This window comes from Pinus tabuliformis, chromosome Q (assembly GCF_031772625.1).
Source record: "Pinus tabuliformis cultivar Carrire ecotype Pingquan chromosome Q, CPIR1, whole genome shotgun sequence".
NCBI lineage: Eukaryota > Viridiplantae > Streptophyta > Pinopsida > Pinales > Pinaceae > Pinus > Pinus tabuliformis.
In genome coordinates, this window is record NC_142296.1 from 518,803,496 (window position 1) to 518,875,584 (window position 72,089).

The following is a 72,089-nucleotide window of genomic DNA, read 5'->3' on the forward strand; positions in this document are numbered from 1 at the left end:
AATGAGCGACGCGTGGCCGCGCCGTGACGTGACGCAACGTCACTTTCTCGGGCGCTAAATGTCCGCCGCGGGGGCTGCTCCGATATTGATATGGACCGTCGGATCTCTTGGATCTGATCCGACGATGGGCGGGGTATTGATGTGCTCGGGGGATATGCGTACGGGCGGAAACCTTCGAATGTGGGTTTTTACAAGGTTTTCAATGTATTTTAACCAATCAAAATCGCGCGCTGACACTTAGGATAAATGCCAACAGTGGGTTTTGGACTTTGGTAATTTGCGAAGGGGTTTATGGATAAAGGGGATTAGAACAAAGGTTTTCCATGCGCAGCAATGCAAGCCCGATACTTTGGATAAGAACAAAGTGGGTATTTAGGGGTTAGCTTTGCAAATGAAGGGGTATAGGTAAAACAAGGTGAGTTATGAGGCTTCTTATGGCAGATGAAGTTTTCCAAGGGGCTAAATGACTTCAGAAGAGGGGAGGGGTTTAGGGCTAGGTTCATCAAAGTGGCCATATGCCATTTGATCCCTGACACAGAATTTATTGGCTATAATACCAAGGGGAGGGATATTTATACAAAATTTGGGGTTTATACACCATGGTGTTAGATACTAGTAGGGGAAAAAGTACTGTAGGGGATTTACATAGTAATGTTGGAGTTAATATGGATGAAGGGGTAAATGGAGGGGAAACCACTAAGCTTATTTGAAGCTTACTTAGTTTAGAGAGTAGATCAAAATGAAAAGATTTTTAGACAAGAAATGTGGCTTTTGAATGAACAAGAACCACCATGAAACCATGATCTTCTTCCATGAATCTCAGCTGATGAAGGGATGTTAGTAATAAATTGGAAGGGGGAAGGAGGGAGGTTAGTCATGCTCCTTGCTGTAACTTGATGGAGGTGAACACCTTGTCAATTAATTGACTTTAGTCTGGTAAACACAGTTAACATATGTGCAATGGTAAAGATAACCTTTTTGCAACCCCAACTACTTACCCAGCTACTTACCTAGCATTTTTTATTTCTCCTTGGAGGGTGCACTTGGACTTGCAACCCCTTACTTGCCTTTTCTTTTCTTTGGCTTTTTCTTTGTTTTTTCTATCTACTTCTACCCTTATCTCTTCCAAGGTCCCAGATTAAGCTGTTGGGAGCCTTTTCTTCTCTACCTGAACTACTTGTCTGCCAAGATTGAACAGTTTGGACAGACTCCTTTCTCTATTCTACAACTGCAAATTTAAACCATGGAATGATCCAGATTAGACTTTTGGACCATCCATCAAAACTTTGAGTCCATACCAAGCTATTAGCACCGATCAAAAATTCCTAGGAAATATGTGATCTTTGAATCATCAAAGCAGAGCATATTTGGACCTTCCATAGCCAATCATGAAATATGAAACCTATTGGTATAGGTAGCTAACAGTGGCTCCACATGGGGATGGTTTTTCTCCTGAAAGACCAAGAACAGCAGGTCAGATTGCCTTGCTCCTTGACTGCTCTTGCCAGTCTTGAAATTAGCTGCTTTGAGATGCCAAAATTGTGTGCTTTCGCTTCTTAATATACCTTTGATTCTAGGTGCCTTTTGCTGATAGTCAATAACCTTCAAAAACTGCCTTTTTACACTCTAAGCAGAAAAACAATATATACATCCTCATATATACAAGGGAACCTCGGGCTCCACTCATGGGTGATATTCAAAATAGTGTTTCAGCATCCTGCCATTGACAGGACCTTCATCCAAATCAGTTTCATTGAGGCTCTTAAGGAAATAAGTGTTGTTTCCTTGTACTGCTTGGACAGCATATGGTCCTCTCCATAGAGAATCAAATTTTCCATGTTTCCCTTTATCCTCTCTCCTTGCATCCCACTTAAGGACTTTGTCTCCTATGTTGAAATCTTCTGCCTTGGTTCTCCTGTCAAAAGCCTTCTTTAATTTTTCTTGCAAGATCTGAACTCTGCTGAAAACTTGATCTCTGGTTTGCTGTAGACATATGATCTGATTAATCCTTCTTTGCATATCATTTGGTTCAGCTTGGCTTTCTTGAAGAAGCTTCATGACAGGCACCCCTAGAGATGAGGGGAATTTGGCTTCTAGTCCATAAACCAACTCATAAGGGCTGGTCCCAATTGATCTTTTGGTTGTTAGTCTGTCTGCCCATAAGGCATTGACTAGTTTCTTATGCCAATTCTTTTTGTTTTCTTCTAGCACTTTCTTTATGATGTTTACCAAACTTTTGTTTGATGACTCAGCAAGACCATTTCCTTGGGGATAGTATGCAGTAGAATGGCCCAAAGTAATATGAAATTTATGACAGAAGTTCACCATTTTCTTGGATTTGAAAGCTGCAGCATTGTCTGTGATTATTTTGTCTGGACAGCCAAACCTAGCCAGTATGTTATTTTCCAAAAACTGAATGATTACTGAGTCATTTGCTTGTCTGCATGGGGCAGCTTCGATCCATTTGGTGAAGTAGTCTGTGGCTGTCAAAATCCATCTATGTTGGCCTGAAGATGAGGGATGAATTTCCCCAATGAAGTCCAAGCCCCATTGTTGAAAAGGTCTCTCTGTTGCAATAGGTCTTAGGGGGAGTGGCAGCAACTGTCTTTTGCCCTCAAACAGTTGGCATTTGTGGCATGAGGTGGTGAATCTCTTGACGTCAGAGAACATGGTGGGCCAGTAATAACCAGCCCTCAGTATTTTGTCCACAGTGGACTTCCAGTACAAATGTCCGCCGCAATGACCTGCATGAAATTCTTCCATGATTTTGTTAGTTTCATTTTCAATTAAACAGTGTAGCAATATACCTTCATGGTTTTTCCAAAGCAGATTTCCATCCATCACACAAAATCTTGATGTTTTCATTTTTAAGAACCTACACTTAGTCCTGGACAGTCCTGGGGGAGCACACAGGTTTTGTAATACATAACAGATGTCAGAGTACCAAGGAGATTGTTCAAAGGCTACATTGATCTTTGGAGTCGCCAGCTCTGTTTCACTGTCCAGCTGATTGATATCTAGGGCTTGGAAATTTGTTTCTGTCATTAATTTGGCCAAGCCTTGCCCTTTTATTAGCTTTGTAGGTTTTATTTCAATGTCAAATTCTAGTATGCTGGCAATCCATTTTCCTCTTCTTCCCTCTAAGTTTTCTTGGGTGAGAATGTCTTTGACAATAGGGCTTGGTACATAAGCCACAACATGGGAATAAAGGATGTAAATCCTAAAGTCTTTAATGGCCTTAACCAAAGCATATGCTTGTTTCTCCATAATTTGATATTTTAGAGGTGCATCTCTAAGAGCCCTGCTGAAGAAGGCAATAGGCTTCTCATTTCCTTGGTCATCTTTCTGTAATAAAACAGCAGCAATAGTATGCTGGGAGGCAAAAGAGAAGATAATGAACTCTCTGTCAAACTGAGGATTGGTTAACACCGGGGTTTGAGTGAGGGCCAGCTTTATGCCTTCAAAGGCTTGCTTTGCTTCAACTGTCCATTTCACCTTTGAATCTTTCTTTAACATATTGTTAAGTAATCTGATCAACTCGGCCAGATTTGGGATAAATCTCCTTAAAAAATTGATTTTTCCCGAAAACCCTTGTAATTCTTTTATATTTCTTGGGTGGGGCATTTGTAGGATAGCTTGTATCCTATCTGGATCAATTCTTATGCCATCTTTAGAGATGATGTGGCCCAATAGTTTACCTTCCTCTAGGCCAAACAGGGATTTTTTGGGATTCAACGAAATTCCATATTTCCTACATGTAAGGAAGATCTGTCTCAAATGTCTCAAATGTTCTTGGTCAGACTTGGAAAAAGGTGTGAGGTCATCCAAATAAATGACAAGGAAATCATGAATCTCCTTCGCAAAAGCAATGTCCATTGCTCTTTGAAATGTTGCCCCAGCATTCTTCAACCCAAAAGGCATTTTAACATACTTGAAAGTTCCCCATGGGGTTGTAAATGCCGTTTTGTCTTGATCATCAGGGTGTACTAGGATTTGATTGAAACCCGAGAATCCATCAAGTAATGAGATCCTTGAGGCCCCTACCACTCTTTGGAGAATATGATCCATCTTAGGTAAGGGATAATTGTCTTTGAGGGATACTTGGTTCAGATTTCTTAAGTCCACACACAGCCTAATTTCACCGGTCTTCTTTCTTGTAGGGACTAAATTGGATATCCATTCAGAGAATCTGATTGGTGCTATGATGCCTGCCTTAAACATTTTTTGTACTTCTTGTTCCATTGCTGGGAGAAGCATAGGATTGATTCTTCTCAATTTTTGTTTAAAGGGTTTTTGATCAGGCTTGAGAGGGATAGTATGCTGAATAACAGAGGTGTCATAGGACTTCAGGTCCTCATAACTCCACGCAAAGACATCCTGGAACTCTTTAAAAAGGTCAATGTATTTTGGCTTTTGATCAGGAGGTAAGGATGCAGACAATTTAATTATTTTGGGTTTGTCAATTGTACCTATGTTGTACTCTTCTATGGCATTGTTGATGGGCTGCATTTTTGGCTTGCTGGGAACATCATTTGAATTAAAAATGTCTTCCAAAGGAGCCAAACCAGCGGGTAAAAAGTTGTCTTTCAGCTCTATGATTTCAGCCTCAGCGCTGGTCACCTCTTCACAGTCAATTTGGTGAATTTGCTGAATGTCTTCGTTGTTGAAATTGGTTGGATTCAGTAATTGTTTTGCTGTTCTAGGTGATATTGGATGAACCATTTGTTGAAACAGTATTTGTGATTGACTTGCTTTGTCATTGTCAATATTTAGTCCTGAAAATTCCTGCTGCAAAGTCAAGAAATTGTTTATTTGCTTGTCATCATCAAACACTTGCCAATCTTTGACATTGTTTGGAATGGAGGGTCTGTACTTGACCTCGGCAGTGAAGCAGTTGTTGGGTTCCAGTGGAAATTTGAAAGTGCTGGCAAATGTTGCTAAGCTGTGTGCATGGAGATTGTGACTCCTTGAAATTTTTGTGATAAGGAACTCAGAGAAAGTGTTCAATATTTCTATTACAGCGGACCTGTAAGACCTCAACCTTTTGTCATTGGTGACAAAGCTTCCTTTCACTTGTTGAATCACTAGATCAGAATCTCCCATGATCGAAACTGTAGGAGCTTGTAATGCCTTTACTAGCTTGAGACCTAGTAACAGAGCTTCATACTCTGCCATGTTATTAGTGCATCTAAAGTTTAATCTATAAGCTCTGCCTTCTCCATGGGTTTTCTCTTTGTTATGTATCCAGACTCCGGCTCCTGCCCCTAACTTGTTGACAGAGCCATCAAATTCTAGGAACCACTGGATATCTTGCTTGACAGGAGATTTAAAAATCGGTTCATGGGATGGCAATGTAAGCAGGAGTTGGGGTTTTGTCTCAAGCTTGTCTTCTAGGGCAATTTCCTCACTTGATTGGCTATGCTTGGGATTTAAAATAGCAGCAGTATTTAGTGTTTGTTTAGCTGCTGTTTCGTGGGTGGTGATACTTTCAGTTGAGTCCTTTTTTTGTATGATTGTCTTGATTTCAACTTCCCCTTGTAAGGGAGTTGTGGTGTCATTGAAAAGGATATATGAGTCTATGTCTGAATGGATAGCATATATGGGGAAATTTTGAGGCTTTTCCTCACTGCTGACCATGTATTTCATCAGTGTTTCTCTATATAGTCTTTTTGGTTGCCCAAAAACAGAGATGGTGGCATATGACATGTCTAATTGTAAGGAACCTTGGAGTTTAGCTCCCCATGATCTTGATAACAGCATCCCATACTTGGGTGGGATGTCAGCGACTACCACATCCATTAGGATTGTCTTGTTTGGGTATTGAACTAAAGACACACATAAATCTTTTATGAGACCTAGACATTTGACTTGGCTGGAGTCAAAGGAAAATAGGTCCTTATATGGTCTTGTTATGTCTAGGTTCAGTCTTTCCATGACAGCTTTTGGCATAAGATTGTGAGATGCACCTGAGTCAAACATTGCGTTGTGTAGTACTTTATCATGGATGTGTAAGCTGACATAAAAAGGTAATACTCCTGCAACTGCTGTTTTTCCATCCACTTCTGGGCCAAACAGTAATTCAGGAGTGTCATCCAGCACATTGACATCATCTTTGCTGCTAGTGAGTTGTAGTGATTTCTTGATCTGTCGTTTATAGATGTCATGCTTAGCTAATTCTGAGAGGGGAATCACTATCTTTAGTTTGCCAATTTCTGTGCCTAAGTCAAAAGGTTTATCAGATTGGGTTTTGAGGTTATGGATAACAGTCCTTTCTTTGTTGATCAAGTCTTCTTGTTGGTTTTCATCTTGACTTTTAGGCTTGCCCTTTTCACTCATCTCATGAGGAACAGAGTTTAGATTAGAGCAAGAGGATGAAGCTGCCAAAGGCTGCTGTTGTGGTGGCAATGGTTCAATGATCTCTTCAACAATCACTTCTTGTGTATGTGAATTTATTTTGTCACCAGGTTCTGTGCCTGTGACTCTTTCAGGCTGCTGATTATCCTTTTTCTTTTCAGGCTGGTTAATATTTACAGTTCTGCTCCTCAGCTTGTATTGTTTATGGACTTCATAAACTGCAGTGTCATAGCCTTGTTTGAAGTCAAAGGATTCTCCTGATTTAGTTTGGAATAGTTCGATTTCCTCATCCTCTTGATCTTCTTGTGTTAGAAAAACTTGGCTTTTACCATCCAGACCTATTAAATTAATCTCAGGATCTTCATTGGGCTCAGTTGATGTTGAAGTTTCTGCATAATTTTCTTGGAAAGGGGGTCTTATATCTTGGTCAGCACTTGTCCTACCAATGTTCTGGTTTTGGGTTTTCCTAAAATTCGGATTTCTAGGAGGGTTGTTTTGTGGTGCTTCCCATGATGACTTTCTTTCAACCGATTCCACTCTCTCACCCAATCTTTTCATACCATTAAGTATTGCATCAAGTTTTTGATCAAGGGCTGTAGGTTCTTCTTTGTATATGCTTCTCTTTTCTAACCTTGCCCTGTTCCTTTTGGCAATCAGGTTTGCCTCCACTGTGACAGCAGCCTTCTGGGCATCTTCAAGGGTTTCAGGTTCTCTTTCCTTCAACTGATATGCCATGTCAGGATCAAATCCATCAGGGAATTTGTACAAGGCCAAATCAGGAGGAGGTCTTAGGTTTTGTGGTATTGCATTGTACACATTGTTGAATCTAGCACAATACTCCAGAACGGTTTCTTGCGGACCTCTCTTGATTGTTTCATATTCAGCAAGTATGTGCAGGGGATCTTTCTTCTTCTCCCATCTGGTAGTAAAGGCTTGATATAGATCATTGGGAGTTGCAATGGAGTTTGCATTCAGGGATCTAAACCAAGTTCTTACATCCCCGGTAAGGCTTTGAACAAACATCCTCATTCGGACACTGTCATCATCTATTTCATAGGTCTCAAAATGGTCTTGCATCTTCTTGGCATGCTGGACAGCTGTTAGAGAGCCATTGGAGTCAAAATATGAGATTTTGCTTTGATAATCTTGAGGTAAAGCTGCAGCATTAGCTGGTATCTGCAGAGGTGCATACCTGTTAGCCATATTTATGGGATTTAGAGGGTTGATAGGAACAAGCGGGACAACAGGGATCACTGGTATAACCGGGTTAGTGGGATGAATGGCTAGCGGGAAACTGGTTAAAAGAGTATGTGCAGTGGAAGAAGGTGAAAGAGGAGGACTTTGAGATGTTGATGGTGAACTAGGAGAACTAGGAGTGGACCGGAAAAGAACCTTTATTGGAGTAGAAATGGGGTCGGGATGAACTGTTCGAGGGGTTAAATCAGCAGGTTGGTCCTGCCTTTGCTGCTTCCTAATGTTTTTCCGGATGGTATTTGGATTATCAACAATGATGGGTGGACTAGGGTTAGGATTTGCCCTAGTGTGCCGAGGATTTTTCTTAGGAGCCAGTTTCTAACTGTTTTTCAGGATTTTTATAGAAAATTTTTATATATGCCAGGACTGGATGAAGATTTTGGAATGGCTATATATGTTTCAAAGCTAAGATGAAGATTCCCTAACTAGCTCTTTCCTAAAGCTGTCACTGTGGTACAGAAACAGTTCTAAGGCCTCTTGGCTGGCTTCAGGCTTGCTGGTAGCTTTGGAAGATAGATAGTAATTGAAAAACCTAAAGCAGTCCCCAGTGGAGTCGCCAATAATGTTAACACCCAGGTTGTTCCCTATGACTCCCAAGGGAATACGGCCGGGGTAACCACTAACCAATCTTTGGATCACTGTTTCTAGCCAAACTGTGATCAGAGAGGGCTCTCTCTTTATGATTTGTCTCTGTTATGATGGTGTTTTTTAGGCTAGCTATTATGCTCAGGTTTTGTTTTATGTTTTTGGTTGAAGGATTTCTTTCAAGTCTTATGATATAGTGTTTAGATAGTGAAATACCATTGGGCAATGGAGTCTGGAGTTGTGAAATGCTTAGAAGTGCAGGATTGGTGGTGTTCTAACTGCAGGGCCTATTGTGTATTACATAAAAGCAAAGTTAATTTTGAGTGGTGAAACATGTCAGCCAATAGGAAGCATTTAAGAATTTTCTATTAAACTGGTGAGGTGAAAGTGTAGCACATTGCACAGGAGCAAAACTTGAATTCCTGCGACAAAGGCCACTGTGAAAGGGGTATTCTGAAAGTGCAGCATTTAAGAATTACACTTTATGTAGATTAAACCTGAAGAAAACATTTATTAACAACACAGATTGAACTCAGGGTATTTCTTGAATAAATCCTGGAGTTATTCTTTTTCTTTGTTGTTAAATACTCAAACAATAGAAACATATATGGATATTGGTGAATGAAAACACATGACAGAGAGAGTTACAGATACTTATTGTATTATGTAATACCCAGGAATCCAGCAGTTATCAACAGACACCAGAAACGCATTCAACACTTCAGAGATCCGAGAAATTCCATCACTTTCTTTATTAAACTTCTGAAAGGATTACAGCACAAGAACTTCTTCGGGAGGAATCAACAACAACCCTTGCAAACTCATGCGAAGGGGACTTTATAGTAGTGCTTATACAAAATATCTCAGGCATTGAGTCATCTGAGAGAGAAAATATCTTCATAAATGCGTACAGAAAGTAGGAAAAGAAGTTATTGCAACTTTGAATGCAGCATAAATGCTCTTTATGTCTGTCAGAGGATGATTTGACCTTTGGAGGTCACTGAGTCGGTTGAGCCGCTCTGTTTTAATGCTGAATAGTGTGTCTTCATTTCTTGCTGCGCTGTATCTTCTCGGCCTTGCTACCTGTGGTTTGCAATTTCTGCTTTGTTGGCCGATATCTTTGCTGAGTTGGCTCAGCCCTTCCATCTTTGCTCTGTATGCTTATCTATCAAAATTCTGCCTGTGTATGATTTTTTTGTAAACTGAAAATTAATATTACAGGTTTTGGCTTGACAATATTATGTGTGTCAAATTCTTCCAGACTTCTGGTGGGGGCAATTGGTGCTTCACAATTGCCTCTATGGTTTCATCTGCCTCTGTATACTTGAAAAAATTTGGAGGTGCATCAAACAGATGGTTGATCTCATTCATAATGAAAAACAGGTTGTCCACCCTATCATATAAAGTTTGCCCTGATGCTGGTCCTGTTTCTGTTGAAGTACTGGGCTGTCTTGCAATTTGTGCTGCAGCATAGGCATCAACCCTCTTGGTGTAGTTTTCAAGGGTAAGCAGTCTACCTACACTGCTTAATATGCTGGGGAGGCCTCTGTTCTCTAATGCCTGAAATCTGTCCATGAACTTGTTGATTTCAGTCTGCATATCCTGGGTTCTTCTTTCCAATGTTCCAATCAGGTTTCGTAGTGTCAGGACCCTTTTAACCATTGAGATGGTCTCAGTTCTGTGAACAATCCCCATTGTAGCCAGTTGAGAGCTTGTCTTGTTATTTAAAATATTTATCATTCTAGTAGCAGCATCAGGCATGTTGCCAAGGCTAGCTCTAGCTCTGTGTATTTCCTTGTTTGCCTTTACAATGAGTACTGATTGTTCATCCATAGTCTCAATATACTGCCACTGATTTGTGATGGACCGGCCAATATTGCCCCAAAGGACTGCTTTTAGCTCTGCTGTCACCTTTTCTAATGTGAGCTCCTTCTCAAGCTCAGTTATCCTCTTCTTTAGAGCTTTTATTTCTCGTTCCTTTGCAGCTTCATTCTGCTTGCTCTTATCATATCTCTCATTTACTTTAGCCAAGGATTCTTTGGCTGAATTGAGCTCTAACATTTGAGCTTCTAGGACTTGGATTTCATTTCGGAGCTTCTGCATATCCAGACTATGAGTCTCCTCTGTTGTTGGTGCAGTTGTCGATGTAGTTGGTGCTGTAGGCCCTGTTTGCAGAGGAGGAGGGACAGTTGTCGGAGGAGTTTCCTCAAGATTGATGATTTCAGGAGGAGGCTGGGAGGTTTGCCCTTCTTCTCTTTGCTTCAATGCTGCCTGTAGTGCTGCCTGTAGTGCTGCCTTTGCAGCCTCTGACTCTCCTAGTTGTTCTTGCGTTTGGATAAGCTGCTTATAGAGAGATATCATCAGATCTGTGGCATCTTTTTCAAGCCTTTGTTGAGCAATCTCATCTGTTTGAGGGTGGATTGTGGCTGGGAGTTTGATTTTCCTCCTCAATGCTGTCAGGTCTGCATCTCTCAACTTCAATATTTGTTGGATACCCTTAATATCCTTGGGATCATGTCCCATCTCAATAATGATATCTTCTAAGGACCTGATTCTGTTGTCCTTTGCCTGGGATGATGCCCTTTCCAACTCCAGTTGAGAGGCTGTATTATTAAGGCTGCTTTTTAGTTTGTAATTCTCCAACGTTTCATCTGCCAAGGAGGCATACACCATCTCACCAGTCTGTTTGTGCAGTTCAATTTTGTCCATTGGGTGTATGTCTTTGGCCATGACCTCCAGGTTGGTCCTGAGGTAATCTGAGGAAGATTGAGGCTGCAGTGCTGTGGGCATAAAGTGACTCATGATCATTTTGCCTTCACTTACATCAAAGGCAGACATGAGTCTTTGCTGATTGGAAGGAGCCATATTTAACAGATGATTGTACATCTGTACTTTGATGGGGTCACTCCTCCTTTTGATGTCTATAAATTGCTGTTTGATGCTTACTTGTCCTTCTCTTTGCTGGCTGGAGGAGCTGACCTCTCCTCCTATAGCTCTGTCCTGTTCATGCTGGAAGGAACTAGCTGAAACTTCTCTGCTGGGTGGACCCATGCCCATTGCTTGCCTTATTGCTATGTCATCCTCTGGAAAGTCATTCAATCTTTGTCTTTTCTCTCCCTGGTTGATGGATGAAGTCAGGGGAGTATCTCTGTCCCTTTTTCTGGTTAAGTCCTCCTTTTGTGGGGTTTGGAGGACCGAGGCATCAAAGGTGGTCTCTGGCCTAGGAGGCACTATATTTTGAGCCTGTTGCTCAGTGGAACTTGGAGCATCAATCCCTTTTTCTTGCTGCAAGGGCTGCTGTTTGTTTTGTTGCTCCTCTTCTTGTTGCTGCCCTTCTCCCTGCTGCTCCATCTCTTCTTGTTGCTGCAGCAATGTTTCCACTTGCTCTTCTGTCAAAGGAGGTGGCTGTTCCACCTGCTTTTCTTTGCCTTTGCTGGCTGTCTGTACCGTGTTCCCGGCAGCTTGCTGTTGTGTTGTTGATGATGAAGTGACTGCTCCTGGGTGCTTTCTATATGTGGAGGGAACCTGTACACAAGTTTCCAAGTCAGCTTCCTTCTGTATATTTCTAGCCTCTCTTTCTAGCAGTTCTTCCTCAGTAAATTTCTCTTCTAATGTGCCCTCTTTCCAGCTCAGTGTGTTGGCATACTGCTCAATTTCAGGTTGCCTCACATGTGAATAGCTACCCAATTTGTACCTTATTCTTCTGAGGGAAACAAAGTGATTGGGGTCATATGGTGTCCACTCAAAGCTAGTTTGCAGCCTAAGTGTCTGTAGGATCTGATTTGCTTCTTTCCATCCCTCTTTTGTGTTATATAGGAATGGGCCCAGCTGGTTCCTTATCTTCAATTGAGATCTCTTTTTGTTACTCTGGAAGTGAAGATAGTCGGCATTCCCAAATTGCCTGAAGTATTCTAGGGCAAACAGTCTCATAGGGACATACCTTGGCAGCCTATAAGGTCTCAACTGACAGCCATAAACTCTGATCACTGTGTGGTGTTGGTAAAAGTACCAATCACCAATGCTGTAGGATTTGCTCAAATGGAGAATTCTCCTCATGTCATCAGTTAGTCTTGGAGGAGGAACACCATATAATACTGTCATAGCTGGATGAATGAACATGTCTATGAACTCACAGTATGTGTATGGTGACACTGAGACATGATGGAACACAGGTGTCCAGAACACAACTGACCTTGGATTTCCCTGGGCATTGACTTGTTTCAAGGGAATGGAGAAGCTGCCCGGTTGATAAAACAGAAAGAGATGGTAGATGTATGAAGTGTATCTGAACAATCTCTCCCTTTGCAGATCCATTAGCTGCTCATGGATCTTGTCTGCAATATATGTGGCATAGTCATAATGCACAGTTGGAGGCTTTCCAGGAGAGAATATGGACAGCACTGCCATTATAGTTTCATCCACATCCTCAACTCCCTTGAAGCCCAGGACATAGCTGATCAAGTCCACCAGCATCTTGCCCAAGTCATTTAAGTATGGGTATCCAATAGGAGGAGCTCTGATGGCTTCAGAGCCTGATTTTATAAACAGCTGGTTGATTTTGACAATCTGGTCATTTGTCAAGTTTCTTCCCTTCTTTATCAAGTTCTGCATATAGAGGGGAGTCAATGGCTTTGCTGTGTGGAAATGCAGCATCTCATTTATGCTTTCTGGGGTGATATGGAATAGAACTGAGCCTGTAGGGCTGAGAACAGCTCTTTGGCCTGGATCATAGCACTCTTGGCATCTGAAGATCAACTCTGGCATAGGATTTACCTGAGGGAGGTTATAAATAGGCAAGTTTGAGTCCCAAATCCCCAGGATGTCAGCTCCATTAAGGTGTTGGGCTTTCAACTCCTTCAGCATCTGAATATTATATTTGGAGCCCAATGGAAACCAGTCTAACATCTGGTATTCCATATCTCCCAGGGCTTTCCATTCCAATTCCTGGTGAGGGGCATTGAGTGGCTTGACGTTTAGTGCAGTTGGAGCATCCATTGTAATTGAACTGTTTGCAGCAGGCAGACCAGTTCAGGAGTGATTTACCACAATGCAAGTGGGTTACAGGTATCAGAGGGGAATTAGCCCAAGAGTAAGTGAAATATGGTATGAATTGGGGACTGTAACACTGTCAGGCCTTACTTTGTCTTCCTTAGTAGGTGAATTCAATGTAAATGAGTTTTTCGCGAAAGCGCGAACAGAATACTGCTTATTTGTGATAATGAGGGAAAACAAGGCTCAGCTGGTGTTTTTTGAGGTGTTGATTGAAAACAGAGGTCTGTAGAGGAAATTCACTGGTGAATTATGAGTTTTGATGTCCTTTTAAGCTTCCTGTGCGATTTTATAGACAACTGCAGGGGTACGGAGGAAAATGATGAAGAATACCTGGTAAACAGCGAGTGAAAGACGCGTATGCATGCAGGACAGGTACTCTGGAGGTCTCCTTGGCCGATTGAGCAGGTTGGCGGAGTTCAGAACGTAAACAGCATGCAACGGAAACAGTAGCAGAATGAGCGAAAAGTACAAAAAAATTGCGTTTTTTGGCTAAATATGGACTTTTTGCAAATTTGGCGCTATTTTGTGATGACGTCAGCGTGACGTCATTGGTGGGGTCAAGGTCGGATGACGTCAGCTGACGTCATCAGGTGACGTGGCGGGATACTGTTGGTCCATGGGGGATGGTGCGGTGGCAGCCACGTCGGCGGAGGGGCGGACAAAGGACTGATGCGATGGCGGGGTGGAAGTGACGTGGGCATGACGTGGGACAATAACTTGGCGGTTAGGGCCGTGACGGTTACGGTTGTGGATAGCCGCCACGGTCTCTCGGGGCGGTTAGGGTACGGCCCCGCTATTGTCAGAGCTTGCTCCGAGAGTCCTCAATGAGCGACGCGTGGCCGCGCCGTGACGTGACGCAACGTCACTTTCTCGGGCGCGCTAAATGTCCGCCGCGGGGGATGCTCCGATATTGATATGGACCGTCGGATCTCTTGGATCTGATCCGACGATGGGTGGGGTATTGATGTGCTCAGGGGATATGCGTACGGGCGGAAACCTTCGAATGTGGGTTTTTACAAGGTTTTCAATGTATTTTAACCAATCAAAATCGCGCGCTGACACTTTGGATAAATGCCAACAGTGGGTTTTGGACTTTGGTAATTTGCGAAGGGGTTTATAGATAAAGGGGATTAGAACAAAGGTTTTCCATGCGCAGCAATGCAAGCCCGATACTTTGGATAAGAACAAAGTGGGTATTTAGGGGTTAGCTTTGCAAATGAAGGGGTATAGGTAAAACAAGGTGAGTTATGAGGCTTCTTATGGCAGATGAAGTTTTCCAAGGGGCTAAATGACTTCAGAAGAGGGGAGGGGTTTAGGGCTAGGTTCATCAAAGTGGCCATATGCCATTTGATCCCTGACACGGAATTTATTGGTTATAATACCAAGGGGAGGGATATTTATACAAAATTTGGGGTTTATACACCATGGTGTTAGATACTAGTAGGGGAAAAAGTACTGTAGGGGATTTACATAGTAATGTTGGAGTTAATATGGATGAAGGGGTAAATGGAGGGGAAACCACTAAGCTTATTTGAAGCTTACTTAGTTTAGAGAGTAGATCAAAATGAAAAGATTTTTAGACAAGAAATGTGGCTTTTGAATGAACAAGAACCACCATGAAACCATGATCTTCTTCCATGAATCTCAGCTGATGAAGGGATGTTAGTAATAAATTGGAAGGGGGAAGGAGGGAGGTTAGTCATGCTCCTTGCTGTAACTTGATGGAGGTGAACACCTTGTCAATTAATTGACTTTACTCTGGTAAACACAGTTAACATATGTGCAATGGTAAAGATAACCTTTCTGCAACCCCAACTACTTACCCAGCTACTTACCTAGCATTTTTTATTTCTCCTTGGAGGGTGCACTTGGACTTGCAAACCCTTACTTGCCTTTTCTTTTCTTTGGCTTTTTCTTTGTTTTTTCTATCTACTTCTACCCTTATCTCTTCCAAGGTCCCAGATTAAGCTGTTGGGAGCCTTTTCTTCTCTACCTGAACTACTTTTCTGCCAAGATTGAACAGTTTGGACAGACTCCTTTCTCTATTCTACAACTGCAAATTTAAACCATGGAGTGATCCAGATTAGACTTTTGGACCATCCATCAAAACTTTGAGTCCATACCAAGCTATTAGCACCGATCAAAAATTCCTAGGAAATATGTGATCTTTGAATCATCAAAGCAGAGCATATTTGGACCTTCCATAGTCAATCATGAAATATGAAACCTATTGGTATAGGTAGCTAACAATATGGTCAGAGATTTTACCAATAGTGCCCCACTGTTCGCCATCCGGTAGCACCAAATCCGGATCACCTCGGAAATCCATGCCAACATATGGATACTCAGAATACACCATCTCCTGGCGCTCGAACCACCTGAAGAAGGTATCAGTGAAAGTAATCTGAGGTTGACCAGCATGCCTAGACATGTGATCAACCCATCTCTGCATGCGTGGCTCGGTCGGAGAAGGCAAGTCGAGTGCGATATACTGAGGCTGCATCAGTGGTATTTTCTCTAAGGCAAAGGCAGTCAAAATAGAACCAAATCCAAAGTTCTTTAGCCACCTGTCCTTTACCTTGGTCAATTGACTTTTCATCTGAACAAGTACTGCATCACACCAGTTGAATACTTTCGGTTGGAGACACTCCAAGGCGTGCTGTACATAAGATTTGTTGGCAACATGAAGAGATGCACTACCAGCCATCCTACCAATAGTATACAGAATGGACCTGAGAGACCTGTCAGTAATCTCACGGATAACAACCTTGCCGTCTCTGCTCGGCTGGGAACCTTCCTTGCAATACTGGCAGACATAGTCTCTCACGGAGTCATTCCCTCGGGCCAAACCTAACAAAGAAATGGGGGCACCCCGCCTTGACAACCCAGTCAAGAAGTAAATGTCTACGATGGTCAAGGGGATGGATTTACCCCTAATCTGGAATACTTGGTTGATAGGATCCCAAGCATCAAGCATATACTGCAGTAAGGAGATCTGTGCTCTCATGCTCGAGATACGGAAAAACTTCAGCAGGCCGCAGTTCCGCAATGCGTTCACTGTGACAGGATCATGGAGGGCAATCATGTCCTCTTCTTCATGTTCTCGTTCTCGCCATGTAAGGGACATTTTGCTCAAAGATCCCTGCAAAGCAAACAAGAGAAAGAGTAAGTTCCTGAATTTGATGAGAAATTGGCGAAATTTCATCAAAAAACTGTGCAAAAAGACCTGTTTTTGTGCTCAACGCAGGTAACTAGTGTTCCACCTGCGTTGAATGTCAGACTGCCTTAAGGCAGCTTGACATTCAATGCAGGATTCGAGTGGACCACCTACGTTGATGGCAGGGCACCCTGGCAAAACCCCAGGTGCTCAGAAAGACAAGGAAACAGGCACAGAATGGAAAAATGAAACCATGAAAAGAAAGAGCTAGGGTTTAGCTCCTACCTGGTCCTGACGGCGCCGAGAATCGTCCACAGAATCTCCCGAAATTAGCTGGTGAAAATCAAGGGGGAAGAGGCACCTCCAAAGCTCCAACAAGCCAAGTTCAAATGAAATGGTAAAATGAGAGGTAAAAACACTTGTTAATTGCTTTTTACGTAGTTCAAAGCGAAATATTAGGGTTTTAATCTCATTTTCAAGCAAATTTCATTCATTTCTAACTAAGTTTGATGCAGCAATTGAGAATGCAGTACTATCCTTGAAAAGAGGAAAAAACTAGTTATGGTAAAAAATCAAAATTTGACCATATATACGAGCACTTTTAGCATAAAGTTCATGCTCGTTAAAAAATAAACGCAAGATCCGAGCAGTTTTAGCGCATAGTTCATGCTCGTTAAAAAATAAACATAAGCTTGAGCAGTGTTTTGGCACATTCAAGCTCATTAAAAAATGAAACCATCCCGGTAAATAACCATTGTGTATGTAACCTTATCTGCCATAAAAGCCTTGGTCGTGTTTGCACCGTCACCTCCACTTTTCATTTGGCCGATCGTTCACCTCCATATGATTGTTTACCCATTTTGAGGAACAGCTGCGAAGAGTGATTTCTCCTAGCCATCCTTGTGACACTGCCGTGATTGGAGAATTCCAACCTGTACCTGGAATCAACTGCTAACCCTGTTCATCACTCGTTCCTCAAAAGACGAGTCTTCTTTAAGCTCTTTTCAACTGACTCGTAAAATATGAAAAGATTGCCGAGTTTTGGCCTTCCAGCTCGTTAAAGCGACCGGAAGAGTTATCCCTCCTCTAGATTTTAATCTTTTTGGACCTGAGGGATTATTGCACAAAAAGATCGAGCGCTTGTTTTGTTCGGCTCGTTAAAACTATCGAAAACTCATCCCTTCTGTATTGTTTTATACTTTTTCGGACTTAAGGGATTAGATGATGAAAAAGGAATTTTGGAGTTAACTTTATGTACCTTTTCATACTCTCTAAAAATGAAAAGGGATCGAGTTGTCTTTGTCGTTAGACTCGTTAAAATCACTAAATAGCGACAAACTTGTCTTTAGACGAGAACGAGTTTCACTATCGCTAGGCTCGTTAAAACATAGCGATGGGCTTGCCCAAAGGGCAGGTTATAGAACAAGCATATGTTATCCTCCTCAAGCTTGACAAAAATAAAGAGGTACTGGTCAGCAATGACTGGGGAAAAATTGGGAGAAAACTAAAGAGAACTTTGATGGTAGCAGGTCGCTCTTGAACATGACACTTTTCCTCCGTACCACAATCGGGTTGGGTTGTTTCATTCACCGGTCACATCACCATGGTCTCGCCATACCATCCATACTTGGGGTAATGCTACCACTCCATCGCATCAGTGTCGCCATATGTTCAAGAGAAGTCGTTCAGAAAGAGTCAACCGGGTCCCATCCACTGCCATACATTATCCTTCATCCATTCATGACCGCCACCCTGAATCATATGTCACAGATCGTTTTCACCTCCATTAAAATCATTAGCTCCGTTCCGTGTCACTGATGTGGGATTCATTAAGGCCCTCCTTTGACGGATCACTTCTTGTCGACATCAACTCATTATCCAAGAAGTTGATCTAGGAACAGCCCCTTCAGTACTTTGAAGCTTGCATGCCTCAATGGCAAGTTTCTCACTTCCGGCGACAGGTATACATCAATGACCTTCGACCAGAAGATTTTGCGTGGTGTTCGACGCCAAGTCCTTTATTCACACCACGTGAATTGTACTGCAGTACCTTGAGGGTCATTATCATTATCGGTGATTCCTCTCGCGCTTGTTAACGGTTTACATCATTGACCGGTAATCAAGCGATGTCTTTCCATGTTCGACTTCAGCGCAATTCTCACATGGATCGACTTGTGCTTAGAGTGAAGATCGAACAAGTTTGAAGACCTCGGATCTAGTTTCATCCATCCGGGCTGCGATATATATTCAGGAAAAATAAAGACATTTGGCATGTGCATCATTGCAGCAGATGATCATCCTACTCAAAGGATGATAATTTCACCGAAATTATCAGTATACCATTAGACGATTGTCTGTGCTATGTACAAAAATGAATTTATAAAGATGAGCATGGGAATGCCCGCCTTAGCTAGATCATGAAAGCAGTATGAATCATAATGTATTGTATTGTATCTTATTACAAGTCTCCTCCCAGCAAATGGATGAACTTCGGACCCTCCTGGATAAAGCATTTCACCCGATAAACGGCCTCATACTTTAGGGGGCAACTGTTATAGACATTTTTGTGCCTTACAGCATTGAGCATGAAATGTCCATAATCTAAGGGATCCAAAGTCCCTAAACATGTTGTTCCTACCCCTAGAGGAACAAGGCTAACTAACCACAGCAATTCACAGAAGTTCTCCACCTGAAACTGCTCAAAAAAAAGTCAATTCAGGATCATGTCAACTGCTCCACTGAGCATCTGCGCTGAATGTCAACTGCTCCACTGTCTACCTGCATTGAATGTCAACTCCAACAAAGGCTACCTGCGCTGAGCGAGTTTGGACAAGTGGCAGGCTCATTCCTCAAGGTGTCAATGCCCAGGAAGCTTCCAAAATGACACTTGCCTCAGGGAATTCGACTGGTGATGAGTAAGAGGTTCCAAATCTCCAAGTGGAAGCAAGAACCTCCAAGTGGACTCAAGAACTGAGAGAGGGAGAGGACACTAGTCAGATCTCAAGCTGACTCATCCTCTCTCCAAAATAACTATATATAGATCTCTCCTCCATGAGATCTAGAGGCTGGAATTTGGTTATTGCAAAGAATTGTTGTTGGTTTGAGACTGGATCATTGGGTGCTTAATGCTTTGAAGGGTGGTGAAGATAGGAATTCCATTCTGCTGGGAAGGAGATGCTAGATTGGAGCCCTCTGGGTTGTATCTCTTCCTGAACCCTGTTATCAATCAATAAAGCTATCTTGGTTTTCTCCTATATACTGGTGTATTTGTATGATTGCATTAGTGTATTTGATTTACTTCTAATCCTAAATCATTTATGAATATGAATATTTGCCTTTGTGTTGTGTTCTTCTCTTGTCGCAAGTAGTTGTTCTCTTGTCACAGGTAGCTGTTCTCTTGTGACCTCGCGGGAATCAAGTAGTTGTTCTCTTGGACGAACGAGGAGGCAAGTAGCTGCGAACACCCAAAGAGAAGAGGATCTAGATTGAGGGACAAACGGAAGACACCGGTAAGTCCATTGATCTCTCCTCTTTCACATTTCATAAAGGAAAGAACTAGAGTAGCTGTATCTGTTTGTTGCTAAAGCACTGTCACACCTTAGGTGGATAGGATCGTCCTGCATAGGCATTTTTCCCCACAACAGGACATCACTGCTGAAGAAGGCCCTGTCAATGGCCGTATGCTGAAACATTACCATGACCCCTTTTAAGGGACACAATGCAATTTTGTATGTATCTTTGTACAGTCTTATTTGTATATATCAGCACTCTGTTTTTATTTTTGTATAAGCAGGCCGATTGTTTAAGGAAAAGCAGTAAATTTGTGTGAAAGACACAGTTTTAAAAGCTCTGTCTCTACACCAATTTCAGCAAAACAGAAAGAGGAAAACTATCACATTACAAACAATTCATGGTAGAAAAGAATTATTTGCAGTCATTATGCATAATTATCAAGAACGCAGAAGAAAGCAGGTGATGCTGCACAGTTCACAGTAATTCAGTTGAGGAGGAGGTTGTTCATAGTTCAAAGTTTTACATTCTTAGTAGCCAGAACAAATGTTTCCAGTCTACAGCAACCATAGAAGATCAAGGCAGTCTGACCTACTGTTCTTGACTTTTCACAAGGAAAAGCCATCCCTAAGTGGAGCCACTGTTAGCCTCCTGTTGCAACAGGATTTCATCTTTCCTGACTGACATTTTTACATGCCAAATATGTCATACTTTGCAGGCTGCAGTTTTCCATATTTCCACAAAATGCCATGAAGTGTGCCAGTGCAAATGGCACTGTTGTTTTCCAATTTTGAGGGGTTGTTCTAGTTTTGAAGATTTTTCATTTAAGGGAGGTCCAAACAGTCTAACCTTGGTCTCCCTAGGTTTCAATTTCCTGTTTTAGAATATAGAGAATGCATCTGACCAAACAGTTTAATCTTGGCAGATCTGTAGATAGGTAGAGAATCAAAGGGACCGAACTGCTTAATCTATTCCCTGGCAGAAATAAGTGTAGATTTAGATAGGAAACATTCAAAAAGAAAAAATTGTAAAGCTGGGTCTGCAAGTCTAAGTGCACCAAAATCAAAAGAAGAAAAAATGTTAGGTGAGTAGGCTGGGTAGGTAGCTGTGAGGTTGCAGAATGATGATTTATGATCAATTTTGTGTTACAAAGTGTTTTAACTCTTTAGATCACAGTTGTAGACGGTTTTTCATCTGAAGGAGCTCAAGCTGGACATCACTAAATTCCCTTCTTCTAAATTCCCCAAGTCAATTACTAATTTCCCAAAGAGGTCAAGATCTGCTTGATTCCTCTTAATTTCATCATTTTCCATGTCATTTGTCCTGGTGAAGATCTGCTTCACTCAAGGATTCTTTATTTCTCATCTATAAGTCACTTTTCCCTCAAGGATTAGCCTAAGGTCTCTTACCTTAGTGCCTACTTATCATCACCATATTAACCACTAACTCTACTATATAACTCCCTATCAGTTTTCCCCTTCCCCTACTAAAACTATGTATATAAAACTCCCCTATGTAACTATCCCCTCCCTGCAAATATAGCCATATTTCTTCTAAGTCAGGGAAAAATGGTCCATCAGGGGTTGTTTTTAACCCATCCGTGTCATAGTAGGAGTTAGATGACACCTGGTCATGCTAACAACCTCTCTCCTAGCCCTAAAAACCCCCAAAAACCCACATTTCCGCCCTTATCCTAAGTTTTTGTGCATAAATTGTTAAAACCCCGCTCATAAACCCTCAAAAAACCCATGTTTTACCCCTTATGCTAAAGTCCTGAGCACAAATACATTATCCCGCCCGTTTATAACCCCATAACCCACACAAATCATAGTTTTATACCCCCACCACGGTGTATTAAAACTGGAATATTCCATGAATATTCCCACCCCTTACCCCTTCGTCGCCTCGTCCTCCCCGCTAATCGTTAGATCGCCCGCCCCACAGATCTACGGTGGGCAGGCCTTCCTGTCCCCCGACACGCCTGAAGGTTAGCGTCTGAGAGATGGGCGGTATTGCTGCCGTACTCCTGCCACGTGTCACCTCCTGGGCTGTGGCGGAGCCCCCTCCCCCGAAACCACCTTTGTCCAAAGGTGGTGCGCTCAGAAATCACTTACCGCCCTCCCCCTGTGACGTAAGCCCCACGTCACCTGCTGCATCATCCGCCTGCGTGGCCTCCTGCCACTGTACCGCTGAGTCACCCTGCCATGTGTCCTGCCACCGTGTCCCCTGTGTACTGCCACATCACCTCCGTACATGATGACGTAATCATGCTGACGTCATCTATACGAAGTCCGTCATGCTGACATCATCAGCAATTTTAGCGCAAAGGGCGAAAATCGCACTCCGGAGCCCCGGAATCAGTTTCTGAGGCAGTTTTTGATGCGCGATAAAATAGGCCTGAATGGAGAATATTTATGGAATCTTTTCATCACACAACCCGCAGCAAGCCCGAAAGGCACCAAATGACCCATTTTTCTTTGTGAAGCTTGCCGAGAGGAGCAGAAGACAATTCTAAAGGAAACAGAGGCCGAACAACGACCATTAATTTGTGATTAGACCCACAACAGAGGAGAAAAGCAACCCAATTCATTTGTCAAAGAGTATCAAATGGAGAAGAAGAGCCAAAGAGTATCAGCCAAGATTTTTTAGGGGCTCGAAGCACCTGAACATTGATGAGCCCCCCAGAAAGTCAAATCAAGAGGCGTAAGCCCATCCTTGCCCTCAAATCATAGTTAAAGCTTTAAATGCAGACAGACAGCAAAGAAGCAGAAACCCATACACATTTATTTCAGAAAACACTGCACCAAGCCACCGAGGACAACATCATTTATTCAGTTTTGATACGGCAGCCCTCAGCGCAGCCCGAGATATTTTTATGCATTTATTTCTGGATAGGATTAGGTTAAAGTAATCATCTTTCTTTCAGACCTGTTTAGGTCAAGTTGTAATAAAAGCAGTTGTAGAGAGTTTTTCCCTATATATACCGCTCTCTACATTGTTTCAAGCGGTTGGTCAATTGAGAATTTTCACTAGAGACTCACATTGTATACCTGAGTTTTTTCTATAACCAAAGATTGTTGAAAGCTTGGAGAGCAAACTGCCTGTTGTAAATGAATGTTTTGAAGATATGAAGATGGAATTCTTGTGCCGCGGCTTGAAACAATAAGTGCATCTTACCTATGTTTTATTTTTTACCACTATCTAAATAGCAGAAAGGAAGAATAGCTTAGAATTTGTTTAAATACACTCTATGCTCAATTTCTGTTGTTTCTTTATGTTTTCCTCTGAATGAATTGGTCATGAATATGAATTCCTTCTGGCTCATATTTACCCCGATTCACCTGTGTTTGCCAATTATCTAGGGATTCTTAAATGCCCCTAGGTAGAGCTCTGTTACCTCCATCTGTTAAGCTGATTGAGAGATTCTTAACTGCCTCTCATTACTTAGCAATCACTCCATCATTTAAACCTGAAACATTGTTTCATGCGCAGCTATCTTGCTCCACCTTCCCTTATTGTGACCAAGGGAATGCACCAATAGTCCTCATCCTCGACTCCACGCCCAATGGTTTGAAACCCTCAGACTATGCTCTGCCTCTCTACCTGAAACATCAATTTTCCCACCAAAAACAAAAACAAAAAACCCTATGAACTCAATACCTAGCCTAAAATCCTTCTCAACAAAGCTAAATCAGAAAGAGAGAGCCCTCTCTGATTGCAGGTGGGCTAGAACCTACAATCCAAAGTTGGTATGTGGTTACCTCGGCCGTATCCTTTTCCGGAGCTTAAGGACAACCTGAGTGATAACAGGGCATATGGTGTTGTGTACATGTGGTGTCATGCACATGTCATGCATGTGGTGCTATGTACGTCTAGCATTGCATACACGTTGTACAGGTGGTACGATGTACATGTGCCATTGTGTACACATTGTGTAGGTGGTGCCATGTACATGTGATGTTGTGTACATGTTATATAGGTGGTGTTGTGTATAGGTGGTACTGTGTACATGTTGTACATGTGTTGTTGGTGTACATATGGTATTAGGTGCATGTCTTAGATGTTGTGTTGTGTACATGCAGTACTATGTATGTGCATTGGGTAGTGATGGCATCATGACATGTGTATTCATTATGATGTACATTGTGTACGTATATATATTATGTTGTACATCGGATGTAAGTGAATGCATTGTGTGGTGGTGTACACCAGATGTAGGCATATGGGTTGTGTTGCATTATACACTAGGTGCAAGTGTATGTGTTGTATATCAGGAGTAGATGCATGTATTGCATGGTTTTTGTGTGTGATTGTATGTGTATGATGCACACTATGTGTATGTGCACATGGTAGAGGAGAAGGAACTGGGTGTTGGTCGGGTGTGGAATAAAGACAATGGTAGAAGCCAATGATTTATTAAAGGATAAGTATCAATATTTTATTTCATTTTTATTATGCGTGTGATTTATGATTCTCATCTATGTTAATTACATGTGATCTATGATTCTAGCTTATGATGATAACATGTGATTCATGATTTTGATCTATGATGGTTTTGTTTTGAGCTAACCTGATGTGATATTTTCATACATGTTGATTTGGTCAAAGATGCTAGTTTGACTTGTTGTGACAGGGAGTAAACAAGATTGCAAGTGTACCTTATTGATGAGATACCAATGAGGTATGATTTGAGTTTATTTCAATTTATTTTAAATCTAATGGAAATTATGTGCTTGGTATAGGAATGCATGAACATGGCTAGGTGGGTGGTTGAAATTGGCGACAAGAATTTTCAACAACAAAAGGAATTGGAAAATGTAGTAGAATGCTAGTAAAGTATTTAGGAGAGAGGCCATTGTGGGACACTAGTACCCAATAGTGTCCATTGATTTCCATGAGCATGATATGTCTGGTATGATTGTTTGAGGGAGGTACATGCCTTGGTTTTTGTATCTTCTGATGCGAGGAATCCTTGCTAAAGGATGGACTGCTCAAGATGAGGGTGCCACCAGAACTTGGAAGGTGTGTGAATGCATAGAAGGGGGTGACTGGATTTCCGGAGGGATAGGGATAGGGATATTTTTTTTGTCATTAACATTTCTAGATGGAATCAAATTCACATTGGGAGTGTTCCCTGGAAAATTGAGCTGGTAATTGTTCACTGAGAGGATACGTGACACAATATTGTAGCATTGGACATTCGATGGAAATTTGGCCTTGTAGTGGATTTTGAACTTCTTGGGAAGGAGGTGAATTAGGGTATTACTTTGAAGGTGGAGATGTGATATTTTAGATTCCCTGGTTGTGGATGAAGGCATTGTAACCTTTTATTTGTTGGTTGAGAAAGTGTGCATATGTGTATGTGTGTGTATTATTATGAATATTGTATCAAGCTAGACTTATAAAGCTCCATAGACAATATGATTATTTTTTTGGTGAAGAAAATGTGTATGTGTATATATGTGGTTATTATTGTAAATACCATAATGAGCTATGTTAAAAATCTCCAGTAAATGGTATGATTGCCATGGTTCAATAGTGGTCATTGTAAATACTGCAATGAGTTGTGCTATCAAGCTCCATGGGAAATATGTTTTGTTTTCAGCTGTATTGTTGGTTATAGGTGTCATTTAACATCGAGGGCGATGTTCCCCCATGGGGGAGGGTTTTGTAACAACCCTATTCAAAATTCCATGTAAAAGTTAATAAAGATAAAAATAAGAGCAAGGTCATGGGACATGTATTCCAAGTTGAATGGTGGGAAAAACATCCTAATGGGTGTTCATTTAGGTTATTAAGGCTAAGGAAATTAGAAAAGGAAATGGAAAAGGATTTTGAAAGGCATGAGGCATTTATCGCCATTTTATTTATGAAAATAAAGGAAATTAGGAGAAAAGGAAGGTCAAAGGTAAAAGGTTGCATGTGAGGAGGAAAATGAAGGAAAATAATGTAAATTGAAGAAAGTAGAGGCCTCATTAATAAAAAGGATTTTGAGGATCAATTGGTAAGATTTTCACAAGTTTTTGTGGAGCTCTATCTATTCTCTCTCTCATACTCTTGAACACCTAGAGTTTTCTTGGAGCACTCTTGGAGGAGTGTGGAATACTTGGAGTCTTGGAGAAAGAAGGAAAAGGAAGAGCATGAAAGTGCAAGAGGGCATTGAGTTCAACAACTACAACAAGTTTTTATTGTAGGTACTCAATTGCATGTATGTTTTCCTCATTATTTTTGGCATGCATGGAATATGAATGTGTTTTATTGTTCATGATCTGTCACTTGCATGGAGGATTGCCTAGATTGATAATGGATCCGCCTAGAGTTTTCATTTCTTGGATAACCAAGGTGTTGTGGGTTCATTTCTTTGTTTTCTTAGTTGGTTCTCATGTTTCCTTTAGCTTAGGTTGAGTTATTAGTTCCTATATCCTTTCCTGGACAAACACTCTGGAAGCCCTATAATGGCTTGGGTTTAGTTATTAGTCCTGGAGCCTTGGTTGGATAAACACTCTAGAAGCCTTGCAATGACTTGGGTTGAGTTACTAGTCCTAGAGCCTTAGTTAGATAAACGGTCAAGAGCCCGACAACAATTGTGGGTTGACATACTAGTCCTGGAAGCCAGGTTGGAACAATTTCTCTAGAGCCCTAGAAGGCATGGGTAGAGACCAATCTGTTGATGGTTTTTTGATGTCCGACCATGAGGTGGAATCATTGTTTTATGGGTTGAGGTGGTTTGGCCTCTTGGAGCTCTAGATGGTTTTGATTGATGTGTTTTACGACATCCCACATTCATGCCTTGAATATGGAACAACAGTGACTGGCTAAAGATATATTTTTGTCATCCATGTCTACGATCACGTGGAACATGGTATTCCCATACCGGTTTGGATTTTGAATCATTAATATGAGGTTATTTCTCTGCATTATCTCATGATTATTATACTGGTTTATATGTAGATTATATGGTTGTTGTTTCCTTGGTATTTATGTTTCTATTATGTTGGTTATTAATATGTATTATGATAGTGGCTATGTATGGCTCCCATCATGTTTTTACTTATATATGAAATAACAATGTATATATGTCCTAATGGATGAAATTGTGGCTAATGTGTTAAGGCATCAATGCTTCTTTGATATTCTCAGATATGTATGATACCCTTATCATCATAGCTATTGTTTAAACCTATAGATTACATAATTATGATATGTTTGACGAAATGCCTTTCTTGGCTAGTAGGGGTCAAGACAAGCCCTTGTTCAAGTAATTTCATTTGTATCATCATTCCATTGTTATCTTTCTATTTTGAAGGTGTCATGTATTTCTCAGTAGTGACCTGAGCTATGGGCCTAAAAAAATTCCACAATCATAGAGACATTGGAACTGCACTAAGAAAAATAGTCCTTGTACATTGGCATACCATTTTGTTGGAGCATCCATAACCTTTTAGAAGCAGGCATGCCCATATCATGGGAGTGTCTGGGGGTTGATTGGTCTAAAAACTCAATGGGACTAATGATCCAAATTGGATCCATAAATGATTTTCATAGAACCATGACTATATCGAGATGAAACAAATCCTTGAAGAAGCCAAAACAACAATCGAAAACACCCTGAAACAGTGGCCATGGCAGCCAGCATGGAACGACGAGGACCTCAGTCAAAGTGCGCTAACCGAGGCCCATGGAGACTATGCAGGAGGTCAATGTAGCCCCTGGGAGCCCCAGATTGGGAAAATGAGCTGGCTTTCGATGCGCATCGTTGGGCGAACAACACTAAAATGGTAGAGCCTTAAGCACTCGGTCATGTTGGTAGCAAGAGGATCATGGGTGGAGAAACGAAAAGTGCCATTGTACGAAGGTGGGACCCACAACCTGGAAACTGGCAGTTTGATTGGGGCGCCCTTGAACGATAAGAGGTTTTGGAGAAAAAGGAGCGATCACACTTAGCGATCGACGTGTGGCAGCGAACGTGAGAGAAAAACCGTCGTGATGGCACGTTATCGGTCGAGAAAGTCAACCGCGCTCGGCGTGCATATGACGTTGGATCTGGAGGAGCCCAAATCAGACGACTGAGATTGAGTCTGATAGACAGAGCGGAATTGGCAGGGAATTAAGTTGTGATTTAAGGTTATTTGGAATGCATTGACCACCACGGTGGAGAAAGAAATGAATTGACGAATAGGCTGGCATTATTCTGATGGAGACACGTGGCTACTTCCTGAGCATTCATGCTGACGTTGAATAGGGAACTCCTAGCACACGGGTAGTAGGTGAATCGATGCAGGCAGGAGAGGAACCGAACAAGCATGGAGGTCGAATGGCTAAAGCCATGATTAGAGATAGTCGAATGGAGATCAAGAGATTTAGAGTGAGGAGTCCAAGCAACCAAGAGAGATAATGAACAGTGAACCCTGAGAGGAGGACTAAGCACAGAGAGCAGTAAAGCCAAGCAAAGGAGACAGAGGGTCGAGCTGACCATAGGCAGCATCGAGCACCAAAGAGCTTGAAGAATCAAGCCTTCCCATAGAGGAATCTATCCGGATTGAGCATCACAGTTGGCTCTTTCCACTGTAGACCGAGGGTCAGAGAGCTGGTAGGAAGAACAAGAGTCTGTGTACTCCAAGTGGCTTGGGGAATCCAAGAACCACTCTACCAAGAAAAATCTGCTTCAAGAGAACTCATATTGAGTCCCTGCATTGTAATTTATCTGCTGAAAGACACAATAAAACAAGGCCACCACTGAAGCTGGACCGGAGACGTAGCCCTGGAGAATAAGGTGAACTCCTCATTAAAAATTGTTTGTGTCTTTATGTTTCTTACTGTATTTCTCTACTGTCTTTCCATTTATTTTCTATGTATTAGCAATCTGATCGATCTGTTGTTTCAATAACACAGAACACACACACACCAGCAAATCGAGATAAAGACCCACCCTCAGCGCGAGCAATGCCAATTTCATATCCTTCAGGTGTAGGGGAAAAGCCAAAGCTAGCAAGAGTTTTGCCACCATCAATAGTAGTTTCGGTTCTATATTATTAGGATCCAAATGCGGATGCAGATTCAGTTCCATTCATTAATACCTTTTGTTTAATAAATCTTCAACTGAGGTCACTCATAGGGTGATTATTAGATCAAGTGGTATCAGAGCTCTAGGCTGTAAGGTTGGAGAAGCTTGTGTTGGTTTAGCTGTGAATGCTCACTAGATCAAAGCTCAAATTAGAAGAAGGAGAGTTGGTGGAAACTAATCCTGAGATTGGGAGAGTCTATTCTCAAAAGACAATGTCAGAAGAAGGTTCTATAGGGCTATACTCTCAATTCATAGAAATTTTCCTAGCTATAAAGTCCATGGTGGAAGAAATGTATAGGGACTTTAGAAAGCATAAGGGTGAAGATTCATTAGGCTCTAAGCAGGATAAAGAAGAAGATGAATCTCATTCCCATAACCACTCCAAAGGAAAGGGGAAAGAAGAAAGCTTCCTTACACCTCCTATTAGCCTTGTGCATAATAAGAAGGCATCTTTGAATAAGTTAGATGTTAAATTTGATTTTCCTATATATGATGGAGACCTGAATGCTGAAAAGTTGGACAATTGGATTAGACAAATTGATGTGTATTGCAGAGTACGAAATATAGACTCAGATAAGAGCAAGATTCTGGCAAGCCTTCGCCTAGGGGGCACTACCTTGGTTTGGTGGGAAGGCAGAACCCAAGCTGATATGAGGAAGCATGGTAAGACCATCTCTGTCTGGAGTGAATTTGTTACTACAATCAAAAAGCAGTTTATCCATTGGCCTACATGCAACAAGCCATGATGAGTTGGCAAACTCTTCAGTAGTTGAAAGGGCAAAGTGTACACGGGTATACTCAAGAGTTCAGAAAGAAAGCATTGATGTTGGGTATTTCATTAGACTCACCAGAAACTCTTTTGAAGTACATTGGTGGTCTACATAGCTACATGAGGCACACCATCCTCATGTTTAATACCACTAGTATAGATGAGGTATCTATACAAGCTACTCATCTAGAAGCTAGAAGAAAGAGTGGAAATCCAGAAGTTGGGGGACCATCCCAACCCGCTGTAAGCAAGAGCAAGGAGAAAAGAAAGCAAAAGTGGAAAGCAAGGAAGGCTAACACTGCACAAAAAGGCAAAGATTCATGCACTCACTGTAAAAAGGAGGGGCATGATGACGAGCACTGTTGGATTCTGCATCCAGAGCTAAGACCTAATAAGTCCGAGGGCAAGAAGAAGAAGACTGTTGCAACTATTCAGAAAGATTTGGGGTCAAACTGGGGAGATGAAACAGTCATTGCAGCCACAGGTATAAAAGAGTATGATGTCTTGTTTCAAGAACCTCAAGGTCTGCCACCTAAAAAGGGAATAGTACATGACATTATTTTGTAGCAAGATGTTCCTTTGCCTAACATTGGGATGTACAGGTTATCTGCTTTAGAGAATGCTAAAATCAAGAAGTAGGTGTAGGAGTTGCTCGAGAAAGGGTTCATTAGGCATAGCACATCACCATGTAGGTCAGCAATCGTTTTAGTGAGAAAGAAAGATGGCTCGTGGAGAATGTGCATTGATTATGGAGCACTGAATAATATCATGATCAAAAAGCATTATACCCTTCCTCGCATAGATGATCTTTTAGATCAATTGAAGGAAGCTGTTTATTTTACCAAGCTAGATTTGCACAATGGATACCATCAGGTTAGAGTTGCAGAGCAAGATGCATGGAAGACTACTTTCAAAACAAAGCAGGGATTGTATGAATGGCTGGTTATGCCTTTTGGCTTGACCAATGCCCCTGCTACTTTCATGAGATTTATGAATGATGTACTCAGACCTTTTCTTGATGATTTTGTTATTGTGTATCTGGATGACATTCTGATTTTTAGTAAACGTGGGAAGAACATTTAAAGCAGACAATAGATGTTTTGAAAAGAGAAAAACTCTATGTTAAACTCTCCAAATGTGAATTTGGCAAAAACCTCTCTAAATTATTTGGGTCATATGGTAGGGGGAGGTGAATTGAAAATAGATCCCTCTAAAGTGGCAGTCATTGTAAACTGGCCCAAACCCAAGTTTGCTACAGAAGTGAGAAGCTTCTTAGGAGCAAAACAATATTGGAGGAAGTTCATTTCAAATTTTTCCTCAATTGCAGCTCCCTTACATGCTTTGATAGGATTGAACAAGGTGTTTTAGTGGGGAGGTAAACAACAGAAAGCCTTCGACACCTTGAAAGAAAAAATTAGTACAACACCTATACTAGCACTGCTAGATCTACAAAGGCCATTTGAGATCCAAATTGATGCCTGTGACTATGCCATGGGAGTAGTGTTGACACAACATGGTAAACCCCTATGTTATCATTCTAAGACTTTTAATCCTACAATAGTCAACTCTCCTACATATGATAAAGAATTGTATGCATTAGTTTAGAGTGTGAAAAAGTGGAAACATTACTTAATGGGCAAAGAAACAGTAATACATACTGATCATCAGCCACTTCAATATCTACACCCCCAAACTAAGTTGCAACAATCGAGACATTACAGATGGATGGGTTTTCTACAACAGTTTCATTTAGTCATCGGATATAAAAAGGGCATACATAACAAGGTTGTAGACATGTTATCTAGACCCATTATAAATGCATCTACCATACTTAAGCATAATTCTGTGTTGCATGAAAGCTACATAGAACAGTATGCTCAGGATATGGACTTTAAAGATGTATATGCAACCTTGAGTCAAGGCAAAAGAGTAGAAGAATTGTATTATCATGTAAAGGACCGACTCTTATATTATTGTAGGAAACTCTGCATTCCACAAACTGAGAGAGAAAAGATAATTAGGGAAGCACACACTTCTCTAATATTAGGTCACTTTGGGGTAGGTAAAATAGTTGCAAAGCTGCAAAGGTTCTGCTATTGGCCAAGAATGAGTGAGACAGTTTCTAGATATGTAAAGGGGTTTGCTATGTGTGCTAAAATCAAGCCCAACAACAGAAAACTAGGCTTGTACACTCCATTGCTAGTTCCTTCTCACCCTTGGGAAAGCATTTCCATGGATTTTGTTGGAGGACTGCCTAAATCTAGGAAAGGTCATGATTATCTATATGTTGTTGTGGATAGGTTTAGAAAAATGTGTATTTTGATACCCTGTAGTAAATAGATTACAGCTAAACAAACTACAAAGTTATTCTTTGAACATTTATGGGTTCATTTTGGATTACCCACTTCCATTATATCTGATCGAGACACCCGATTTGTGGGAAAGTTTTGGTCCAGTCTGTGGGAACTAATGGACACCAAATTAAAGAAAAGAATAGCTTTTCATCCACAAACAGATGGCCAGATAGAAGTAGTTAATAGGACAGTGATCCAGTTACTGAGAGGATATTGCAGCAAACACCCTAAGCTTTGGGATGGAAACTTGTGTTATGTGCAGCATGCTTACAACAGAGCCAAACACTCTTCTACCAAGAGATCTCCTTTTGAGACCTGCTTTGGTTTCATACCAAGGTCTCCCTTGGATTTTGTCTTTGGTAAAGATACCATGGTTGATGGACACAGTGATGTGGACAAAGCAACTAGGTTCATTGAACAGATTCAGGAGATCCACCAGACAGTACAGGAACAGCTGGAAAAGAGCCAAGCCAAATACAAGGCTAGGCATGATAAGCATCGGATGGAGCATAGTTTTCAAGTTGGAGACCAAGTCCTCCTATATATCAGCAAGGACAGGATGCAAGGTCAAGGTAAGAAGCTAAAACCTATTAGGTATGGACCCTTCAGGATACTTGAGAAGATTGGTGAGAATGCTTTTCGCTTTGATCTGCCAGCTTACATGCACATCTACTCAGTCGTGAACGCAGATTGCTTGAGGTTGTTTGAACCTTCAATGATTGAGGACCCTGAAGAGTAGAGTCAATTGCCCTCTATTGATGACCTGATACCTGAATATCTTAATGAGTTGCAGGAAGATACAGTGTTGGACAGGAAGGTAAGGATGACGCGTAGTGGATAGGTGGAATACCTCAGAATTGGGCTTAAAGGTTTGAAGCCGAGCAATGCGAAGTGGATTAAGATTGGACAAGTGAGATAGCAATTTCCTCACTTAGTTGATGCTTGAAGAAAACCAACTTTTGGTGGTCCAAAAGCTTTTCAGTTGGGAGGTCATGATCCAAATCAGATCCACAAATGACTCTCATAGAACCATGACTATATCGGGATGAAAAAAATCCTTGAAGAATCCATAACAACAATCGAAAACACCTTGAACCAGTGGCCATGGCAGCTGGCGTGGAACTCTGAGGACCTCGGTCAAAGCACACTGATTGAGGCCCATGGAGACTGTGCAGGAGGTGGATGTAGCCGCTAGGAACCCCAGATTGGGAAAAGGAGCTGGTTTTCGATGTGCATTGCTGGGCGAACAGGGCTAAAATGGTAGAGCCTTGAGCACTCGGTCACGTTGGGAGCCAGAGGACAGTGGGTGGAAAAACGAAAAGTGCCATCATACGAAGGGGGGACCCACAACCTGGAAATCGGCAGTTTGATCAGGGCGCCCTTGAATAGTAAGAGGTTTTGGAGAAAACAGAGCGATCACAATCAGCGATCGACGTGTGGCAGTGGAGGTGAGAGAAAAACTGCCGCGATCGCACGTTATTAGATGAGCAAGTCAACCGCGCTCGGTGTGCGTATGACATTGGATCTAGAGGAGCCCATATCAGACGGCTAAGATTGAGTCCAATAGATAGAGTGGAATTGATAGGTAATTAAGCCACGATTTAAGGGGACTTGAATCTGCTGACCGCCATGGTGGAGAAAGAAACAAATCGACGAACAGGCTGGCACTATTTTGATGGAGACATGTGGCTACTTCCCGAGCATTCATGTTGACGCCGAACAAGGAACTCCCAGCACATAGGCAGTAGGTGAATCGACGCAAGTGGGAGAGCAACCGAACAAGCATGGAGGTTGAATGGCTAAAGCCATGAGTAGAGATAGACGAATGAAGATCAAGAGATTTAGAGTGAAGAGTCCAAGCGACCAAGAGAGACAGTGAACAATGAACCCTGAGAGGAGGACTGAGAACAAAGAGCAGTAAAGCCAAGCAGAGGAGACAGAGGGTTGAGCTGACCACAGGCAGCATCAAGCACTAGAGAGCTTGAAGAATCAGGCCTTCCCATAGACGAATCTGTCTGGATTGAGCATCACAGTTGGCTCTTTCCACTGTAGATCAAGGGTCACAGAGCTGGTAGGAAGAACAAGAGTCTGTGTACTCCAAGTGGCTTGGGGAATCCAAGAACCACCCTACCAAGCAAAATCTGCTTTAGGAGAACTCATATTGAGTCCCTGCATTGTAATTTATCTACTGAAAGACACAATAAAACAAGGCCACCACTGAAGCTGGACCGGAGATGTAGCCCTGAAGAATAGGGTGAACTCCTCATTAAAAATTGTTTGTGTCTTTGTGTTGCTTACTATATTTCTCTGCTCTCTTTCCATTTATTTTCTGTGTATTGGCAATCTGATCGATTCGTTGTTTCAATAAGATAGAACACACACACCAGCACATGGGTCTATAATATCTTTTTCTTAATAAATCTTCAACTGAGGTCACTCATAGGGTGATTATCAGATCAACTAAGGGGCTGGTTACTTGAGAGGTTGGGATGGTTCCTAAGAGTATTGTTGCTAATGTGGAAGGTTTTTTATGGTGTATTTATGTTAGTTCCACTTCCTAAGGTGACTTAGGTGGTAGAATCATATCATAGTAGCTTCTCATTACTTTTTACCCCAGCTGGCCAGTTACTTGGGTATATGTGGGAGAAGGGTGTTAGAATGTTGATGCCAAGGTGGAGTTCTTGGCAATACTGAGAGGGGGGTGAATCAGTATTTATTATTTTTTGTTCTAGTGATTGCCAAAAGCATATATGGATATGTATATGTATACACAGAACACAAAAATCAACAATTGGAATAAATGATTTTATTAAAAACTCAAGACAATGCAATGAAATAAATACAATATAAGTATAAATCTGATTGTGAATAGTTGCCAAGCTCCAACTTGGACTTCAATGAGGCTCCAACCTCCAAAGCACGAACTCTGTTTTGCATTGGTTCTGCACTTAGGAGCACCTACCCCCAATGACTTCAGTCCTATTCAATTCTGAGGCTCTAACCTCTTGGGCTCCAACCCAACTTTGGTATACACTGGTATGCTACTGCACTCTATTCAACTTCCGCTGCTTCTGCTGCCACTTTTGCCTCTACTGCTTCCACTATCTCATACTCAGGTTATTCAACACAACAACGGCCTCACTGTTCTATGTTTTTTTTTGTTTTTATACATTCTCATGCCTTTGTCCATTCGTTTCTGCTAGCTCGCTAGCTCTTTGGCTTCCTCCTCGCTCGCTTGAGCTTCGGCTTCCTCAACACTCGCTCGACCTTCTGGCTTCCCTTCTCCATTCACTTTAGCTTCCTTTGCGCTCGAATTAACCAATGCTTCACGGGACACGTTCAAGAGGAAGAGGGGCCGAATTAGAATAGAAATGATGCTTATTGAAAAAATATCAGAGAGGTCCCTCTTTTTTTTCTTCAAGTTCAAGAGTTGTGAACTGTTATTTGTTTGTAATATAGATGCCCAAGAGCAATTCCACAAATGAGGCGTTTCAACATATATATATATATATATATATATATATATATATATGACTTCATTTATTCAAAGATTTATTAATTTACGGAAACCATACGAACGAGGCTATATCCATATAGAGGTCCCACATGCCACGTCATCCTTTTATCGCAATCACCACTTCTGGAGGTTCGCACATAACACAGTCGATTGCCAATGGCCGATTCCCCTGTTGGACACGATATTATATAAACTGCAGTTGATATTCTCGTCGGGTCTGCAACCGTTCATCGCAATCGGGGTTTGTCCTTGGCCGAGGTCCAATGCGATATCGCTATCGACGATCGCAAGTCGCATATGGTTAGGGCCGTACCTCCGCTCCGATTTCCCGATGCGATAATCGCTATCGGTGATCACAAATTGCACATGGTCAGGGCCTTACCTCCGCTCCAATTTCCTAATGTGATAATTGCTATTGGCGATTGCAAATCGCATATGGTCAGGGCCTTACCTCCACTCCGATTTCCCGATGCGATGTGCCGGACCCGATAGGATCCAAAATCTCCCGTGCATATATTTTCAAGTCCGGTTTCTGCCTGCGATAGTGTAATGTCATATATACGTGAGTTTTGCCACCGACAGTGTAAATACATATAGATACAAGTCTTCCTGCCTCCGTTTGTTGTAAAATGCATATTTATATGGTTTTTGGCCTCTAATAGTATATTCGTATGCATATAACTCTTTTATGGACTATACAGCTCCCGATGGCTCCCAATGGCTCTGTCCTGGCATTGTTTGTTGTTAAATGCATCCATTGATCCTCTGATGACTCTGTGTGCTCCTCTCGTCTCCATTGTGGCTCCTCTGGCTTGGTCTACTCCTCTTAGCTCCATTTTCTCCTCTTGCTCCATCTGCTCCTCTGGTGGCACTGTCTCCTCCTCTTAAATAGTGCCATATTGACATCAATGACAATCTGTGTCCAACAATCTCCCCCTTTGTTATTGATGGCAATATTCTTCTGCTCTCTCCCCCTTTGACATCAATGGCAAAGGAATGCATACAAACTCCCCTTGTCCTGCTGCATCTTTATGAATGAACTTGAGTGATGATAAATAAAGAACCCCCATCTTGTGACGCAGATGTTCAAATGCTTGTCAAGAAGAGGTTTTGTGAAAATATCAGCTATCTGCTCCTTAGTACTGATATATTCCAGGACAATATTTTGTTCAACTACTTTCTCACGGAGGAAATGATACTTAATCGGTATGTGTTTGGTTCTTGAGTGCATCACTGGATTTTCGCTGAGACTGATGGCACTTGTGTTGTCACAGTAAATGATAATTGGTTGATTTGTACATATGTCGACATCTTTTAGAGCTTCCTTCATCCACAGTATCTGAGTACAACAGACCGCTACAACAATATACTTGGCTTCGGCTGTGGATAATGATATGGATGACTGTTTTTTGCTGAGCCAGGATACCAAACAGTCTCCTAGGAAGAATGCATTTCCACTAGTACTTTTCTGATCATCTATACTTCCAGCCCAATTAGCATCGGTGTATACAGTTACCGTCAGTGTTGAGTCCTTTGGGTGCCAAAGACTGAAATCAGAAGTTCCCTTCAGATATCTGAGAATTCTTTTTACAACTAATAAATGGGATTGTTTTGGAGCAGATTGAAATCTTCCCACCATTCCTACTGCTTACATTATGTCTAGTTGTGTAGCTGTTAAGTATAGAAGGGCTCCAATCAGTGACCTGTAATGAGTTGCATCTACTAGAGGGGAGTCATCATCTTTGCTCAATTTGTAGTTTGTGGTCATAGGTGTGCTCACGGGTGCACAGTCCTCCATTCCATATTTTTTGAGCATGTCTCTTAGATATTTGGCTTGAGATATACACAATCCTACTCTGGTTTGAGATACTTGAAGTCCAAGGAAGTGGGACAGCTCTCCTATCATTTACATCTCAAACTCGTTTGCCATGTTTTGAGAAAATTCATGGCTCATTTCATTATTATTACTAGCAAAAATCAGATCATCGACATAAACAAGAACAACTAGTAACTTACCCTGATCTGTCTTTATGTGTAGATTGCTTCCAGCCACTCCTTTTTTGAAGCCTTGTTGTTGTAGATAGTTATCCTGTCTTGCATACCAATCTCTAGGAGCTTGTTTCAACCCATATAAAGCCTTTTTCAATTTACAGACTAAGTCCTTTCTTGTTGTTAGATAAAAACCTTCTGGCTGCTCCATGTAGACTTCCTCCTTGAGTTCCCCATTTAGAAATGCTAATTTCACATCCATTTGATAGATTTTGAATCCTTTTGAGCAAGGAAATGCAAAGAACATCCTGATATGTTCCATATGGGCCACTGGTGCAAATGTCTCTTCAAAGTCAACTCCTTCAATTTGTGAACAACCTTTGCAGACAAGTCTTGCCTTGTTTCTGATAACCTTTCCTTCCTCATTCATTTTATTTTTGAACACCCATTTGGTTACTATTATGTTTTTTTCCTTTGGATGAGGTACCAACTCTCAAGTCTTGTTCTTCTCAATTTGGGACATTTCTTCTTCCATGGCTTTTACCCAATGAGGATCGTTACTTTCTTCTGCAAATGTTTCTGGTTCTGTCATAGATAGGAGGGCAATGACTTTTCTCTTGGGTGTGATTGATATCCTTCTTCGGATCTGCACACCTTCATCTTTATCTCCAATGATCTGCTCTTCTGGATGATGTCTTTGGACATACCTCATCTTTGAAGGGGTATTAGGTGGTTCTCCTTCCTCCTCTTCTTCTTCTTTTTCCTCATCTATTTCTTCTTCTTTAGGTTCTTCTTCTTCAATGAGAGAGTCATCTTCATGTTCTTCAATTTCCCTTTCTGAAATATCTTCATCAACCTTTACATCAATGCTTTCCACTATTTTCTTCAATCGATAATTGTAGCACTTGTAAGCCTTGCTTCGTGTAGAGTATCCAAGAAATATCCCTTCATCAACCCGAGAATCAAACTTTCCGGGTGAGCCATCATTTATTTTTATGAAGCACTTGCTTCCAAAGATCTTGAAGTACTTCACCAAAGCAGGTCTTCCTTTCTATAGCTCGTAACGGTTTTTTTCACAATTTGGTCTTAATTGAGTTCGATTTAGTGTATAGACAGTTGTCCCTACTGCTTCTCTCCAGAATTTAGGTTGTAAGTCTGCTGCTAATAACATTATTATTGCCATTTCTTGGACTGTTTGATTTCTTCTTTCAAGTACCCCATTTTGCTGAGGTGTTCTAGTAGCCGAGAATTCCCTTTTAATTCCATGAATATTATAGAACTCACTAAACTCATTTGATGTGAATTCTCCTCCTCTGTCTGTTCTAAGGTACTTAATTTTTGAATCTTTTTCATTTTCTACAAGGGCTTTTAGATTCTTAAAACACTCAAAAGTTTTAGATTTATACTTTATGAAATATATCCACATCATTCTAGTATAATCATCAACAAATAACACAAAGTACCTTTCTCCTTGGAGTGCTTGATTTCTAGTTGGCCCACACACATCAGCATGGATGATCTCCAAGGGCTTCGATGTACAGTGTTCCTTTGTCTTGTGGCTGTTTCTGGTATGCTTTCCATGTTGACATGAACCACACACTGCTTGATTTGGTTTGAACAGCCTTGGGATGTCTTGTACAGCTTTGATCTTGCTGATATTGATCAGATTTTCGAAGCTTGTATGTCCAAGTCGCTTGTGTCACAGCCAACTCTCATCTGTCTAACTCAAGTAGCTTTATTTTCCTGAATCTTTTTCAGAATGTAAATGTTGTCTGGTGTTCTAACCCCTTTGCCACAAGTTTCCCTGAGGTAGAGTTCCTTATTTCACAGCCTTTGGTGCTGAAAACAACCTTATGTCCTTGATCACAGATTTGGCTGACACTCAGAAGGTTGTGTTTGAGTCCGTCAACCAGCAGAGCATCTTGAGCTTTTCGTTTTCCATTGATCAGAGTAACTGTTCCTTTTCCTGCAATTCTTCCAGTTACGCTTCCAAAGGACAAATTCCCTTCCTTTTTGCTCAGTGAGACAAACTTCCTTTTGTCTCCTGTCATGTGTCTGGAGCACCCACTATCTACAAACCACTGGTTTCCATTATTTTGAGCAAATAGAGCCAAGCCGCATTTGTCCATGCTGGAGTTCTTGCTACTCGTCTTTCTTCCTTTGAGTGGGCAGTCTTGTTCATAGTGTCCATTATTGTAGCATAAAGAGAAAATTAGATCAAATTTGGTCAAGGAATCAAATGAATTGAAGGTTTTGATTTGTCCCTACCTTTTGGGGGCATAAGAGTTGATTAATCAGTCCTTTAGCGTTGTTTTTTCACTTTTGGAAGCCATACAATGTCTGGCTTGATGACCAAAGTTTTTACAGTGAAAGCAGTGTCCAAGAAAGATGGTTTTGAAGCAACCGCGGTTTGAGTCAATTTCCTTCCTGAGAATTACTCCTCTCTCTTCCTTTGGATTTGCGATGGGCTCTTGGTGGAGTACAGGTTTGTATTTACTGTAGTGTCCATGATTCGACTCCACATTCTTCTTTGGAGTAATTCTTTCTTCATTCTTGGGATCTGGGATGCACTTTTGATAACATACTTTTTCATCTTTTGGATTGCAGGAGAGTGCATCGGCATAGCCTTTTGCACTATTCTAAGTGCTTGAGGATTCTCCTTTGAAACCTATTCCAGACTTGTCATGTTGAGGTTTTTGATTTTTCAAAATAGTTTCAAGTATTTGAGAGCTTTTACAGCCCTTTTTAATTTTCTCCAACTCCTTTCTTAGAGACACTATTTCGGCCTCGCGTTCCTCACAAGTCTCTTCTTTTTCTTTAAGCTTTACTTCCAAGAGATCTTCTCTCCTTCTTATTTCCTCGTTTTCCACTTTGAGAGAAATGATTTTGTTCCGTAGTTTCTCATTTTCTTCAATGGCACTTATTAACAGTTCATCTACATTTCCTTCCAGCCCTGAGTCATCATCATCTGCGAGTGCCATGAATAATGCTTCTTGGCTTTCATCATGATCACTTTCCTCATCTGATTTCTTTTTTATGACCATAAACTCATCCTCATCAGACTCATCTTGCTTGGAGAAGAATTTCTTCTTATTGAACCCATTCTTTTTGTGTGCCATTATTTTAGAATTTCCTTCATCATCATTGTCATGTTTATGAGGACATTTTGCTGCATAATGTCCTATTTTACCACATCTAAAATAGATAAGAGGATACTTGCCTTTAAGCTTAGATCCTCTCTTCAGCTTTCATACAAATTGGTCCAATTCGAATTCCACATCTGACTCATCACTACAATCATTCCTTTCTTTCCCTTTCTTTGACTTTGAGGCCTTGAATGCTGCATCTTTGGAGCTTGGGCCATCTTTCCTCATTTCATAGGCAGTGAGAATTCCATGGAGTTCATTTATTTTGAGGGTATCTAGATCCTTTGCTTCTTCTATAGTGCTTTTTTTGCAGTCAAATCTATCTAGAAGAGACCTTAATACCTTTTGAACAATGGTACTTTCTTCCACTTTTTTGTCCAACCCTTTCAAGGAATTTACCACTTCAGCTACTCGAAGGAGGTATACTACAATATCTTCTTCATCTTCCATCCTCAAACTTTCAAATTATCTTCTGCGAGTTTGAAGCTTTGCCTTTTTGACTTTTTATTCTCCATCGTACAAGCAAACTAGCTTCTCCCACATTTCTTTGGCAGAGGTACAGTGCATGATTTTTGTAAACTCAGAATCAGTGATTCCACTAGTGATGGAGTTCATGGCCTTTGCATTTGTGATGTAGGCTTTCCTGTTGTCTTGGTCTGTTGGAAGAGTGGAAGCTGTTTGGTATTCATTTTTACAAAAATGCCAGACTTCAGGTCCAAGGGACATTAAGTAGTAGGTCATTCTTTTCTTCCAAAAACCAAAGTTAGTGCCATCGAACAAAGGAGGTCTTCCTGATGCTTCGTGATTTCTCATCATGCCTGCGGATCCTTCTTCATGCTGTTAGGCTAGTATGAAAACGCTGGATCTAATACCAATTGTTGGAAATACTGACAGGGGGGTGAATCAGTATTTATTATTTTTTGTTCTATTGATTGCCAAAAGCAAATATAGATATCTATATGTATACACAGAACACAGAAATTAACAATTTTTATAAATTCTTTTATTAAAAACTCAAGACAGTGCAATGAAATAAATACAATATAAGTATAAATATGATTATGAATAGTTGCCAAGCTCCAACTTGGACTTCAGTGAGGCTCCAACCTCCAGAGCACCAACGCTATTTTGCAGTGGTTCTGCACTTAGGGGCACCTACCCCCAATGACTTCCGTCCTATTCAATTCTAAGGCTCCAACCTCTTGGGCTCCAACCCAACTTTGGTATACACTGGTATGCTGCAGCACTCTATTCAAATTCCGCTGCTTCTGCTGCCATTTTTGCCTCTACTGCTTCCACTATTTCATACTCAGGTTATTCAATACAACAACAACCTCACTGTTCTATGTTTTTTTTTTTGTTTTTATACATTCTCATGCCTTTGTCCATTCGTTTCCGCTAGCTTGGTGGCTCTTTGGCTTCCTCCTCACTCGTTTGAGCTTCAGCTTCCTCAACACTCGCTCGACCTTCTGGCTTCCCTTCTACATTCGCTTTAGCTTCCTCTGCGCTTGAATTAACCAATGCTTCACGGGACACGTTCAAGAGGAAGAGGGGCCAAATTACAATAGAAATGATGCTTATTGAAAAAATATAAGAGAGGTCCCTCTTTTTTTTTTCAAGTTCACGAGTCGTGAACTGTTATTTGTTTGTAATATAGATGCCCGAGATCAATTCCACAAATGAGGCGTTTCAACATATATATATATATATATATATATATATATATGACTTCTTTTATTCATAGATTTATTACTTTACGGAAACCATATGAACGAGGCTATAGCCATATAGAGGTCCCACATGCCACGTCATCCTTTTATCGCAATCACCACTTCCGGAGGTTCGCACATAACACAGTCGATTGCCAATGGCTGATTCCCCTGCTGGATGCGATATTATATAAACTACAGTTGATATTCTCATCGAGTCTGCAACCGTTCATCGCAATCAGGGTTTTCCCTTGGCCGAGGTCCAATGCGATATCGCTATCGGCGATCGCAATTCACATATGGTTAGGGCCATACCTCCGCTCCGATTTCTAGATGTGATAATCGCTATCGCTGATCGCAAATCGCATATGGTTAAGGCCTTACCTCCGCTCTGATTTCCTGATGCAATAATCGCTATCGGTGATCGCAAATCGCATATGGTCAGGGCCTTACCTCCGCTTTGATTTCCCAATGCGATGTGTCGGACCCGATAGGATCCCAAATCTCCCATGCATATATTTTCAAGTCCGGTTTCCGCCTGCGATAGTGTAATGGCATATATATGTGAGTTTTGCTGCTGACAGTGTAAATACATATAGATACAAGTCTTTCTGCCTCTGTTTGTTGTAAAATGCATATTTATATGGTTTTTAGCCTCCGATAGTATATTTTTATTCATATAACTCTTTTGTCGACTATACGGCTCCCGATGGCTCCCAATGGCTCTGTCTTGGCATTGTTTGCTGTTAAATGCATCCATTGCTCCTCCGATGACTCTGTGTGCTCCTCTCGCCTCCATTGTGGCTCCTCCGGCTTGGTCTACTCCTCTTGGCTCCATTTGCTCCTATTGCTCCATCTTCTCCTCTGGTGGCTCTGTCTCCTCCTCTTTAATATTGCCATATTGACATCAATGACAATCTGTGTCCAACAGGAGCCACGCAGGAGATGTACATGGGTGTGGTAAGGACCATAGTCACAAAAATGAAAAATAGTGGACTCGCCCCATCATTATTTATCAAGAAGGTAGGGGGAACCTTATTAATATAGGCCACCAATGTAAATATTTTTCCACATGGAGAAGATAACATAAGGAGAAACTACAAGGGGTTTAGTTATAGAAGCAACAAATTGTATAACCCCCACTTATTAACTATTGGAGAGGCAAGGGGCCCACAATAAATATACATTGTTGATCTATTTAGGCTACATATGGGAATGCTTCAAGCTGTGAAGGATTTAACCATTGACTACGGGGGTGACACATGGAATTGAATGATTGGTAAGACTTTAAGGGGGCAGATCTCTCAATCTATAGGTTGGATTGAGAAAATAATTATATCATTATGATGCTCTTGATGATATCGATGTACTTGTGTTATCAAAATTTAATTCCACTAACATTTAGAAAGAAGAAAATTTGTAACCACATTTCCATAATGAGACCATGGAGGTTGGGTTAGCTATAAGTAACACTTCCCGTCAATTTGGAAAAGTCCAAAGGGGTGGGAGGGAGCCTTACAATTTGGTATGAGAGAAAATATTCTAGACTAGAGCTTTGAAGATATTATTTGGAACTCTACTGCAGAGCAAGATATTTAATAATAATTGTTTTCCATTTTCCAAAAGGGTGCTACTTGTAATATTATGATTCATGACTATGTATTGTATACATGTGTGGATATTAAAGTCATGAAATAATAAAAATGAAAAATTTTGATATGTTAGTTGTTTCCTAACTAGCATACTATCTTAAGGTTGGTGTTTCAGATAGCATCACATTCATATGATTATTGTAAATAAGGCAAGGCAATGGGTAAATGTGTTACTTGTACATAAAAATGCACACACACACACACACACACATATGGGTTGTCTAACAATTATGTGTGTGTAACAACACATAAGAATACACCAATAAACAACAAAGTATAAAAGGGATGAGTAGCAAAATGGTGTAGTATAGCAATGATAGATCTCAACATGGTTAAGAAGAAGATCCAGTGGAGAAAAGGAGAGATGAAATATCCCTTGAATGAATGTAAACCATCATAGGTTTAAGGGTTGAGCTAAGAAGCTACAAGGTTAACAATGAAAATATTGTTAGAGCTTATGTAGAAAGAAGAGGTAAATGATGAGATGTCATAAATTATATTAGATTTGCAAAGATAGAAGCAACATGATATAGGTGTGAGATTCCTAGGGATGTAGAAGTATAGGCAGAGTCAATCAGGGCATGCAAAGCATCAATTAAGGATTGTGATGCAAAATGGTAGCATATCTAAGAAATGACATAGATAGACAAGTGAAGACATGGTGAGAGGAGAAACCCACTTAGTACTCCTAAAGAGCGGGATTGATAGTCACAAGAAACTTTCTAGGGTTTTAATTAAGAGTGATCATTAACAAAAAAAGTAATGATAAATATTTTATTTCAAAATAATTTAAGAAGGAAAATATTCCTACGTTTGATTGAGAAGTGAATAAGGCAAAGGAAGCATAAGCATGGTTACTAGGAATGAAAGTGTATTTCAGAGTGCATGATTACACTGATGATATGAAGATAAGAGTAACCATTTTTAGCTTGAAGAGAAAAGTTGATATTTGGTGGGAAGGCCTAAGGAGTTTCAAGAAAATTAGAGAAAAGGAGCTATCCTAAAGGAGAAATTATAGATACTTTTGGGAGAAGTACTTATCAAAAAGATACTATGACAACAAGGTGAAGTCATTTCATGAGCATAAATTGGAGCAACTTATAAATGTGGAATATACCAAAATATTCTTGAAGTTGTTGAGGTGTGTGCCTTACAACAAGGATGAGAGGATAAATATTCAGAGGTAAATAGTGGGTTTTTACATGCTTATGGGGACATAATAAAGTTTTATGGGCCAGAAACCTTGGCGGATGCCATTCAAAAGATGAATTATTGCTATGAAGAATCCAAGTATAAAATTGATTTCTAAACTAATTTGAAGGTAAAAGGTAAGCCGAAATATATAGGAAAATGGAAAGATTTGTAAGAGATCAATCAAGAGGAAGGAATCTAAGGGTTTCCACTCCTACAAAGGGAAGGTTTTACTAGAAATCCACTACTTCAAATATTGGTTGATCCTCTAAGCTTATAGGAGAGGAAGAAGATGGGCTCAAGAGAGATGCCTATAAAGAAGGGCTCGTTGGAGTCCTAATATAGGAAGGGCAGGTGGTATATTATGAATTAAGGAACCTGAATGAGCATGTGAGAAATTATGTCACTCATGACTTAGAGTTGGAAATAATAGTGCATGCATTGAAAATGTGGAGGAATCACCTCCTTGGAAGTTTTTTTTTTAATGACAGAGTATGGATTTTTGAGGTATTTATTTCACCAACCCAAGCTAAATGCAAGACAGATAGGGTGGCTAGCCTTGATTAGTGGAAGGAAAACAAAGTAGTAGATGTGCTTAGAAAAAGGATAGATGTGGCTTAGGTGGTAGCAACTAGTACTTGTGAAGTTGACATTAATGAAAATATTAAAGAGGTAATGCAAAAGTATGAGAATTTGAAACAAGTTAAAGAATGCTTGCAGCAAGATTTAGGAGGAACATTGAGTAAGAAATACTCACTCACATAGGATGAAATGTTCAAAATCAAAGGTAGGTGGTTTATACCTTGCATGGTAAACTTCAAAAAGCTCATCTATGAGGAATTCGATAAAATATATTATTTAGTTCATTCCAAATATCAGAAAATCATAATAGCTTTGAGAAATATGTAATAATTTCCAGGCATGAAAAATAATGTTTCGGAATATATTTAAAAATTCTTGGAGTTCCAGCAAGTGAAAGTGGAATGTAGACATCTGATGGGATTATTGGAACCGAACTCCATTTCTAGATAGAAGTAGGAACCATAATGGTGGTAGTAGATGCATCGAGTAAGATAGCACATTTTATACCTACTAAAATTACCCACAAGGTAATTAATATCTCTCACATTCTCATGAAAGAAATATTTGGATGACATGGTATACCTAAGAAGATCATATTAGATTGGGGAATTAAGTTTTCTTGAAATACTTGAAAACATTGTTTGTTGGTTTTGTAACTAGGTTAGTATTCAGTAGAATTCATTTTTCCTCAAACGGATGGACATACTTAATGAGTAAATTTGGTGCTAGAGGACATCCTAAGAATGTTTGTCATGCATCACAAGGTGTTAATAGTTTCTACATTTATTATAATTTTCCTATAACAATGAGTACCTGAAATATTTGAAGATGAGTCCTTTTGAACATGTGTATTATAGGAAATGAAAATACACCCATCAGCTAGAATAATCCAATGAATAGAGTGCATATTGGAGCTAATGTGTTGAAGGAAATGGAGCACATGATAGTTACTACTAGGAAAATTTTGAAAGTGGCTCATGATAGGAAAAGGAGCCTTTCAAATCGATATAGAATGCACAAGTGATTTCTGTTGGGGGAACATGTTTACCTCCACATTATACCAAGGAATATTCCACTAAGAATATAATCTTGTGACAAATTGGAACCAAGGTTTTGTGGGCCATTTCAGATATTGGAGGGAGTGGGGCTAATGTCTTACAAACTAACATTACCACCCATAGTGAAATCATATGATGATATCCATATTTATTTTCTTAACAAGTGTGTGCATGATGTTAATCATCTTGTTTATTGGTTCGTGATATAAGTGGAATATAGGGGAGAAATTCAACCATAATGCAATCTAGATCAGAGGCATTTCGCACGTCAAAATTTAGAAATTGAGTAGTTCAAGGTGCAATGGAATAAATTTGGACTAGATGAGGCCACTTGGGAGATCGTTGCTCAAATGAGGGTATCATATCCATTTTTTTTTACTATATAATTCAATGTAAAAAGAGATTTTTATATAAATATCACTATTATTTTTTTTTCAGACATAGAAGATCGAGAATGGTGTTCCCATAAGGGGGCAGTGTTTGTGATAACCCTTTTCCTACCCCTCTTGTAAATGTCACTATGAATTCTAAATCATGTAAATATTGTGGAAATGTAACACAATGGCTTGGCTAGAGGAGTCGACACAAATTCAAAGGTATGATGAAGATTTTCTTGTAAATCCAGGCCATTGTGTTTATTTTTTCAACAATGTCTCTCATGAATTTATGGTCTGTTAGTGAAAGAACTTAAGGAGGGAATGGAAAACCTATAGTGGAGAAACTATATAGAGGATAAAAGGTGTGGTGTGATTAAGGGGTGGTATGTTCTGGAGAATTTGGTGTCTACAGATAAATACTAATTCCCTAGATAAGTAGTTGTATCTAGAACAATAGTTTAAAGTGATTTAGACTTTTCCTATAAGCAATAGATAAGATGACAAGATAAGAAGACCTACTTGTAGTTTCTCTTTCGTCTCGTCTCCCTTGTATCGATCTTGTAGCTCCTTCCTGTACTCAATATGCTTGAGAAGTACAATGTAAACACAACAGAAAACAAAGAACCAATCAAAGCATACAATCTATTGAATATAAGGGAAAGGAATCATATACAATTCACACATATAAGTATGATGAAGCAATACAAACATATGGGAAAAAGGTTCAAACACTTTATTAGATAGAAGAAGGAATTACAACCGTTGGTGTCTGATTCAAAGCCATTCCTCTAGCTTGGATCCCATCCACATCACATCAAAAGCATGAAAAACTTGTAGCATTACAATACTTGCTTCAAATCCAAATCTCATAGCATCATTATCTCCTTATAATTCAACATAATCCAGCCCTTGATCACCTAGATGAGTGGTCAATTTATAGGAATGTGAAGGAGGTTTTGTCATAAATGGTGGCATTGAATGGCATTCCATACTTAGAATTAGTTCCATGGAGGAAGGGATGAAGGGATAGGATGCACCTTAACTCATTCCTCATCCATTTTCAAGCTCATAAGAGTTGATAAGTGTGGGAACCTTCTAGATGACTCCAAAAGATTAGAATATTCCCCAAACCCCATGTTAATTTCACTCAATCTTGCCCAGCGCAGGTGAAAGGAAGCCTAATTGCTCTGTAGAGCACCTTGGCAGTGGAATAAACTACTCTGCAGTGAACCTTCACAAGGGATTACCTATACTGGTCCCTCTAGAGGCTATTTCTGGATGTCTTCAAGTCATGAAATTGTCTGGGAAAGAGACATGCAAAGGGGTGATTTTTCTAGGGCATGAAGCAACTGAAATTAGGGTTTGATGAGCCCTAAAACATTGATTTGGATGTTGGGATTTGATGTGCCCAAATGGATTTGTAACAGCTGCCCTATAAATCATGAAGTTAGAAAAATGCCAATGTCGAATGAAATGCTTTATGATGTGATGAGGAGGTATCAAAGTGGAAGGTGACTAGCATCAATTACAATACATATATCATGATATTTGCTTTTACATGAATTTTCCAGGGAAGGCATACCCATGCTCAGCTTATAAACTTTCATTACATGTACATAAATAGTCATCTACAAATATAGAACCAAGATCAGAATGACCATCAATGTAAAGCCATTGTACACATGATTTAGTACCTTGGAAATTGCAACCTGGATGGATTAAACTAGATCTGGGGTCTTCTATCTCGTTCAATCATTCACTCAAGTATGAGTCTAACCATGTGAATATGTGATCTGAAGTCGAACATGGGAAGACACTGTCAGACCAGGAGGTAACTCCTCAAAATGATTCATGATATTCATTCAGGTTGGTCTTTATTATATACATGAGGGAGAGACTGTTCATTTCATCTCCCAGTGACTCTTCATATTTTCTATTATTTATTTACATCAATTACAGTTATTCGCCCAATCTTGATGATTAGGTGTCAACATTGCCCCCCTTAATCTGAAGAGATGTTCGTGAGTCCAAGCATCTGTTGGGTCCCTATAATACTAGTGATTACCCCATTACTATTGTAGTTATACCCTTATTTATATTGTTGTGCCCCTATTACCCCCATATTGTTATTTCTGTGCCCCATAGAATCCCTCTATTGTTATTTTTGTGGCTTTATATTATTATTGTTAGGTCGGCTGGATTATATTGGGACTCCTTAGACTCCTATATATAGAAAGGAGGTTTTGTCATTTGTATCATCCAAGAATTGTTCATTTATGTAATGTAAAGGAGGTTTCCCCCTCGAAGAGGCTGAATTCTAAGGCGTTGATCTATCTTTTCTATCTTTTCTTGAGCTGGTTTCATAACATTTGGTATCAGAGCTTTGGATTCTAGGGTTTCGCTGCTCCAAACAGGTCATCGTGGCATTTTCGCTATAAATTTTTTCTGTGACGTTTCAGAAGTCGAAAAAAAAACCCATTTGAGAAGAATTGGCGCTGAACCTTGGGTCCAAATTTCAGAGCTTTTCGCGCGATATTTTCGGAGATATGATCTGAGGAAGTTGGTCTTTTTGCAGACTCCTGAATTACATTCAAAACAGGTGACCTGGGAAAAATCGTCATAACTCTCTCTCTGAGGATCGGATTGAAATTTCGTAAAAAGGTACAGAAAGAGGACGGACTGTAGTTTCTTGTATGTGTGTTTCAGATTCAAAGGTTGAAACAGTGACTCGTGGCACGTCGTACAAGTTCGCTCTACTGAACCAGTCTAAAAGCAAGTCACTGTGGGAGATTTCACATAACTCTTCCTTGGAGAATCCAATTTGGCTCAGACTTGTGGCATTGGAAAGAGGACGCAGAAGGCTACTACAGGTAGAAATTTCAGAACTGGATGATCCAAAATTACAGAGATACATCAGATTCAATATCAGGCTTCTATAAAGTGAAAAAAGGTGTGTAGTTTTTTTTTAAATTTTTGTGTAAGCTTGGTTTAACGGAATTCAAAGGGCATAGTAAAGCATTATTATCGGTAACTGATGCCCCGAGGAAAGAAAATGCAAACACCTAGTAAGGAACCTGAAAGCTCTAGCATGACTCATGAAGAAGAGGAAGAAATGCTACATGATATATCAAAATTACAAGAACAAGTGCAACAAATGTCACGCTCACAAAAGCTAACAGAAGCTAAGATAAGTGGCGTGGAATCTAAGATAAAGGGCATGGAAGCTAAGATGGATGATTCAAAGACAGATTTGAAAAGAGACATGGCAGATTTGAAGACAGATATGGAAGAATTGAAGAAGTTGCTACAAGAAAGGGTCACTAACGGTGAAAAGGTAGTAAAGGAAACTCATGATGAGAACAAAAGAAATGTTAATCATGATTCCATAGACGCTAATGTTGGATCGAAGACTCACCATATTCCAAAAATCGATATGAGGAAGTTTGATGGCAAGGATCCCGCCACATGGATATTACAGATGGAGCAATTCTTCGATCTCAATAATGTGCAAAACACACAAAAGGTACGTATGGCAACTTTATATTTGGAACCAAATCAGTTTGTATGGTATCAATGGCTTTGTTCTCGTAAACAATTTATCACTTGGGCAATTTTTACGGAAGAATTGATAGCACATTATGAGGATACAAAAAGCAACACTTTTTTTAGCCAATTGATAAGTCTCAAACAAAAGGGTTCAATAATGGAGCACATTGAGGAGTTCCAAAAATTGAACATAAGGGTAAAAGATATTCCAGAGGAGCATAGGATTGATGTGTTCATAGGGTCTTTAAAGGATAATATCCAACATGATGTGCGCCTTTGGGAACCTGATTCATTAGAGAAGGCATTCAGGTTAGCAAGAAAAATGGAAAGCAAAATTATGGCAACTAGGAAGCATACCATTCACAACTATAAAGACGGAAGTGTTGTTGCCCATAGTCTTCCACAACCTACAAGGTTGACACCACAACAATTGGAAGAAAAAAGAGCAAAAGGGCTTTGTTACAATTGTGATAGCAAATACACAAAAGGTCATAAGTGTGCTGAGAAGAAATTATTCTACATAGATTGTGAAGAGGAAGAAGAAAAGGAGCAAGAAAGGTCAAAAGAAGAGGATATATTCCAGGAACAAAGCCTAGATGAAGAACAAATAAATCCGACCATATCTTGTAATGCATTGGCGGGAATTACCACTCCTCAAACCATCAAGATAGAAGGACAAATCAAGAAGAAAAAGGTAATAGTGTTGATTGATTCAGGAAGCACCCACAATTTTATTCATTGTAGGGTAGCAAAAGAATTGAATTGCTTCCTATATCCAGCACCAGAGTGTCAAGTGATGATTGCAAATGGAGGAACAATAAATTGTTCTGGAAAGTGCCATAATATCAAGCTATCCATGGGAGAATATGTATTGACTAGCCCAATGCTTTCCATTCCAATGGGAGGTGCTGATGTTGTACTAGGAGTCCAATGGCTACAATCCTTGGGTACAATAGCTTTTAATTTTCAAGAACTTTTCATGAAATTTTCTGTGGAAGGAAAGGAAGTTGAATTAAGGGGTATTGCAGGGAAACCAGGAAAGATAATCAGCTCTAATGGCATGACAAAGCTTCTAAAAAAGGAGCAAAGAGGTGTAATTGCACAATTATGTTCGCTAGATGTTTCCACATTGGAATCATCTATTTCTCCAGATCTCCAAAAAGTCCTGGACAATCATTCCAAGGTATTTGAGACTCCCAAAGGTCTCCCACCTATGCGTGATCATGATCATGCTATTCATCTGATTCCAGGAAGTGTTCCTCCAAACATCAGGCCGTACAGATATCCCTATGTCCAAAAAAGTGAAATTGAACGTATGGTTGCAGAAATGCTAGAGGCTGGTATAATTCAACCGAGTCAAAGTTCTTTCTCAGCTCCAGTAGTATTGGTGCACAAGAAGGATGGATCATGGCGCATGTGTCCAGATTATAGGGAGCTCAACAAGCTCACTATTAAAGATAAGTTCCCCATTCCTGTCATTGATGAATTACTGGATGAATTGCATGGATCAATTTACTTCACCAAGTTGGATCTTCGTTCGGGATATCATCAAATCAGAATGAAGATTGAAGACATTCCGAAAACGGCATTTAGAACTCATGAGGGTCATTATGAATTTTTGGTCATGCCTTTTGGCCTTACCAATGCACCTTCAACATTTCAAGGTTTGATGAATTCAATTTTCAAACCATTCCTTAGAAAATTTGTGTTAGTATTTTTTGATGATATACTAATCTACAGCAAGTCTTGGAAGGATCATGTTGAACATGTTGACAGGGTGCTACAACTATTGGAGGAGAAACAATTATATGCAAAAAGATCCAAATGTTTCTTTGGAGTCCAGGAGGTGGAATATTTGGGTCATATTGTATCTCATGAAGGAGTTAAGGTAGACCCTAGCAAAATTAAAGCCATTAAGGAATGGAAAATCCCCACATCCATAAAGCATCTGCGAGGATTTCTTGGGTTGACAGGGTATTATCGCAAGTTTGTTAAGAATTATGGGAGAATAGCAGCACCTCTAACAACATTATTGAAGAAAGATTCATTTTCATGGACTCCGGAAGCAACAAAGGCCTTTGAACATCTTAAAGAGGCAATGTGCCAAGCACCGGTCTTAGCTACACCGGACTTCACAAAAACCTTTATTGTGGAATGTGATGCTTCAGGAAATGGAATTGGTGCTGTTCTAATGCAAGATGAAAGACCCATTGCTTTTGAAAGTCGTCCAATCAAGGGAAAGTTTTTAAGCAAAGCTATTTATGAGAAGGAAATGTTGGCAATACTCCATGCACTTAAGAAATGGCGACCCTACCTAATGGGAAGACACTTCAAGGTAAAAACGGATCATGATAGCCTTAAATACTTTTTAGAACAAAGATTATCCTCTGAAGAGCAACAAAAGTGGGTCACAAAGATGTTGGGTTATGACTTTGAAATCATCTACAAAAAAGGGAAGCAAAATGTGGTGGCAGATGCACTCTCAAGAAAGGATGAGGATGTGGAAGCATTGTTGTGTGCCATTTCTATTATCCAACCAGATTGGATAAACGAAGCAAGGGAGGAATGGAAGAATGACGAAGAAGTGTGGGCACTTATTCGAAAGCTACAACAAGATTCCAGTACTTCTGATACATTTAGCTGGAAAAATGATTCGTTATGGTACAAAGATCGCTTATACCTCTGTAAGAATTCCCAGCTAAAACAAAAGATTCTTATGGAATTGCACACTTCTCCCTTAGGAGGGCACTCAGGATTTTTAAAAACTTACCACAGGGTTAAGAAGGAATTTTTTTGGGATGGCCTTAAATCAGATATTCAAAAGTTTGTGGCGGAATGTTTGGTTTGCCAACAAAATAAAGTTGAAACAATTAAGACACCGGGTCTATTACAACCTTTATCCATTCCAAGCCAACGTTGGGAGGAGGTTTCAATGGATTTTATCACAGGTTTACCCAAGTCTGAGGGAAAGAGTGTCATCATGGTGGTAGTTGACAGACTTACCAAGTATGCACACTTTTGTGCATTATCACATCCATTTAAAGCCAGTACAGTTTCTACTGCATTTATGGAAACAATTCAAAAGCTACATGGAAACCCAAAGATTATTGTAAGTGACAGAGATCCCATTTTCACTGGAAATTTTTGGACAGAATTATTTTCTTGTCTTGGTACTCAGTTAGCTCATAGCTCATCTTATCATCCTCAATCTGATGGGCAAACTGAGATAGTAAACAAATGTTTGGAAGGATATCTTCGTTGCTTTGTATCTGATAAACAGACACAATGGGTCAAATGGTTGCCTCTGGCTGAATGGTGGTATAACACTTCCTTCCATACAGCAACAAAAATGACCCCATTTATGGCACTTTATGGGTATCAACCACCATCCATCACATCATATTTAAGAGAAAATTCTAAGGTTCAGGCAGTGGAACATCACATCGAACATCAACAACAAGTCCTCCAACTCTTAAAGGATAACCTCGTGTTGGCACAAAATAGAATGAAACAACAGGCAGATCAACATCGCAGTGAAAGAAGTTTTGATGTAGGTGATTGGGTATTCCTACGGCTACAACCATATAAGCAAATGTCCCTAAAGCAAGCTAAGAAGGATAATAAATTATCACCAAAGTATTATGGTCCGTACAAGGTGTTGCAAAAGATTGGTACTATGGCATACAAATTGGAGCTTCCTGCAGCTTCTCGATTGCACCCAGTTTTCCATGTTTCATGTTTAAAGAAGGTTATAGGCGACAAGCTCCCAATTCAAACAATATTGCCAGAACTTGACGAGGAAGGAAAAATTATATTGGAACCGGAAGCAGTCACAGAAACAAGAACTCGACAGCTACGAAATCGATCAATTTCAGAGTATCTTATCAAGTGGAAGAACTTATCCGCTGAAGATTCCACATGGGAGGATGAGAATTTTATGCAGAAGTATCCAGAACTACTCAAGCGTTGAGGACAACACTTTTTTGAAGGAGAGGGGCATGTTGGGTCCCTATAATACTAGTGATTACCCCATTACTATTGTAGTTATACCCTTATTTATATTGTTGTGCCCTTATTACCCCCATATTGTTATTTCTGTGCCCCATAGAATCCCTCTATTGTTATTTTTGTGGCTTTATATTATTATTGTTAGGTCGGCTGGATTATATTGTGACTCCTTAGACTCCTATATATAGAAAGGAGGTTTTATCATTTGTATCATCCAAGAATTGTTCATTCATGTAATGTAAAGGAGGTTGCCCCCTCGAAGAGGCTGAATTCTAAGGCGTTGATCTATCTTTTCTATCTTTTCTTGAGTTGGTTTCATAACAGCATCATTCTGAATATTTCAATATTTTCTCTTCCAAGCACTTTGGTGAAGATGTCTACAGTTTGCTCATTAGTGGAACAATGGTGGTGATGGATTGTTTTGGCCTCAACATGATGTCGAATTAGATGATATTTAGTATTGATGTGCTTTGTTCAATCATGGAACTTTGGGTTCTTGGCCAACTTTATTGTCGAGGTATTGTCAATCATGAGTGGAGTCAATTGTACTTGTTTTACTGGCAAATCTTCAAGAATTTTCCTAAGCCACACAATTTCTTTTGCTGCCACATATTATGCCTCTGTTATGGAATCTACTAGAACTGATTGTTTGCATGATCTCCAGGAGACAGCTCCTGATCCAAGACTCATAGCATAACCTGAAGTAGATCACCAGTTTCTTTGTCTCCATCGAAGTCTGAATCAGAGTATCCAATCAAGCTGAAGTCGTCCACCTGTGTATACTTGATTCCAAAGTCTTGAGTTACCTTCAAGTACCTTAGAACTCTTTTTGCAGCAGAACAATGTCCCTCACAAGGCTTTTGCATAAACCTGGAGAGGATTCCAGCAACAAACGAAATATCTGGTCTGGTAGTGGCTAAGTAGTTGTGACTTCCTACAAGCTGTCTATACTTTGTTGCATCCTCAAATTCTTTTCCTTCAATGGATGTGAGCTTTATAGTAGTAAGAGGATTGCATTCTGTCATGCCAAACTTGTTCAACAGATCTCTATTGTACTTCTTTTGAGAAAGGAATATGGACTTTGGATGTTGAGTTACTTCAATACCAAGATAGTAATGAACATAGCCCAAATTAGTCATTTCAAAACCTTTCCTCAATTCATTCTTTATGGATGCAATGTAGCTTTCATTGTTCCCAAATATCATCTACATATACCACAAGATATACAACTGTTTTTCCAACCTTCTTGACAAACAAAGTTGCATCATGAAGATCATAATGTTCGAAATTGAGTTTCAGAAGATGCTCAGTTAGTTTTTCATACCATGCTCATGGTGCTTGTTTGAGGCTATACAAGGATTTCACAAGTTTGCATACTTTATGTTCATGTCCTTTCACAACAAATCCTTCAGGCTGGGACATAAAAACATTCTCTTTTAGATCTCCATTCAAGAAAGCAGTTTTTACTTCCATTTGATGGACTTTCCAACCGCTTTGAGCTGCTAGGGAAAAGAGTGTCCTGATGGTAGCCAATTTTTCTATGGGGCCAAAAGTCTCCTCATAATCGACCCCTTCCTTCTGTGAAAAACCTTTCACTACAAGCCTATCTTTGTGCTTGTCAAGTGAGCCATCAGCTTTATACTTGTTCTTGTAGACCCACTTGTAGCCAATTGGTTTGGTTCCTAATGGAGGATCAACCAGCTTCCAAGTGCCATTCTTTATAAGGGCATCATACTCCTTTTGCATCACTTCTTTCCATTCATCATGAGAAGAAGCTTCTTTGAAGGAATTTGGTTCGAAATCTGTAGACAAATTCAATTCACAATCATAAGAAACAACCATATCAACAAGTGAATCAAAGTCATCTACATCACCTCCATTTTGCTGGTTTGGATTTCTAGTTCCTGTCTTTCCAACCTCATCAAGATGATTCAACACTTTCAAGTGTCTCTGTCAACCACTTTGGGGGACCTTTCTCAGGCTGTCCAAGCTACTCCATTGATTGAGTTGGGACTAAATCAAGATTGAGTCTCCCAATTCTATCAATCACATCACTTAAAGTATCATCCATTGTTGGAGTTTCATGCGGATGTAGAGTGCTTCATAAGAAGATTCTACAGATTGATCTAGTATAGGAATCCCCTCTTCAAGATGTAGAATCTGATTATCAAATTCTTGAAATGATTTTTCATTTGCAACTCTATCCAAGTGATCAAGTTGCCGCTCAACATCATTGTTAGTTTTGGATGTTTCAAGAAATATTACATCTCTAGATACAAAAAACTCTTTATTGACTTCATCATAGAGACGATATGATTTGGAGATGTCTGAAAACCCCAAGAAGATACACTTACGACTTCTTGCACCAATTTTGTTTCTATGTACCTTTGGTATCAAGGCATAACAGGTGGAACCAAAGATCTTGAGATGCTTTACTGAAGGAATGTGCCCATACCACATTTCATAGGGAGTCTTGTTTTTTATAGCATTAGATGGACATCTATTCTTTATATATACAGCACAGAGAATTGCATTAGCCCAAAACATCAATTTTACATTTTTGAAAAACATCATGGAGTGCACCATATTTAAGATTGTCCTATTTATTCTTTTAGTTACACCGTTCTTGTAGGGATTATAAGGCACAATTGTTTGATGTTTGATCCCATGTTAGTGAAGATAGTTTTCAAATTCATTTGAAGTGTATTATTTTCCATTATCAGTGTGAATAGAGCCAATATGAGATTGTGCATCATTTTCAATCCATGTATGAAACTTCTTGAATGTTTGAAAAGCATCAGATTTGTTCTTCAATAAATAAACCCAACACATTCTGGTGTAGTAATCAATAAATGTCATCATATATTTATTTCCATTTGCAGAAGGAATAGGCATTGGACCACATAAATCTAAATGAATGATTTCAAGTTTACCATGTGCTCTTGAATGTGAATCATGAAAAGATTGTTTGCTATGCTTTCCTAGAATGCAAGCATCACATTGCTTAAGTTTCCTAGGAATTGTAGGCAAACCAGTAACACCATTTTTCTTCAACAAGGGGAGGCTGTCATAGTTCAAATGTCCAAATCTAGCATGCCATAATAAACTTGATGGAAGTGTGCCTTCTTCATAATGAGAATTGTATGAGAAATGTTGTGCATGAGCAGAGGTACCCTGTAGCTTGAGATGCCTTTCTTCTTCTATCCCCCTCATGACAAGTGAGTGGTTAGATGCTTTTCTCACCTCAAGATTTCCATCAAACATATGAATGGAGTGACCATGCTGGCGGATGTGGACCAAGGACAAGAATTTTATCTTTAGCTATGGGAGATATAGAATATGATGCAGAAGGAAGTCTGGAAGACTAAGCAATTTAAGCCTGATTGTGCCAAGCCCTGATGGATTGAGTTTTGATTGGTCTGCAAAGTATACTACTCCATAAACATTGTCATTAAATTCTTCAAAAAAACATTTTCTATGAGTCATGTGGCAAGTTTCTCCTGAATCAAGCAACCAATCATTTTTCCAAGAAGCAATTGAAGCATTAAATACATCTTCATTTACTCCAATATTACACTATGCCACAACATAATGAGCAGATTCAGGTGCTTTACCTTCGTATGTGTCATTAGTTTTACCTTTCGGTTGGTTTCTATGCTACTCAATTTTGTCCCAAGGTAACTTGCATGTGGAGGAATCATGTGATCCATTTCTTTTGTAGCGTATGCAGTGCAAATCTGACTTTTCTCCTTGAGAGTGTCTTCCCCCCACCTCTGAAATAGCTTCCTCTTCCACTTCGACCACCTCTTCCTCTAGAAGAATCTTGGGAAAGATTTTTTTCTTTATGAGCAAGGCACACAACCTCTTCAGAAGATTCAGGGGTTGTCTTCTTTCCAAAAGCTTTCTCTCTTTCAGCAAATATTTTCACAAGAGAGTAAGGTAATATATTTGAGATTTCCATTTGCTTGCAATGACACAAGATAATTGGAGTAAGTAGGATAAAGTGCCTTGAGAAAAGCGATAAGAGGAATATTCAATTCAACCTTAGTGACTTTGATATGATGCATTATAGATTTTACTTCGAATGCAAGAGCAAGAGGATCATTATTTTGTAATTCAAGAGTGAAGAATTTAATCATGAGTTGAACAACTTCAAGTGCAGAGTGTGATTCATAGGGTTCTTTCAGCTTTTTAAGGCTTTGGAAGCATTTGAAAATGGTGAAATATGTTGACTCACCTCTTCACTTACAAATTCTGCAATTAATGCATAGGCTTTACTATTCTTATTTTCCCAAATGGCGAACTCCTTGTCTGAGGTAGGCTCTTTTGGCTCTTTGTCTCCATGTCCAACACAAACTCCTTTCCACAACTCATTGATAATGAGGGTGTGTTTTATCTTCCAGGACCATTCAGGATAGTTCTCCTTGCCAGTGAGAACTACTTCCACAATAGATATGATTGAATGCATTGTAAAGTCTGAGTGTTGTAAAAATACTTCTAATGGAAAAATTTTACTCCTAAAGAAGATTTGATTCTGATATATGGAGACAGAGGTACCACTGTACAAAATATAATATCATACACTGCAATATCATTCAGTGTAACAAAATTCACCATTCACCGACTCTAACATTCAATGCCATACACATATACAATGCAACAACAACACAACATTACAGAAACAACGATATATCCCACAATGATATATCAATCTTCCCTTATTTTGAACCAAAAATACCATGTGAGAAGGACAATTAAAATGAGTAGCCAACTTGATATTCCTTATGCCAAGGTTACGTCTGTTCCCTCTTCGCACAATTTTTGACAGCTATTGGTCTCAGAGTTTTAGAAACCAAGCAACTCTAAGAAGCGGATTAGTAGTCCTGAACTAGATTTTCTGCCATTAGATGAATTAGAAGTAGAACGAATCTTGAGAGCTAGAAAATGAATGACTTCAGCTAAATAAAACCAAGGTAAGTCTTCAAAAACTTTATTAAACTACCAGATGAACCTCAGGAATTTTAAAATTGCAGCACAAGACATCTCTGGTGATAATATTGGACGGGTTTCCATGCTACAGGAAGCAAGGGCATAAAGGGTTTGTAGAGCCGCCCTCGCTAGTGAGTAAGGCAGCAAATGACAATGTGTATGGTGTGAGTGTTGAGAGCAAATAACAGTGCGTATGGTGTGGAGTATGGAGCGTATTCGAGATTGGATACTAGTGCGTATGGTGTAAGTGTTGAGTGGTATTCGAGTCAAGCATTACACACAGAAAAAAATGGTGATACCACACAACAAAAATGAAACGTTTATGTAAAGCAGAGAAAAACTCTGGGCAACAACTGGAGGAGAAATGCTTTTATGAAAATGCATGTGACAGTGTACTAACAAAGACAAAGGTGTGAGTTCTGAAAAATAAGCAGAAAATAGGTAGAATAGGGAGTTACAAAGCAGAGGGAAGCCAAAAATGGCACTGGCTCTGATACCATGTCAGACCCGGAGGTAAGTCCTCAAAACAATTCATGATATTCATTCAGGTTGGTCTTTATTATATACATGAGGGAGAGATTGTTCATTTCATATCCTGGCGACTCTTCATATTTTCTACTATTCATTTACATCAATTATAGTTATTCACCCAATCTTAATGATTAGGTTTCAATAGACACCATATGATTACCAGCCAATGATGTAAGTTGTTAACAGATGCGAGAGAAATCATCGATAATGATAATTATCCTCAAGGTACTGCAATATGTTCTGCATGGTGTGAATGGATGATTTGATGTTGAACACCATACAAATTTTTTTGATCGAAGGCCAATGATGTATGCCTATTGTTGGAAGGGAGAAACTTGCCATTCATGTATTCAAGCCTCAAGGTACTGAAAAGGTGCTTCTAAGTCAACTTCATGGATAATGTGTTGATGTCGACAAGAAGTGACTTATTACAGGAGGGCCTTGATGTATCCCACATCAACGACACAAAATGACTGTAGTGATTTTAGAGATGGAATTTGACTAACGACACAAGGTTTAGGAATGGAGGTCATGAAAATGAAGGTTTATGGTATTGCAAAGGATGAATTTTTATTGAATGACTTCTCTTGAACATGTCGGCGACAATGAAATGAATTGGTAGCATTGACCCAAAACAAAATGATGGATCATATGATAGACCAACAGTGTGATAACCATCAAGCTAATAACCCAATCCAGATAGTCACGGTGATGGAGTGAATGTGTCATGTTTAAGAGCGACCTACTACCATAGAGTGGTTTTCCCCTTTTTCAAATTTTCCCCAGTCATTGCTTACCAGTACCTCTTTATTTCTATTAAGCTCGAGGAGGATAACATATGCTTGTTGTATAATTTCACCCTTCATGTGAATCCATCGCTATTTAATGTTTTAACGAGTCTAGCGAAGGTGAAACTCGATCTTGTCTAGATGGACAAGTTTGTCACTATTTTTTGTTTTAACGAGTTTAATGACAAAGATAACTCAGTCCTTTTCATGTTTAGAGAGTTTTAAAAGGGACAAAAATAAAACTCCGCAAGTTCTTTTTCATAAATTAATCTCTCAAGCCCGAAAAAGCATATAATAATGCAAGAGAGATATCATTTCCAATCCGTTAACAAGCTGGGGGTTCCTTTTTCGTTTTTAACAAATCTCGAAAAAGAGATAAAAGTGTGCTCTGTGGTCAAAGGTACAATTTACAATCGAGCACATTGAGTTCTGTGAGTTAGTTTCAAAGCCTGCTCAAAACAACATCAAATGGATTAAAAATATTTGTTTCATAGGGAAAATAGGTAAATACAAATGTTTACTCGATTAATGAACATGAAATAAACATAAAACAAGTTTTTACCATGACATTTTTAACATTTGGAACTTACCATTCAGTTTTGTGCTCTGAGCCTAATTTTTACCTCCATCTTGACAAGCTGATTACAAGATATTCTGCGGATCATTTCTCGAGCCATCTGGACCAGGTAGGAGCTAAACCTCTCTAATTTCCTTTCAATTCATTCATTTGTCATTTCATGCAAGTTTTAGGGTTTTGTGGGGCCCCTGTGGTTTCAATTTATTTTCCTTGGATCAGCTCAGGCTTTCACATCAGAAAATACATTAAAAAACATCCAGATAGAAGGTTGCGTGCTCTGTAATGCACTGTCTCTATGCATGAGTTGCACTAGGTGAGTTTCCCAAGATTTTTTTAGCTACTTTCTCCAAAATTTGTCCTATTTTTTGCATGGAAAGGATCTTAATTAAGCTTATGATTGTGTTTCAGGATTTCATCGGATCAGAATGTCAATTACATGGCGATAAAGAGAGTATGAAGAACAAGACATGGTTGCCCTAAATAATCCAGGTAACATTGAGGCCCTCAAAAACTGCGGGTTACTCAAATACTTTAAGTTGTCCAAAATGAGGCAACAAATAGAACTACTATAGTTCCTTGTTTGTGCATGGGATCCGACAGATCGGACTTTTCACATTAGGGACAAGATGGTCCCGATTACCATTGATGATATTTACTTTCTTACTAGACTGTCTAGGCGAGGTGCCCCATATCACTCTCTGCATTTGCCCATGGAGGTGAATCGATGAGAGATTATATTAGACAGTTTTTTCGGCCAGGTACAAAGCCGAGAAAGACTGGGAAAATAAACATCAGGGATGTAGGTGATTTTAATTTGAGAATGATCCTCTTCAAAATCACAAAATTGGCTTGCAGTGTGACACTACATCTAGCGAACAGATCTTATATGCAGTATGCACTGGAGCGTCTAGAGACAAAAGTTTTCAACTGGTGCAAGGTTGTGATTTCTTCACTGAAAGAACAACTGACTAAAGTAAAACGTGGTAAGATGAAGAATTTCTTTTATGGTTTAATCTTAATCGCTTTTACCTTAGAGAGAATCCCATTGATGCAACCACAACATGTATTTCTGGGTGTAGTTGGTCCTAGAGATCCACGTATGTAGTGTTGGGTTGAGTTGATGGCTAGACATGTGGGTCAGTCAACAATCATTTGTTCCACTACATTCTTCAGTTGGCTTGAGCAACAACATCTTGTCATTGAGGAGCATCTATACTCAGGGATGGATTTCCGTGGAGATCCATATTTGATTCTACCAGTTGGAGCACAATGGGGTGTTATGGGTAAGTTGCTTGACCAAAGTGTTTTTTTGTTTTTCAAGTTTCTACATGTTTTTTGTGTTTTTTAAATGTTTCCAAGACTAAACTAAAATTACTCTTATGCATGCAGATGTGGGTACTATTCAACCTATGGGACACCAACAGGTTATAGGTGGGCCAGCCTGGAGAAACATTGGGAGAGCAGTTCTCTAGAACTTAGATTTTGCCGAGACCTTATCAGAGTTGTAGGATCACATATAGGGATTAACCCTTGGTATTCCCGATGTCCAAATCTAGGAGTTACCTATGAGGCTGCAACACCACACTATTGGTGTTCCTAGCTGCTGGGCAAGGCTTTTGTGCATGATAGCATAGGCTGTGACATGTTACCATGAGCACCACTAGATCTACTTAGGATGTTTTGCATACATTTTGAGTTTTTGGGTCAAATGACCAAATGTGTCTTGGACATAAATTTTGTAAAGACTTTTAAAACACTTATCTATTTTACTTTCATAGTTTTCTATGGTTATATGCAATCTTGTTCAACTGATGATGTGAATTGAAAATATTACTTTTACATGTGTTGTAAATGTTTATTTAACACATAATTTGCTAGAGAGTCAGTTAATGTGTTAAGATTTCTAGAAATATGTTGATATTGAATGTGTTCAAAATTCCTTTCCAAAATACAAACTTTAAGGAACATACGAACAATTTTTGGATTTCAGATAGTTAGATGTTTGTTAGTTGTAATACAACAAGTTGTGAGTCTAGCCTAATGATGATTCAGCGAATGCCAAGTGAAATGGCATCAGAGAGTATTTCAATCAACACATTATAATGAGTGATTTTGTTCATCAATTGACCGATACAAATCCCTTGAAAACTCACTAACTCGCCACTTGGAGTGAAAATAGCCCATGCTACAGAAGACAAGTTCTGCGTACTATGACTAGCACCATCGGTGTACCCAACAAAAGGTTCTAAGGACACTGACATATGCAAAAAATTCAAAGTGGATTACTAACCAGATAAAAATCTCTAAAAGATACATACACACACATGCAATGAAAGCATATATACAACGAGTTTTACTACACTTAATCAAACATTGTAACATTTGAGGTACAACCTGTTTCGGGCTGTGACAATGGAATCCCATCATAATCTACTAACTCGTAGGCACCTTTTGCTAGAACACACTTGACAATTTAAGGACCCATCCAAATTGGTTCAAATTTCCCTACTCCAAGTTTATCAGCTTCTTGATCGTAAAGCAAGACAAGGTCTCCTTCTTAGAAGATATGAGTCTTGACATTTCTATCATATTGTGCCTTAATACATTTCTTATTGGCTTCATTAGCCAATGCGGCATCACGACGGGTTTCATCCAGATGGATTAATTCCAAGAAACACGCTTCTTCTTTAAAAGTCTCAGATAACAGGTCAATCACGAGTTTGAGTGATGAAATTTCGCATTGTATTGTTAATATTGCTTCCAAACCATACACCAACTGAAAGGGTGTGAATCCAGTTGCATTTCTCACTGTGGTTCGATATGCCCATAAGGTAGAGTATAGGATTAAGTACCAATTTCGCTTATGAACCTTATCATTCTCTGGAACATTCACTTCAGCACTTTGTTGATAGCCTCAACTTTTCCATTCGCTTGCGGGTAATACAAGGTAGAACTATCACGTGATAGTCCTAACTTAGCAATCAACTCAACCATCATGTGATTGCAAAAATGTGACCTGTGATCTATAACTATCGATTGTGGTACACCAAACCGGGCAACCACATGGTTAAAAAAGAAAAGAGTAGTTGTTTCGCCACTGTTGTTCAATGTTGGAATTGCCTCGGTCCATTTGGTAAAATAGTCAACGGCGACTATAATATACCCATGCCCCCTCGCCAAGGTGGGGTGACATGTCATAAAGTAAATGCCCCATTTGGCGAAAAGACCAACAACAACAACTAGATGCAATGGTGTAGGTGGTAATCTAGTTTTTCGGTCATATATCTAGTATGCATGACAACTTCTGATAATAATAATACACTCTTTGAATATAGTTGGCCAGAATTAACCAACACGAAGAATTCTCTGTGCGTTTACATATCCAGATAAGTGTCCACCATAGGCCCCTGAATGGCAATCATTCAATGCTTTCTCGGCATCCTCATGCGTGAGGCACCGACGTAAAACCATATTGATACCACATTACAGATTAGACATGGATAACGAGGTTTCCTTGCCGATGTAGAGGAATCAGATGATTTCTCTTGAGGGGAATTATCTTGTTTATTTTTTTTTCCCCTTTTTCTTGCCTCCTAGTTGCTTATGATTTTTGCCTTTGTCAGATGACATGACATTAATTTCGGAAGCAAGCATATTTTCTAATGCATTGGTAGTTTTATTGGTAATGGCAAGAGTTTGACCAGATGGTCTTCCTACTATTTGCGCGCTCGAAGAACTGATCACACCATCACCAGCATGAGAGTCCTTACTCGATTGTGGAGGAGGAGGAAAAATGAAAGTTGGTCGAGGTACATTGGGAATTTTGTCATAGAGCGTGCCAGATTGTGTGTAAATCAAATCCAAGTATTGGGAATGAGTAATTACTTGCTCTTCGGTGACAACTCCACCTTTTGCCACATCCTCGGTGTTTGATGGAAACAAGGATTTGATGAACCACTCAGCTGAAAGTTGATCGGGAACATATGCCTTAACCATTCGACGATGACATCACCACTCATGAATATGATCTGATAAATGGGTAACAGTATTCTGTTTAAAGTTGGTTAGGAGTTTCATTCCAATCTCGTATCTAATAGTGTTATAGACATTTTTGGGCACTACAACAAAAATCATGAAATTTCCATAAACCAAGGGCTCCTAAGTCCCTAAAAGTGTTGTTCTAACCCCTAAAGGAACAAGGTCAACTGATTACAGCTTCTCCCATAAGTTCTCCATGAAAAACTGCTCAGAATTGGTCAAAACAGGATCATTTCAGCTGCTCCATAGGCCAAGTGCATTGCATCTCACCTAAATACAATGTGTGGGTGTGTTGCATTTCAAAAAGCCCTTCTATGGGGTGCAATGGGCGAGAAATGACAAATGGCAGTGTCATTCCGCGAGGTGGAGAGGCAATGGAAGCTTCCAGAAACTTCTCCTGTGACACTTGCCTCTCTAAATTCGACCAAGGATGAGTAATAGATCATCAATCTCCAAGTGGAAGCAAGAACTATCAGAGGGAAGACACTAATCAAATCACAAGCTGACTCATCTCCCTTACAGATATCTATATATGGATCCCTCATCCCAGAGATCTAGAGGCTGGAATTTTGCATATTGTAAGGAATTGTTGTTGGTTTCTTGAGACAAACATCAGATTGTTGGGTGATCTAAGCTTTGTATGAGGTGAAGAGGGGCTTCCTTGCTGAGAGGATGATGCTGGGTCAGAACAAATGGTTGTAACTCCCCTTGGCTCTTTCTTGTTTATCAATAAAAGCTATTCAAGTTTTCCTCCATACTCTTGTGTCATTTATGTTTGCTGCATTTGTATGGTCAATTTACATCTGATCCTAGATTGTTTATGATTACAAATCCATGTTCTTGTATAGTGCTATGCTACTGTGATCTTACAGGTACTCTGTGAAGCTGGGCGTGCAAGGGAACAAGTAGCGAAAGACTATCAAGAAGGAGAGGAATCGAACCAGGAGATTAGCGCAAGACAGAGGTTGGTCTTCTTTGTTCTTCTCTATCTATACTTCATAAAGGAAAAACGAAAGTAGCTTTACTTTGTTTGTTTCTAAGGTAGTTATCACACCTTAGTGGGATAAGCAGTTCTGAGTAGACATTTTTCCCTGTAACAAAATGGCGACTCCGCTGGGGACGAATTAGTTTGTTTGTTTATCTTCTTTGTTGTCTATTTCATAAACTTACAGACGGAGTCTGAAGTCGTGCTAGGTAGCATTCGAATTTCATTTGCTATACAAATGCAAAGTAGATAAATACCGCTTCAGTCAATCTTCGGGATCTGTTTATGATTTAAACAACTGATTCACAAACTCTCTGATTGCCCTTGTGATAGCTCTTAGATCCTCCTTATATCTACCCTTGATTGTTGCATTGCTGATTACCTTTTACTCGGCCAAAACCCATGAAATGAACTGCAAAATGTGACCCAGAACCCAAGCAAAGTCTCGTTTCTAGCCCAGCGCAGGTACTGTTCTGAGAATCTGAAATTCAATGCACTTCTCGAGTGTAGTAGGTGTGATGCATTTCAAATTCCCTGTGTTACATGTGCACTGATCAGACTAGGCGTTGTGTAGTTTTGGTTTCTGTGATTCATTCTTTCCAGTTCTATTCATGAATTTTGCTGCCTATGATCGGTATATCTCTGTTTGAAACCCCTTTTCCTTGCTGTTATTCTGCCTCCTTTGTACAAAAGAACTGTAAATGTTTTTGTGTGTTTGTTGAGTCATTTTCAGTTCTCCTTTACAAAAAGTAACATAATCACACTGTCGTCCTTTGACTTGAAAGTGTCGCAAGTGTCGTTTTCAATCATAGGAAAGAGTTGGATTGCTGTTGATAGTTGATTATCCTATTACTATTATTTTTGGTCTAAATTTGTAATTTTTCTAGTGTCGAAAACAAGTATTCATTTCCAAATCATAAGGTGTTGTGATTGCCTCCATTTTTTATTTCGAAAAGAAACTTGTTGATAACTGTTGCTTGAAAAGTAATTCAGATTTGTGCATCAACTTTCTTTTTATCATCTACATACTAAGAAAGTCGAAAAAAAATACATGCATGTGCATTTGCATTTAGACAGTCTGATTGGTTTGATTTAGGAAAGTGCATTTAGAGTGTGCTCTTTGCTCTTTGTGAAAGAATTTTGTCTTTCTTTCCTTAGTAGCTAGGATTTTCATTGCACAAAGAAGATAAAAAGATTGTTTATCATCTTAGATTGCATTTTAGGAATTACATCTACATCTCGCGGTGAACCTGAAAGGAAAACTTCATAAACAAGATCAACTATAAAATAAATTCAATGAATCTAACAACGCTTTGGAACCTAACGCACAACATTTAGAAGTCTAGGATAGAGACGTATTCCGGCGTCGTAAAGCCTGGTAACTGTTGTTCTCACTGATGGTTGGGTGATTCCTCCACTTTGAGACGATAAGTGCCAGTATGGACTTGTGCTCCCACATACCGTTGAGTATATTTTGGGAGACCCCAATGGGCTTAATCCTTTATCCATAGGAAGCCGTGTTTGCCGCCCTATCGATCACAATGCACTGAACACAGCATTTGGGAAGATTGACTGCCGTATCGTAAAAAGTATTCTGCAGTTTTATGATTGGTTTGGTAATCCCTCTACCTAGATTTCCAGAGCAGTCTCTTTCGTTCCTTTTTAGAGTCTTTAATGGAAAAGGTCCATTTGAGCACTTGTCACTTCAGGCTCATTAAAAATCAAAGGCGACTAGAGTCATCTTTTGTTTTTTCTCGACTCTTAAAAATTGAAAAAACAAGTTGTGTCAAAGCATCTAAAATTCATTTAATTTAGAAACATACTTCCCCTTTATTTTTAGTTGATTGAGTAATCCGCAATCGTGGAAGAAAGTCAATTGAAACCCCGTCGTTCGCGGAGGCTTACGAGTCAACCGTCTTTGTCTCCGGAATCGAAGCTAGTACGGACAAAGCGAACTCGTTTAACCGGTTCCAAATATCCTATTAAAGTTAGAACACGTGTTCCAACAACATCAGAGACTCCAGTTACTCCAAACATTTCTGGTATTCTTGCCTCTACAGAAGAAGTCCAGCAGCCACAGAAGGACAGTGGTACTGATCCTAGTCTGAGGGTAAACACTTGTGTTACCATACCAGTTCCATTTACAACCGGTTCAGAGAGTCATGCTCCTCAAACATCTTAGTAATCCGCAATCGTGGAAGAAAGTCAATTTAAACCCTGTCGTTCGCGGAGGCTTACGAGTCAACCGTCTTTGTCTCCGGAATCGAAGCTAGTACGGACAAAGCAAACTCGTTTAACCGGTTCCAAATCTCCTGTTAAAGTTAGAACAAGTGTTCCAACAACATCAGAGACTCCAGTTACTCCAAACATTTCTAGTATCCCTGCCTCTACAGAAGAAGTTCAGCAGCCATAGAAGGACGGTGGTATTGATCCTAGTCTGAGGGTAAACACTTGTGTTACCATACCAGTTCCATTTACAACCGATTCAGAGAGTCTTGCTCCTCAAACATCTGTCACTGCCGATTCCATACCTTCTTCGGCACGAGAAATATTCTACGGACCTGACAGTCTACCCCTTCCACCTGGTCTAATTGCCATAGAAGAGATTGTAGAAGATCCTCCATCTACTACTCCATTGCAATTTGGAGTCGGGATCACTCCGTATCCTTCTTCATCAGAAGTTATTCTACCGCCAGCGGAAGCTCCTGTAGAATCGCTAGGTAATCTTTTGGATAGACTAGAAATGTCTGAACAACCGTCAACATCTAGGACTGTGTCGTCTGACACAACGACGACAGAACTCCCTGTTATCACTCCAACAATGTTCGCCGGTATACCATCTGTCCCAACTAGCTCTCAATCGCTAGAAGGAGCCCACTCAGGGGCCATTTCGATGGTATGGTCTGTTCCTATTTGTTCATCTAGAATAATATCCGGAAACTCTTATGTTGAGTCTCAACAAATTGATCCATTTGGAGGTCAATTTGGGCAGTCCGGACCTCAAGGGAAAACCATTCCCTTGATTTCTAGATTACCACCGTATGGGGGGCAGTATGCCCTTTCATTATCCCCTCCGGGAGGACAACCATACGGGAGTTCACAACAAAATTCGGGTTATGCTGGAATTACATCAAGCGGTTGGGTACCGATACTACCTCAACAACCAAGAGTTGTATATTCGATGCAACAATGCTTACCTATGTTAAGTATACCAACTATGCCAGCTATTGTGACGATGTCGCAAGTTCAAGCGTTGCCTGTTGTATGCCAACCTCAGGTTTCTCAGGTTGTAATGCAACAGCCCCTTGACCCTGCGACTCAACCACAATCGCCGACTGGTGGAATGACACAGGTTCAAACGGGTACAATTACCCCTCATCTTGGTCAAACAGTTAGTATCGGGCAACAACACATGGCTTCACAACCATGGCTAGTACAATACCAACAACCGCAATTCCAACAAGTATACCAAGGTTCTGAGCAACAAATCTTTGCAAATAGTGGGCAGCCGTATATTCAAAACAGTCAAAATCAACCATTTTACAATGGTCATGCCCACCAACCTTACCAAAGTTACCAGCATCAAATGCATTATGCCGGTATGCAAAGACCAACTGCTCACATAATCCCATCTTATCCTAGGTATGCCTCACCTAACCTGAATCAACAGTTACCCTTCGTGGCAACTTTAGCGTTACCTGATTTAAATCAGTTAACAAACGATCCAATCGCTTATGCCCCTTGGTGGCCAGCAATTCTGCATAAACTTCCATCAGATATTCCTAAATTTAATGGAAATCCAAGTGAAGATTCGTCGAATCATGTGATGACCTTTCATCTGTGGTGTTCATCAAACACCCTAAACGATGATTCGATTAGGCTTCGCCTTTTTCAGAGGACGTTAACTAGTTCGGCAGCAAAATGGTATATCGAATTGCCTAGAGCTTCATTCGACAACTTCAATACCCTAGCCACAACCTTTTTAACCCATTTTCAATTACCGATAAGGTACGAAACGGGAACGGAACTCCTTACCAACTTCAAACAAATGACGGCCACTCACATATCTGATCATATACATGAGTGGCGACGTCGTCGTAGAATGGTAAAAATGTATGTTCCCGATCAGATCTTAGCTGAATGGTAGATCAAGTCATTACTACCTTCCATCACGGAAGATGTGGCAAAAGGGGGAGTCGTCACAAAAGAGCAAGTTATCGCTCGTGCACAATATTTGGACTTCATTTACACTCAGTCTGGCATGCTCTACGATAAAATACCTGATGCCCCTAAACCGGAATTCTTAGTTCCTCCTCCTCCTAAATCAAACAATGACTCTCATGCCGGCGATGGCGTGATTGGCGCAACAGACATGAAATCGACAAAGGCTACATCCAAAAAGGCCCGTAAGATTTCCGGTCAAAATGCAAAAGAGAAACTTCTTGCCTCGGAAGTAAATGTCGTATCGACAGATAAAGGCAAAGAAACCAAGAAACCAGGGGGCAAGAAGAAAGGCAAAGGGAAGAAGAAGAAACAGGAGGAATCATCTCCTGAAAAATCTTCTGCAAACCCTCCTGGAAATAGGAAACTAAAATATCCATGCATGATATGCGATGAAGATCATCGGACACCAGATTGTCCACACAAAGCTGAGCTTAAAAAATTCTTCAAGAATTCAAAAACCTCCGCAGTGTTAACTGATCTGTTTCCGAAATCCAGGAACAAATCTGGTTGACAGTGGAAATTCTTCCCCGTCTTAAGTGCTAATGTTGTTGGTTTCAAAACAGCAAAATGATGCTTTGATATCGACAAGGAACAAAGATTATGGGAATCCACAGCTGTAGGACAACAAGGATAAAGATCAACCTAGTAGTTCAACAACAACTTCGACAAAAGTTGCACCGCCCATCATTCTTGAACTGACAATAAAACCGCCAAAGGGAGTAGTACACAAATCGACATTTAATCCTCGTGCTAGAGCAGCACAACATTATAATATAGTGGAAGATTTGGCCCAATTGCAATCCGCTATGTCGACTCTTGAAGTACTACAAAATTGCCCATCCCAAAAGCAAGCTTTATTATCAGCCATTGGTGGGATAGACCCAAAGTATTCCAATCTTGTATCCTTCAATCATAAAGGATACGATCCTCCATTACCAGCTCAACTAGCTTTCCTTGTTCAAGTGAAAGACCTCAACAAAACTGTTCATCGAACAATTATTGATGAGGGGGCATCTACATGTATTATGTCGATGATTTGTTGGAAAACTTTAGGATCTCCAACCTTGTCACGATCTTCGACGA